Here is a 72,089-nt window from a genome sequence, read left to right on the forward strand (position 1 = left end):
TTTTTCATTTTCTATGTAACACAGTAGATTTTTGGGAAAGTCTCCAGAGGAAAAAAAGGTTAAAGAAGAGAGATGAGGACACAGGACAACTGCAGAAGCCAGTATTCGTGATACCTGCAGTTCCTGTCTTCAAGACTATGAGCTAGGACCTCTCATGCATGTGACTATAGAAGAAACCCAGAGGACAATAATAAGAGACTAAAGAAATGAGCAGTTTCTTCCCTACCCCTTTCTTGTGTCTCCTTAATAATGTATGTTTTCATCCTGGTAAAGAATATGCGATTTCACCTTTCATCCCGACCCGGAGAACAGGCAGTATGGTGAGCTGGCCGGGCTTGGGTCCTGAGCCGTCGCTCCTGGGGGCGGGGGCTGCCTCCAGCCCCTCTTTCGGTCTCAGCCCATTACCAGCGGATCACCCCTCCGTCCCTACTCCTGGCTCTCTGTCTGTCTCTCTTTTTCCTCTTTTCTGTCTGCCTCTCTCTCGGCATCTCTGACTGTCTCTCTCATGTCTCTGGCTCCTCTCTGTCACAGTCTCTCTCTTTTCTCTGTCTCTCCCCTTCCCTCCCTTTGTTTCTCTTCTCTCTCTCTGCCTCTCTCTTTCTCTCCCCTTCTACTCTCCATCCTCTTCCTCTCCCCCGACCCTCTCCTTTTTTCCCCTCTTTACCCGTCCTTTCCCTTCCCTATTTCATAGGCTCGTAAATATCCAGTCTATCTACCCCCTCATTTTACAGATGAGGAAGCTCATCTTCATCATAGAAGTGCAAACATTTTGCACAAGATCATCCAGATAAGAAGGAACACAAAGTATGATCCAATAATTAGGAAGACTAATTAAGACTCTTCTAAGGTAGAGTCTACTGAGGTGGTATAATAGCCACATTATAGGTTAAAGAAGAAAATAATTGTTCAGAAGAAGCTATTGATAACACTGATTGCATTTTCTAAAGGACAGATAAACCCAGAAAATGAATCTTTTCCAGTCTATAACAAGTGCCTTGGACAATTCGTTGGCCAAAGATCCTACCGCAGTAATTTTTGGTGAAGATGTTGCTTTTGGAGGAGTCTTCAGATGTACTGTTGGCTTACGAGACAAATATGGTAAAGACAGAGTTTTTAATACTCCATTGTGTGAACAAGGAATTGTTGGATTTGGTAGTGGAACTGCAGTTAATGGAGCTACTGCCATTGCAGAAATTCAGTTTGCAGATTATATCTTCCCTGCTTTTGATCAGATTGTTAACGACGCAGCAAAATATCGTTATCGTTCTGGAGATCTCTTTAATTGTGGAGGCCTTACAATAAGAGCCCCTTGGGGTTGTGTAGGCCATGGGGCACTTTATCATTCTCAGTGTCCTGAGGCCTTTTTTGCTCACTGTCCCGGAATAAAGATAGTTGTACCTAGAAGCCCTTTCCAGGCCAAGGGACTACTTTTGTCGTGCATAGAAGATAAAAATCCTTGTATATTTTTTGAACCTAAAATCCTTTACAGGGCAGCAGTGGAACAAGTGCCTGTGGAGCCATATTATATTCCATTATCCCAAGCTGAAGTGCTACAGGAAGGGAGTGATGTTACTTTAGTTGCTTGGGGGACTCAGGTTCATGTGATCAGAGAAGTAGCAAGCATGGCTCGAGAAAAATTGGGAGTTTCTTGTGAAGTAATTGACTTGAAGACTATTCTACCTTGGGATGCAGATACAGTTTGTAAGTCAGTGGCCAAAACTGGGCGACTCATGATCAGTCATGAGGATCCCTTGACAAGAGGCTTTGCATCGGAGATCAGTTCTACTGTTCAGGAAGAGTGTTTCTTGAATCTTGAGGCACCAATTTCAAGAGTGTGTGGATATGATACACCATTTCCTCATATCTTTGAAACATTCTACATCCCAGACAAATGGAAATGTTATGATGCCCTTCGAAAAATGATCAATTATTGATCAAATAGGCTTGAAGTAGAGGCAAAAGTATTTAATGGACTTTGATATTTACTCAAAATTGTCTCTTCACATGGACTTCGTATGAAACCATCTATCCTGGAAAATTGTCAAGACGGAGCTACAGCTCAGAATGTTCTCTGTTAGCAGATACAATAAGGATATTTCAAGTAGTGAATAGTTTAATATGGGCTTTATAAAATTTTCCACATACTAGAGATAAAAACACTATTAAGTTTATATAACCTTGCTTGGTTACATCTTTAAATGACTTCTTATGTAAATAGGGGATGTGGGACTGTACTCAATAAAGCTTTTTCAGATTGTCAGGTTTTTTCCTCATGGTGTTTCTACTAAAATCTGTAATTGTGAATTCCCAAAATTGTGAAGCATAAATTGGTTGTTGGTTAAGTCATAATAAAAATGAAATGGACAAAAAAAAAAAAAGAATATGCTTGAAAGATTTAAAGTTGTTTTTTTTTCCATGAACACCCATGAATAATTATGTCCTTAAGTAGAATGAAGTGAGGAGTTTGTGGATGAGGAAATGAGAGGGGACATAAACACATGAAGGAGCACAAGTCAGGCAGTTTATTGCTAAGAGACATACAAGTGTGGGGCTCCCTACCCCTTAAGTCCCATGGGAAGGAAAAATGATGGACAGGCTTTCAGGTGAGATGTAAACCCATACTGAGAGCACAAAGCTCTCTTTCCCTTTATATCTGATAGTAGAAGATTCACAAGGACTAAGGAAGAGGGGCACCAATTTTTTTTTATCAATTATTAATTATTATTATTAGTTTTCAACATTCACTTCGACAAGATTTTGAATTCCAAATTTTCTCCCCATCTCTTTCCTCCTTCACCTAAAGATGTTATGCATTCTGATTACCCCTTCCCCACTCTGCACTCACTTCTCTCAATCCCCCTACTTCTCTTATCCCCTTCCCCTTTTATTTTCCTGTAGGGCAAGATAGATTTCTACATCTCATTATCTGCACATCTTATTTCCCATTTGGATGCAAAAACAATTTTTAACACAGATTTTTCACGCTTTGAGTTCCAAATTCTCTCCCTTTCACCCTCCCCACCCATCCTTAATGAGGAGGCAAGCAATTCAATAGAAGTTATATGTGTTTAGTCAAGCAAAACAAGCAATCGTCATGTGGTGAAAGACTAACTTCATTTCCCTCCTTCGCACTCCCCCATTAATTCTATTATCTCCTTTTACCCAGTCCCTCCTCAAAAGTGTTCTTTCTGATTACACCCACCCTCCACCAGACTACTGGCCCTTTTAACATCTGCCCCTCCCCTTAATGACCTTCCTCCCTACTTTCCTATAGGGTTAGATAGATTTCCATACTGAACTGGCTGTGTGTGTTATTCCCTCCTTCAGACAAATCCAATGAGAGTAAGATTCTCTCATTCCCTCTCACTTCCTCCCTCTTGCCCTCCACTGAAGGCAAGAACCGAAGGCTTTTTTTGCTTCTTTTGTGTGATATAATTTATTCCATTCTACTTCTCCCTTTCTCCTTCTCTCAGCACATTCCTCACTCATCCCTTAATTTTCTTAATATCATCCCTTCATAGTCAACTTACTGTGTGGATATCTGTCTATCTATCTATCTATCTATCTATCTATCTATCTATCTATCTATCTATCTATCTATCTATATACTTAAAAATATATATACACACATATAGATAGTATGTACATATAGGTATGTATGAGCATATGTATATATGTATATTTATATGTGTATATAGATATAGGAACATATATATTTATGTGTCATATATATGTGTGTGAATGTATATGTGTACATGTTTGTGTATGTAAAAGTATGTGTGCATATAAATAATATATATGCATATATAAAAAATATAAATGAATGTGTATATGCACACACCTACATAAATGCATGACACATGCACATAGACACATGCATACATATACATACATACACAATATAAATATGTCTATATGTCTATATGTGTACATACATAAGTATATATGCATACATAAATATGTATGCATATATATATAGATATAGATATATACACATATTCCCTCCAACTACTCTAATACTGAGAAAGGTCTCATGAGTTACAAATATCATTTTTCCATATAGGAATGTTAACAGTTTTTAGATATCATCCTTGCATTTTCAACTGACCCTGTTCCCTGTACATATGTATGTATGCATGTGTCTGTCTGTTTGTCAGTCTGTCTATCTATTTCTTCCAAATACCCTAATACTGAGAAAGGTCACATGAGTTGCAAATATTATCTTTCCATGTGGGATTGTAAACAGTTCAGCCTTTTTATATATAAAATTTTTTATTTTCAGTTTTCAATATTCACTTTCACAAAATTTTGAATTTCAAATTTCCTCCCTGTCTTCCCTCTACTCGCACTCCAGGACAGTATGTTTTCTGATTTCCCTTTTGTCTAGTCTGCCCTTCCTTCTGTCAGCCCCCACCTTCAACTCTTTCCTTCTATTTTCCTATATGGTAAGAAAAATTTCTATATCCCATTGCTTATATATCTTGTTTCCTAGTTGCATGTAAAAACAACCTATAACATTCATTTTTAAATCTTTGAGTTCCACATTCTCCACTCCCCCCACACCACCATTGAGAAGGCAAGCAGTTTTATGAAGGTTATACAGGTGTGGTCATACAAAGCACATGCATAACAGTGATGTTGTGAACAACTAACTATATTTTCCTCTATTTTGTCCTGCTCTCCATTTATTCAATTCTCTTCTTTGACCTGTCCTTCTACCAAAGTGTTGTGTCACCCAGGTAATATTAACAGCATTGAGGATGATTATAAATATGCTGGCATAACTTTGAATCATATAGAAGGCAGAAGAAAAGCATTTATTCAGACATCAGAAATCCAAATCCCAACACCAGAAAACCAAATCTGTCATAGTAGTCAAGAAGTCAATGAACATTATTAGCACTGCTAATAAACAATTCTTTCTTGTCAATCTATTCTGATTTTGAATCTGCTGACTATTTACTTTTCTCTCTTGAGGAAATTTATCTTTTCCCCAGTTGGCTGAGTCACTTAATTGTGAAATCTTTTCCAACACCTCCAGAAGAGGGTGCCCCATTTCCTCAATTATTAGGGTCAAAGTCTGGTGCTTGTAGGTAGGAAGAGCCACTTTCACTATTATATTTCTATGGCACACTGCTAAGGGGGTATCATAGCATGCATCTTGGTTTATGATCATTATGACCATCTTCATTACCTGTTCCTTTAACTTTCTTATGCAATCCGTAAGTGAATACCAGGGTCTATCTCCGTTAGGCCACATAGAGTCAGCAGGATACTGTTTATTGCATCCTTCTACAGAAAAGTTAACAAATTAGTCATATTGTTACCTCTTTACAGATTGAAATCTCTAAAAGTTTTCTGTACAAAAGGATTCTAACATCTTTAAATTTCAATCAATACTTGCCATCTATAGATACTCCTAAAGCCTCTTCATTCATGATTCTTACCATCCAAGATATTAATGATTCTCCCATTCTTTGGGTATACCCACTCAAAATATCTGTGACCTCCTACTGTGTACAATCCTCAATTATTTCCCTAAACACTGTGTTACCTCTTTGATTCTCCTGTTTCTGCCTTAGTACTGGGTGCACTTTTGCCTGAGAAGTTTTCCTTCTAACATTGTTTCCTTTTCTTGCTCTGACATCCTTACATTTTTTCCCATGCCCCCTCTTGGAAGTCTTCACTGTGGCAACTAGGCTGGTTCTGTACAAAGGTTGCATGAACACTTCTTTTGTCATCCTGTAGCTTTTTCTGAGGTAAATAAACAGTCTCTTCTTCTACCTGAGATCCCCTTGGATTTTTCTTTTAAAGGAGAGCCTAAACACTGAGAAATCCCATACAAACTAGCTAACTATTTTTCCATCTTAATTTTTTCCCTTCAGCAACTCTCTTCTGCTTTTACAGATAATACAGTAACACTAGAGTCACACAGGACAAGATAGTGGAGTGATCAGTAATTGCCATCTCTCTCCCCTTGTTGATGTTGACGAGCCCAGAAAATATCTCCCCAGGAAAACCTTGAGACAGTGGGAGCAGCTGAAGGGGTAAATAGACTCTTAGTAGGTGAGGTAAGAAGGGGGCGAGTGTAGGATCAGAGTTGCCCCAGTCAGCCCCACCTCAACAAACTGGGAGAAAATTCTGAGTCCCAGGGGTTGAAGCCAGCACCTGCCAACACCAGGACCCAAGGTGTGCCTCGATACCCCAGGGGAATCAGGAAGACACTAGTACAGATGGGATCACCAACAGCTTAGCTTGCCTATACTCTAGTTCAGCAGAGGAGACCTCCTGTGGCCAGACCACATCTCCCCCAGAAATAACAAGCTTGCTGAAAGGTAACTCTGGGGAAACCCAAAAATGCCTCATCTGTTCTTTGCTTTCCAACACCAGCCAGCTCAGCACCAGGTGAGCTGCAGCATTTTAGATTCTATCTGAAAAAAACAGAGGCCACAACACACAAAGCCTCAAGTTTCAGGCACAAGAACTGTGGGATAGAGCCCCCTGTGCCTCAGACATGTTTAAAATCCAGGAAAAGGGTGATTATCATGAGTAAGAAGTTAAGCCAAAAAGAAAAGACCATAGAATCATTCTATGGGGACAGGGACCAAAACACATATACTCAAGCGATCAGCATTGAGATGGTACTCCCATCTGAAAATTCAGGAGGGAATATGAACTCGTCTGAAGCACAAAGGGCCTTCTTGGAAGAGCTCAGGAAGGATTTTAAAAATCAAATTAGAGAAACAGAAAAAAAACTGACCAATCACTTTAAAAATATGAAAAAAGCAATCACAGAAGAATTTAAAAGGACAATCAGATAGTACAGTAACCTGTTAGTACAATCCAGCCTCTTTACCTACCCTTGTCAGCTCTTTCCCTGGTTTTATTGGTATCCCTTGCAAACACCTTTCCTAATTTCTGGGATCCCCCTCTTGTAACCTCAATTCCCTGTTTTCACAGGTTTTAGTGCTTTTAGCCAATTCCCTTGCTAGGGAGGAATAAGATAAATCCTGCCATCCTGGGATATCCATTTCTTCCCCTAAATAGTTTTTGCCTCCAAACAGACATTTTATACACTGTGATCCTGTTTGTGAGGCCAAATGTATCACCCAGGCAATATTTACAGAACTGAGGGAAGCTATGAATATACTGGTACAGTTCTGAATCACAAAGCATAAAAGACTCTACATATAGAAGGCAGAAGAAAAACATTTATTTATTTCTGGTCCTAAGAGTCAAGATGGCAGAGTGATTGGTAATTGTTATCTTCCTCTCACTGTTGACCTTGACAAACCAAGAGAATATCTCCCTGGGAAAACACTGGAACAGTTGGAGCAGCAGAAAGGGTAAACAGACTCTCAGCCCATTAGGCTAGAAAGAACGCTAAGGAGGGTTCCCTTGCTGTGGTCAAAGGTGACCAGTGAAGGATCAGAGCTATCCAAGACAACTCCACCTCAACAAACTGGGAGAAGATCCTGAACCCCAGAGAGGTGAAGCCAGCAACTACAAATACCAGAACCCCAGGCATGCCTCAGCATCCCATGGGAATCAGGAAGACACTAACAAAGACAACTGAGCTTGCTATCCTCTAGCTCATCAGACGAGCCTCCTACTTCCAGACCAGCTCTCCCCTACATTTAATGAGGTAGTTCCAGGGTAACTTCATGGAAAACCTAAAAAGACCTCACCTGACCTTTGCTTTGAAACACCAGCCAGCTCAGGGAAGCTGCAGCATTTTAGTTTCTAGTTGAAAGAACCAGAGGCCACAAAACACAAAGTCTCAAGTTTTAGGCACAAGAACTGTGGGACAAAGCTTCCTGCGCCACAAATGCGTAGATCCACTTTAAAATCCAGGGAAAGGGCTATTATCATGAGTAAGAAGCAAAGCAGAAAAGAAAAGACCATAGAATCTTTCTGTGGGGACAAGGACCAAAACACAAATACCAAAGCGATCATCACTGAGACTGTACTCCCATCTGAAACTTCAGAAAGGAATATGAACTGGTCTGAAGCACAAAGAGCTTTGTTGGAAGAGCTCTGGAGGGATTTTAAAACCCAAATTAGAGAAGTAGAAGAAAGATAGGCCAATGATTTTATAAATACAAAAAAAGAATTCACTGAAGAGAACACATCCTTAAAAAGAAAAATTGGACAAATGGAAAAGGAAGTACAAAACCTAACTGGAGAAAATAACTCCTTAAAAAGAACAATTGGGCAGATGGAAAAGGGATGCAAAAGTTAACTGAAGAAAACAATTTCATAAAAAGTAGAATCAGGCAAGTAGAAGCTAATGAATCTATGAGACAACAAGAATCAGTCAAAGGTGATCTAAAGAGTGAAAAGATAGAAGAAAATGTAAAGAATCTCATTAGAAAAACAACTGACCTGGAAAATAGATTCAGAAGAGAAAATCTAAGGACTGTTGGTCTACCAGAAAGTCATGATGAAAAAAAGAGCCTGGACAATATCATCCAAGAAATTATCAAAGAAAATTGCCCAGAAGTCACACACCCAGAATGCAAAATAGTCACTGAAATAACCCACAGTTCACCTCCTGAAAGGGAGCCAAACTAAAAATACCAAGGAATATCATTGACAAATTCCAGAACTATTAACAGAAGGAAAAAAATACTGCAGGCAGCCAGAAAGAAACAATTGAAATATCGTTCAGCTGCAGTCAGGATCACATAGGACCTTGCAGCTTCAACAAAAGATCAAAGGAATTGGAATAAGGTATTCCATAAGGCAAAGGAGCTGGGACTACAACCAAGTATTAATTACTCAGCAAAATTGAGAATAATATTTCAGGCAAGGAGATGGACATTCAATGAAATAAGAGATTTCCAGACCTTCCTGATGAAAAGGTAAGAACTCAATAGAAAATTTGATCTTCAAACGTAAGTCTCAAGAGAGACATAAAAAGGTAAACAGGGGGAAAAAACTAGTTACACGATATAGGCAAACTGTTTACATTCTTGTAAAGGAAGATGATACTTGTTAATCTTATGAAATGTGAAAGAGATATACACAGACAGAGGAAGTGGGTATAAATTATATGATGTGATGATAACAAATGTGATTTAAGGGTGTGAGGGGATTGCAATGGGAGATATGAAAAAGAGGAGGTAGAAAAAAATAAATTCCATCACAGGAAGAGGCACAAAAATATACCGCAGCAGAAGGAAAGAGGGGAGGGAGATGAGCATTTTTTGGAAGGTACTCTCATCTGATTGGAATCAAGGAGGGTCCAACAAACTCAGTTAAGCATAGAAAGAGAATTAGTTCTACAGGCAGTAGGAGGGGAGAGGGAAAGGAAAGGGAGGGGAGGCTAAAAGGGAAGGAAGAAGCAGTAAGGGAAAAGGGGATTAAAAGGAAGGGGGGCTGAAAGAAGGGAGGGAAGACTGAGGGAAGTGGTGGTCTAAAATTAAAACTCTGTGGTGGAAGGAAGGGGGAAGGGAGAATTAAAAGCATAAACAAGAAGAAAGGGAATGAAGGGAAAGTAATCATAACTGTGAAGGTGAACAGGATGAACTCTCCTATCAAATAGAGACAGATAGCAGAATGGATTAAAAACCATAATCTAACAATATGTTGTTTAGAAGAAATACATTTGAGATGGGGAGGATACACACAGGGTAAGGGTAAAAGGTTGGAGAAGAACATACTGTGCTTCAGTTTATGTAAGAAAAGCAGGGGTAGCAATCCTAATCTCAGACAAAGTAAAAAGAGACATAGATCTAATCAAAAGAGATCAGGAAGGAAACAATATCCTTCTAAAAGGCACCATAGACAAGAAGCAATTTCATTACTTAAACATATATGCCCCAAGTTACATAGCATCCAAATTCTTAAGGAGAAGTTAAGGGAGTTACAGGAGGAAGTAGACAGCAAAATTATACTACTAGGGGACCTCAACCTCCTCCTCTCTGAACTTGATAAATGTAACCTCAGAATAAAAAAGAAATAAGTTAAGGAGGTGAATAGAACTCTGTATAAGTTAGATGATAGATCTCTGGAGAAAAATGAATGGGAAAAGCAAGGAATATACCTTTTTCTAAGTGGTATATCGCACATATACAAAAATTGACCCTGTACTAGGCCATAAAAACCTCACAGACCAGTGCAGAAAGGCAGAGATAGTCAATGCATCCTTCTGAGATCATAATGCAATAAAACTTATATGTAATCAAAGGCCATGAAAACATAAAGCAAAACTAATATGAAACTAAACAATCTAATCCTAAAGAATGAGTAAGTTAAATAATAAATTATGGAAACTATCAACAACTTCATTGAAGAGAATGACAATAATGAGACAACCTACCAAATGTTGTGGGATACTACAAAAACAGTGCTCAGGGAAGTTTTACATCTCTGAGTGCCTACATGAATAAAATAGAGAAAGAGTAGATCGATTAATTGGCCATGCAGCTGAGAAAGCTCAAAAAAGAACAAACAGATAATCCCCAAGTAGATACCATATTAGAAATACTGAAAACTAAAGAAGAGATCAATAAAATTGAAATTAAGAAAACTATTGAACTAATGAATAAAACTAGGAGATGGTTTTATGAAAAAAATCAATAAAATTAATAAAGCTTTGTTCAACTTGATTAAAAAGAAAAGAAAGAAGAAAGCCAAATTACCAATATCAAAAATGAAAAGGATGAACTCACCTCCAATGAGGAGGAAATTAAAAGAATAATAAGAAATTTCTTTGTTCAACTTTATGCCCATAAATTCGGCAATCTAAATTAGATGGATGATTATTTTAAAAGATATAAATTGCACAGAGTAAGAGAAGAGGAAGTTGGATACGTAAATAACCCCATCTCAGAGAAATAAATTGACTGAGCCGTCAATAAACTCCCTAGGAAAAAATCTCCAGGCCAGGTGGATTCACAAGTGAATGATATAATTCATTCATGAGAAACATTTAAAGAATAGTTAATTCTAATACTATGTAGACTATTTGGGAAAATTGGGGAAGAAGGAGCCCTTCCAAATTCTTGTTGTGATACAAATTTGGTTTTGATACCTAAACCATGAAGAGCGAAAACAGAGAAAGAAAATTATAGACCAATTTCTCTATTGAATATAGTTGCAAAAATTTTAAGAAAGATCTTAGCAGCTTATCACGAGAATAATACATTATGATCATGTATGTTGGGGTTGGAAGCTCAATTCCGTGTGGACAGTCTCGGGCGGGTAAAGGTGGGAACTTCTAAATCTTAGAGCTCTCACGAGACCCCCCCAGGAAATGGCTGGGAATCGAGGTGAACCGAGCTATCTCGTGTATTTCCGCCTCTTCCCGTGAGAAACGTGATGGGAAAGAGATCTCCCCGCCCTCGAGATTGTCCCGGATCTGGGCACATTATTGTTATCTAACAGCACGGTATTTAGATGCAAACTATGCGACTGGAGAGTTAAGTAGGATCAGGGAAGCCTGAAAGCTCTCTTAGCACGTGAGGAGCCAAAGAGGACACAAGGCTCCGCTTTTCCTCTTCTCCTTCTCTCCCCTCCCCCTCTCTCCCTGCTTGTACTTCTACTTCCAATCTCTTATTGTAAGATCTTTGCCTCCTTGGGAGATTCTTCTATCCCTCCTAGGGAAGAATCCCCTGCACTTGTAACTAGACGCTGAAATAAAGCTCAACCCTTGTTCGACTCTGGAACGTCCTTTCTCTCATATGCGCACCCGGCGTGGCCAGCCGAAGACCTCGGGAGGTGAGGTAAGAAGACTCGGGTAGCCCACAGGCCTCTAGGTCTGGCACATGTAGGCTTTATACGGGGAATGCAAGGCTTTTGCAATAGAAAAACTATTAATATTATTGATCATATCAACAACAAAACTAAGGGAAAAAAAATGATTATCTGAATAGATGCAGAAAAAGCTTTTGACACAATACAACACCCATTCCTACTGAAAACACTGGAGAACATAGGATTAAATGGAACTTTCCATAAAATAAATAGTAGTGTCTACCTAAAACCTTTAGCAAGCATTATACGCAATGGGCATAAACTAGATGCATTTCCAATAAGATCTGGGGTGAAATAAGGACGTCCATTATCGCCACTATTGTTCAATACGATACTAGAAATATTAGCTGTAGCAATAAGACGAAAAGAAGAAATTGAAGGAATTAGAATAGGCAAAGAAGAAACTAAGTTATCACTCTTTGCAGATGGTATGATGATATATTTAGAGAATCCAAGAGAATCAAGTAAAAAGCTACCAGAAAAAATAAATAACTTTGGCTCTGTTTCAGGGTACAAAATAAACCCATACGAATCTTCTGCATTTCTTTTTATTACTAACAAAGCCCAACAGCAAGAGATAGAATGAGAAATTTCATTTAAAGCTAGGGTAGATACTATAAAATATTTGGGAGCCTATCTGCCAAAACAAATCCAGGGAATATATGAACACAATTACAAAATACTTTTCACACAAATAAAGTGAGATCTAAGTAAGTGGAAAAACATTAGTTGCTTGTGGGTGGGCTGAGCCAATATAATAAACATGAAAATTCTTCCTAAATTAATTTACTTATTCAGTGTCATATCAATCAAAGTATCAGATAATTATTTTGTACAGCTAGAAAAAATAATATCAGAATTCATGTGGAACAACACAAGGTCCAGAATATCAAAGGAAATAATGAAAAGAAATGCTAGAGAAGGTGGCTTAGCTCTACCATATCTCAAATTGTATTATAAAGCAGCAGTTATCAAAACCACTTGGTACTGGCTAACAATCAGAAGGGCAGGCCAGTGGAATATGTTAGTTACCCAAGACACAGTAGTCAATGAATATAGCAATCTGCTGCTTGATAAACCAAAGGACACCAGTTTCTGGGATAAGAACTCACTATTCGACAAAAATTGTTGGGAAAGCTGGATAACAACAAGGAAGAAACTAGGCATAGACCAAACCCTGACACCAAACAAAAGAATAAAGTTCAAATGGATACATGATCTAGGTATAAAAATTGATAATATAAACAAATTAGCCAGGAATAGTGTATCTATCAGATTTATGGAAAAGGGAAGAATTTTTGACTAAACAAGATATAGAAAACCTTATAAAGTGTAAAATGAATAATTTTGACAACATGAAAGTAGTGTCTGTGATAAAGGCATACTTCCCAAAATATTTAGAGAACTGAGTCAAATATACAAGAATACAAGTCATTCCCCAATCAAAGCTGTCTAAAATTATATGAAAAACTGCTTTAAATCACTATTAATTAGAGAGATGCAAATCAAAACAACTCTGAGATACCACATCACACCTAACAGATTGGCTAACATGACAAAACAGGATGGTGACAAATGTTGGAGAAGATGTGGGAGAGTTGGAACACTAATTCATTGTAGGTGGACTTGTGAGCTGATCCAACCATTTTGGAGAGCAATTTGGAACTATGCTCAAAGGGCTACAAAAATGTGCATACCTTGACCTAGCAACACTGCAACAACAACAGTGTGTGAGGACTTTTTCTGGTAGACTTAGAACTTCACTGCAATGCAAGGACTTAAAAAATTCCCAATGATCTCTTAAGGCAAAACACCTTCTCCATCCAGAGAAAGAACTATGGAATTCGATCACAGAATGTAACAGATCATTTTCTCTTGTATTACATTTTGGTTGTATTATGATTTCTCCCATTCATTTTAATTATTCTATGCAACATGACTAAGTTGAAAATATATTTAATAGGATTGTATGTATAGAATCTATATAAAATTTTATGTCATTTGAGGTAGGGAGGGGGGAGGGAGAGGGAAAAAAATCTAAGTTATATGGAAGTGATTGTAGAACACTGAAAACAATAAAATAATAAAAGAAAAACATTTATTCAAACACCAGAAAGCCAAATCCAAACACCAGGAAGCCAAATTTGTCAATGTAGCCAAGAAGTCAGTACACCTTAGCACTTCTGGGGACATTCCTCAGCCTTCTCTCCCCATCCCTGCCCCTCTTGGGGCCTTCCCACATGGAAACACTCATGAGCCTTGCTGTGTTTGCCAGCCTGCATCCTCTCTCTTTCACCCCAACCACTCTCACTAACTTCCTCCTGGTTCTGCTTCACCCTTCCTGTTCAGCAACCTCCTCCCACCACATGTGACTTAGCTGATTTAGCAGGTCACTTGGGCCTATTAATGAATGGAAAGATCTTACTATTTACATTGCCATTGCCAGTTTTTGCCTCCAATTTCCCCTTCCCCCAATCTAAAGTCCCTTCTATTATCCTCCCTCTCTTATCCCCTTCCTTCATGCTTTCCTGTAAGGTAAGATAAACTTCCATACCCAAGGGAGTGTCTAAGTTATTCTCTCCTGAAGACTAGTCCAAAGAAAGGAGACTCACTTATTCCCTTTGACCTTCCCCTTCTTCCCCTCCAAAAAAAGAGAGAAGCCTTTTCTTGTCTCTTTTATGTGAGATGATTTACTACATTCTACCTTTCCTTTTCTCTTTCTCCTAGTACATTCCTCTCAACCTTTAATTGTCCTTTTTGGATATCATCTTTCATATTCAGCTCACCTTGTGCATTCTCTCTCTCTCTCTGTATGTATATATATATATATATATATGCATAAACATATAAACACAGACAAATATATAATCCCTCCAACTAACCTAATATTGAGAAAGGTCTCAAGAGTAAAAAATATCATATTTCCCTGCAAGAATGTAAACAGTTCAACTTTGATAAGACCCTTATGGTATCTCTTTCCTGTTTACCTTTTCATACTTTTCTTGATTCCTGTACTTGAAAGTCTTAATTTTCTATTCAACTCTGGTCTTTTCAGCAAGAATGCTTAGAAGTCCTCTATTACATTAAAGTTCTATTTTTCCCCCCTGAAGTATTATACTCAGTTTTTCTGGGTAGGAAATTCTTGGTTTTAATCCTATCTCCTTTGATTTCTGGTATATAATATTCCAAGTCCTCTGTTCCCTTCGTGTAGAAGCTGCTAAGTCCAGTGTTATCATGATTGTGTTTCCACAGTACTTGAATTGTTTCTTTTTTCCTGCTTGTAGTATTTTCTCCTTGACCCGGGAATTCTGGAATTTGGTTACAATATTGCTAGGAGTTTTCCTTTTGGGATCTTTTTCAAAATCTTTCAATATCTATTTTCTAATTCTTTCAATATCTATTTTCCACTCTGGTTCTAGAACATCAGGGCAGTTTTCCTTGATAATCTCTTGAAAGATGATGTCTAGTATCTTTTTTTGATCATGGCTGTTGATGGAAGTTGAAATTTTAAATGATCTCTCCTGGGTCCATTTTCCATTTCACTTGTTTTTCCAATAACATACTTCACACTGTCTTCTATTTGTTTTTAATTCTTATGGTTTTGTTTTATAATTTCTTGATTTTTCATAGTCATTAGCTTCCATGCGTTATTTTCTTCAGTGAGGTTTTGGACTTCTTTTTCTGTTTGTCTTATCCAGCTCTTAAGGAATTCTTCTCCTTATTGATTTTTTCTACCTCTTTTGTCATTGGTGTCAATGTAATTTAAAGGTGCTATTTTCTTCAGAATTTTTTTGGATTTCATTTAACAAGCTGCTGACTTATTATCATGATTTTTTTTATACCAATCTCATTTCTCTTCCCAATTTTTCCTCTGCTTCTTTTACTTGTTTTTCAAAATCATTTTTGAGCTCTGCCACTGCTTGATTCTAATTCATAGCTTTCTTAGGACCTTTGGATACAGGAGTTTTGGCTTTGTTATCTCCTTCTGGCTGTATGTTTTGATCTTCCTTGTTATCAAAGATGTAAGAAAACACCTCTTCACTGAGAAGGTAAGAATCTATAGTTGGTTTCCTTTTCACCCATTTGCTAATTTTTCCAGCCAATTACTTGACTTTTCAAGTTTGTTAAGTGGACCGCTCCAGAAGCACCCTCCACTTCAGCAGTGGCTGCAGCTGCCCTAGGACTGAGGTGGGGGCCAGGGCTGAGGCTCTGGCTGGATTGGGAATGGAGCCAGATCATGATCCCCTCTCAGCCAGGTGAGAGACCTTTCCCACTAACTTTTGAAGCTGTCTTTAGCATTTGTGTGTTGAGAAGCCTGGAATCCACAGCAGTCACTAGCAATTCAGCCACTGAAAGAACACTCCCACTCAGTCCTCTCTGGCATGGCCTACATTAAACTGTTTTCTGCTCCCAGTCTAGTGCAAGAGATCCTTCCCATTGCCCTTCTAGATTGTCTTCGGGTGGAAATTTGCTTGAATTTCGTTTTCTGCCTTCTGATGTGCTAGAATTTGTTTAGAGCTATTTTTTACATATTTTTAGGAATTTGAGGGGAGAGCTGTAGCATACCCAGCTTCTACTCCACCATCTTGAGAAAAATCTAAACAGTTCAATTTTAGTAATTACCTTATGGCTTCTCCCTCCTATTTCCCTTCTCATGCTTCTCTTAATCTTGTATTTGAAAGTCACATTTTCTATTCAGTTCTGATCTTCACATCAAGAATAACTGAAAGACGTATTTCATTGACTCTCCATTTTTTCCCCTGAAGGATTATACTAATCTCTTAATGTAGAAGCTGATAGATCTTGTGTTATCCTGCTTGTATTTCTCCACACTTGAATTGCTTCTTTCTGGCTGTTTGCAATATTTTTCTCCTTGACCTATTAACTGTGGAATTTGGCTATAATATTCCTAAGAGTTTTCCTTTAAGATCTCTTTCTAGAGGCAATCAGGAAATTCTTTCCATTTCTATTTCATCCTCTGGTTCTAGAACATCAGGGCAGTTTTCTTTGATAATTCCTTGAAAGGTGATTTCTAGGGTCTTTTTTAAATCATGGCTTTCAGGTAGTCCAGTGTTTTTAAAATTATCTCTCCTGAATATATTTTCCAGGTCAGTGGTTTTTCCGATTAGATAATTCACATTGTCTTTCATTTATCCATTATTTAGTTCTGTTTTTATCATTTCTTAATTTCTCATAAAGTGCTTATTTCCATTTGCTCCATTCTAATTTTGAGGGAATTATTTTCTTCAGTGAGATTTTGGATCTCCTTTTCCATTTGGCTTTTTAAGGTATTTTTATCTTCATTGAATATTTTGGACTTCTTTTGTCATTTAGGTTAGGCTATTTTGAAGGTGCTATTTTCTTAAGTACTTTTGGGTCCCTTTTAGCAACCTGTTAAATTGATTTTCATGATTTTCTTGTATCACTCTAACATGATGTATCTTGTTGCTATTGTATTTTAGTGCCTCTGCACTAGAATATAGACACTCTGCTTTAGAATGTAGAAACATGAGATTATAGTTATTTGCATACCCTAAACAACTATGTAGCTGTGTACTTGGCCCTGTCCTCTGACCATTCATAATTGCGTGTTGATGGGTAAGATATAATCCTTGAAATTTCTCCAAATGGCAGGGGAATAATTAATCAATGACACACAAGTTTATGAAACCAAAATATAAATCTATTATATAGTTCAAATTAAAATCAGAAACTGATTAAAATCAGTTTTGTCTTGTAAAAAAAAGAAGCAGTTTTATTGTATCAGTTTTTTTCCTCAGAAGAAAGTAAGTTGTGAAATAACTTGCATTACCCAAAGTTAAGTCAATCTTTCTTAGGTTTTTTACTTAGTAGGGATAGAATAACTCTTTGTAGAAGAAGTGAATTGTCCTGAAATGAAGATATATTTTACTGCAAGACAGGAAATTTGATGTACATGATAAAATGCATACAATTTTGAAGTAACTACTAAATTTGTTTACTTATGCTACTCCAGAACTTTTTTTGCTAGATTGGATTACATTTTTTTTTTAGAATAAGAAAGGGGAATTTTATTTTTTTAAATTTATTTATTTTTCAGTTCTCAGCAGTCACTTCCACAAGAATTTGAATCCAAAATTTTCTCCCCATCCCTCCACACCTTCCCACCCCAGGACATTTATAGGTTGGGTTACAATTTATAGCTCTTAAACAAGTTCATTTGTATATTAATGTCATCTCCTCATAAAATAACGTGTTGTTAGACTTAGATCATTGCCACTCTGTACTCCTCCTAAAGAAGAAGTTGAATTGGAATTTATTAGAATTCTAAAGGAAAAAAAATTTAAAACATTTGCAGTTTGAAATAATTTTTTAAAATGAATTTTATTTACTTTCAGTGTTCCACAATCACTACCATACAACTTAGATTGTTATTTTTCCCTCCCTCCCACCCCTCCTCTCCCACTTGAGATGGCATACAATCCTATACAGGTTCTACACATACATTCCTATTAAATACACTTTCACTATAGTTATGCTGTGTAGAAGAATTAAAATGAATGGGAGAAATCATCTAACAAACCAAAATGCAATACACACACACACACACACACACACACACACACACACACACACACACACACATGCAAAATGATCTGCTACATTCTGAGATTGAATTCCATAGATCTTTTTCAGAATGTGGACAGCATTTTGCCTTAGAAGACCATTGGGAATTTTTTTTTAAAGTCCTTGCATTGCTATGAAGATCCAAGTCTACCAGAAAAAACTCACATACTGTGGTCATTACTGTGCACAGTTCTCCTGGCTCTGCTCTTTTTGCTCAGCATCTTATCATATAAGTCTGTCCAGGCCTCTCTGAAGTCTTCCTGTTCATCATTTCTTATAGCACAATAGTATTCCATTACGTTCATATACCATAATTTATTCATCCATTCCCCAATTGATGGGCATCTCCTTGAGTTCCAATTTTTGGTCACCACAAAGAGTGCTGCTATAAATATTTCTGTACATGTCAAACCCTTTCCCATTTTTATGATCTCTTGGGAATATAGTCCTAGAAGCAATATTGCTGGGTCAAAGAGTATGTATATTTTTGTGGCCCTTTGAGCATAGTTCCAAATTGCTCTCCAGAATGGTTAGATCAGCTCACAGCTACACCAACAATGTATTAGTGTTCCAATTCTCCCACATCCTCTCCAACACTTATCGTCTTCCTGTTCTGTCATGTTTGCCCATCTGGCAGGTGTGATGTGGTACCTCAGAGTTGTTTTGATTTACATATCTCTAATTAAAAGTGATTTAGAGCATTTTTTCATATGACTACAAGTATCCTTAATTTCTTCCTCTGAAAATTGCCTGTTCATATTCTTTGATCATTTTTCTATTGGGGAATGACTTGTATTTTTGTACATTTGACTCAGTTCTCTATATATCCTAGAGATGAGGCCTTTATCACCAACATTACCTGTAAAAATTCATTCCCAGTTTTCTACATCTCTCCGAATTTTGGTTGCATTGGGTTTGGTTGTGCAGAACCTTTTTATTTCAATGTAGTCAAAATTATCCATCTTTCACTTCATAATGCTTTCTATCTCCGCTTTAGTCAAAAATACTTCCCTTCTCTATAAATCTGATAAATACACTATTCTTTGCTCCACCAATTTGTCCATAGTATCAGTCTTCACACCTAGATCATATACCCATTTGGATTTTATTCCTGTGTATGGTGTCAGGCTTTGATCTATGCCTAGTTTCTGCCCCACTTTTATCCAGCTTTCCCAGCAATTTTTGTAGAACAGTGAGTTTTTATCCCAGAAGGAGGTGTCCCTGGGTTTATCGAACACCAGATTACTATATTCATTGTCTACTGTGTCCTGAGTACCTAGCATATTCCACTTGTCTACTCTTCTCTTTCTTAGCCAGTACCAAGTGGTTTTTTTACATCTCCTGTTACAATCCCTTTGCATGCTTAAATCACATTTTTATCATCACATCATTTATTCTGTACCCATTCCCTCTATCCATGTATATCCCTTTTATGCTTCATGATAGATGTACAGTTCTCAAGATTAATACATATTATCCTCCCTTATAGGGATGTAAAAAGTTTGCCCAAATTGAGTAACAAGTTTTTCTTTTTCCCTGTTTACTTTTTTATTCCTCTCTTGAGATCTGCATTTGAAGATCAAATTTTCTATTGAGTTCTAGCCTTTTTGTCAGGAAAGTCTGGAAATTCCTTATTTCATAGAATGTCCATCTCCTTGCCTGAAATGTTATGTTGAACTTTGCTGGGTAATTGATCCTTGGTTGTAGTCCCAGCTCCTTTGCCTTACAGAATATCAGATTCCAATTCCTTCAGTATTTTAATGTAAGAGCTGTCAGATCCTGTGTGATCCTGACTGTAGCATCTCAATATCTGAATGGTTTCTTACTGGCTGCGTATAGTACTTTCTCCTTCACTTGATAGTTCTGGAATTTGGCAACAATATTTCCTAGCATTTTTAGTTTGGGATTCCTTTCAGGAGGTGAATGGTGGATTCTGTCGGTGGCCACTTTGCCCTCTGGATCTAGCAGTTTTACTTGATGATTTCTTGAAAGATATTATCCAGACTCTTTTCATCATGGCTTTCTGGTAGTCCAATGATTCTTAAGTTTTCTCTCCTGAATCTATTTTCCAGGTCAGTTGCTTTTCTAATTAGGTATTTTACATTTTCTTCTATCTTTTTATTCTTTAGATTTTGTTTGACTGATTCTTGATGTCTCATAGGTTCATTAACTTCTACTTGTCCAATTCTAATTTTCATCAAATTGTTTTCTTCAGTTAACTTTTGCATCTTTTTTTCCATCTGTCCAATTATTCCTTTTAAGGAATTATTTTCTCCAGTACGTCTTTTGCTTCCTTTTCCATTTGTCCTATTTTCCCAGTTAGGTTTTTTGCTTCCTTTTCCATTTGTCCAATTTTCCTTTTTAAAGAAATGTTCTCTTCAGAGAATTCTTTTTACATACTTTTAAAATAATTGGCCAGTTTTTCCTCTATTTCCTTCTTCAGCTATTCGAGGAGAGCTCTTTGTGCATGCAAGCAGTTCATAGTCCCTTCTGAAGTTTCAGATAGGGGTATGGTCTCAGTACTGACCTCTTTGGTAATCCAGTTTTGGTCCTTGTCTCCACAGAAAGATTCTGTGGTCTTTTCTCTCCTCCTTTGCTTCTTGCTCATGATGGTGAGACTTTGTGTGCTGTGGCCTCTGATTCTTTCATTTAGAAGCTGGGGAATCAGTTGTTGAGCTGCTGTTTTGGGAAATCTAAGGGCAGGAGCCCTTGCATTTCCTTTTGTTTTGTGTTTCCCAGCTTAGCCATGGAGCTAGCTTGTTAAGAGTGGGGGAGGGGTGATCTGGTCATGGGAGTTCTCCTCAACTGAGCTAGCATAAAGGCAGGCTCAGCTCATGCCTGGATCCTAGTGTGAGTTTTCACCCACCCCACCCCCCCAGCTCCTATCCTAGCCCTGAGGCATGCCTGGGTCCTAGTGCGAGTTTTCACCACTTCTGTGGCTCCTCTCCTAGTGTTGAAGCATGCCTGGGTCCTAGTAAGAGTTTCCACCACCCTGGAGCTCCTTTCCTAGTACTGAGGCATACCTGGGTCCTAGTGTGAATTTCTACCGTTTTTGAGGCTCCTCTCCTTCCAGTTAGCCTCCACCACAGTAAGGAATCCCCCTTAGCTATTTTTCTAGCCTCAGCTGCTACGAGACTGTTTGCCCCTTCAACTATTCCCACAGATCCAGGATTTTCTGGGGAAATATTTTATGTTTCTTTTGAGGTCAATAAGGGGAGGAGAAGGGAGCATTTACCAATCACTCAGACATTTTTGGCTCCCAGAAGATCAAGTAAGTGACTTATAGACATTTAATCTGTGGGCTAAGAGTCTCTGTAGCAGCTGCAGCTGATACCTGGGGCTCAGCAGCTGTCACTCAGTCAGCTGTGCTGTTCTCCTGCCCTGGACTGCCACTCTGCCTTTCCACCATACTGCTGCTTTCTGCAGCCGCTCTTGAATTTTCCCACTTGGCCATGCTGCTGTGGGACGCCCTGTGCTCTGTGCTCTGTGCTCACCCCAGAGAAACAGATCCTTCTTGTCAATCTACCAGTCTGTCCTGGGCTGTGAATCTGTCACAGTCTGTCTCCTATTGGATTCTGCACCTTCAAAATTTGGTCAGATTCTCTTTTTAGAGCTATCTGAAGGAGTTTGTCTAAGAGCTTAGGTGAGTAGCTGCTCTCACTCTACCATCTTGTCTCTGCCTCCCAGTTTGAAATAATTTCAATAAGGTTTGTGAAAAAATTTTAGAAAACAATAACAATAAGCAAATACATATATTTTTTAAGATTTCCAGAGTTCTTTCTTCTGTGATACTTTAAAATATTTAACTTTGTTTTCAGTTAAGATTTGAATTTCTTCAATATATCAATGTAACAATTTGCTAATTTACATCACTGAAAATTAACGGTAAAGTCCATAGTAATTTAGGAAGGCACTTAGCTTTACTTTGATAAATATTAATTTTGAGGCAGAAAAAAATTATTTTATAAGTTGGATTCTCTTAATTTTTAAAAATTCTTTCTTTAGCTTCTTGATAGCAGCATTTCAATCAAGTTTAGATATAGATAGGAAGATCAAGGGATATTTCAGAACTTTAAATTCTCTGAAGATTCCAGTGAACCACTGGTTCCTAAATTAATGATTTTTTTTATAGCTCTATTATTGATAATATTGTAACCATAAATGTTGAGCTGATTTTAACGTTGTTGAAGTAAAACTCAAGAGGAGGTACTAAATTCTACAAAAAGTTATAGCAAGAATTTCTAAAAATCTAAAAGAGATATCAGAGAAATAAGACGACAGAAGGCTATCCCCCTTTGGAGTTACTCTGAGAATGAGACCTATGCCAAAATGTAGAAGAGGATTGTTATCCATGGACCAGAAGACTACATGGGGCATCTGGGTTTCAAGATGAAGTGTACTGATTAAATGGACTTTGGGAGGTGGTTACTGGGATACAAGAAGATGATAGTAATTAATAGTTTTGGTGGTTAAATTGTTATTTTGGCCTTTTATTTCACAAGTGGCTATATTTGCTGAGTTTTCCCAATTGCCATTAGATATTAAAATATTTCTTCTATATTTAGTCTATCTATCTATCTATCTATCTATCTATCTATCTATCTATCTATCTATCTATCTATCTATCTATCTATCTCTCTATCTGTTGTATGTATGTATGTATTATGGTTGTGCTATGCTTAATTACCCTTGTTATTGTCTTTCAACTTTGTGTCAGTTGCTGTGTTATAACACCAATCCTGGCAGCACACCAGGAGCCTTCTGCTGTGAATAATTTCAAGGGTCTAATCACAGAGTATAATGAATTCTCTATTCTGAAATAAACTAAGCGTTGCTTAATAAAGTAAAGGGTAACATTCATAGCAACATGCTTAATCAATATGAAGTGTCCAAGTAAAGTCCTTTTTCATCTTAATGCATGGTTGACTTCCAAGTCCCATAGCTCTTCTTCTGTGGGCTGACCACTCTCAATTCTCATCTGGATTCACATGTAGACAGTTCTCTGCTCCTGCTCCATGTCTCAGCTCATGCGGACTGCTCCACTCCAAGCTCTCCCAGGTAGCTTCTACCTCTGGGGGAAAAAGCTCAACAGGACAACAATATTGACACATACCACCAGCACAGGCATCTCAACTCACCTCCAAAGTCCAGATGCTCTGTGTTAACAGCTCAGTTCACTTTAACAGCTCTCAGAACGAGTTTAGTCTCCTTCTCATGGGTGGGTCTCCATTCTCAGAGGTCTCCTTTCTCAGTTTTGAAAGGTCTTCTTTCTCGGCTCTCAAAGGTCTCCTCCCATCTGTCTGAGGTCTCCTGTCAGCTCTGTCCTCCTCAATGCTGGATCACTCCTTCAAGGCTGGCTCTCTTCACATCTGCTTTCTCAAAACCACCTCTATTACTGTTCTATTCAGTATCTGATTGGCTAGAGCCCACATGCATATATCTGACTGGCTAAAACTCAGTCAAGAAAAACAGCAAAAGATCATACTTTGCTTGCTGCTACATATGTTAGAGACCATTTTGAACTTTCATCAAAAAATAAACTTGTTTTGGAGTGCCCTACTGTCATAATTATGATGTTAAACATCTTATAGGATAAACTTTTCATTAAATGATCTATGAGAGATATATTTCTCTCATTGATCAAAGGGGAGAATTAAAATGATGAATAGAAATTCTGTATCATTTTATTATTGGTCATATTTAAAAGTCTTTGCCTGTAACTGCATTTATCTTGTAACAATTTAAGTAACGGTACTTTGTCTCTGAACTTAGTCCAGCCTTCAGTAGGCCTGTTATGTGCTAATTGTAGAAATCTAACTCTCTTACTAATCACTGATATATTCTTGCTCAAGAAATTTAGCTACTTTAGGGAATATGTTTGAACACAAAGGAGTGTCACCATGTTATCTTTCAAAAAAGTTTTGTTGCTTGTCTTGCACCTGCAATCTTAGAAGGGAAGGGGGGAGGGTTTGTTACTAGTCTTCATTATGAAACTTCCAATCAATCATTTTGTTTCCTGGTCCTCAGCTCTGTATCCAATCATGTTTGTCCTCAACCATGCGATGACACCAACTCTGTTCCGTTCTTTGTTCTGTCATCTACAAAGCCTATAAAATGGGAAAGGTTCTTTTTCTCTGGGTCTTTAGCATATATGGAGGTAATTAATTGATCGGTTTATAATAGACTGCATGCCTCTTTTAATACATGTCATCTTGCTGGAAGAATTACCTCAGTTTTTCTTTTGCTAAATTTAACTTATGACATAAGGGATTCCTTATTTCAGTCCTGATGAAGGACAAGTTTCACAAAACCTTTTCTTTCTCTGTCTCCTCTAGATAATTCTAATCTACATTTGTATATCATAAATAAAAAATAATTTTCCCTTCATAAATAGACATACAAACTAATGTTCTGAAGATCCTGTTTGATCATATGACAAATGAAATTTACAGAGTAGAAATGGAATACATAACAAACACTGCAGGAATGAGAGTCCAAAATGACCTTTACAAACTAAGACTGAGAAGTTCATAACAAAAGGGCATCAGGACAGGCTAGATTTAAGGCATACATAAATTGGTTTTTCTAACTTCAAAGCTCTAAACAAATGAGAGATGTGATCAAGGTTTTCATTGTCATTAATGTCCTTTATAAGTTCTAAGTACTACAATTCTTTAATCCTATTGGTTGCTGACCTGCTCTCATCACCTTCTTGAAGATATCTACCTTTAAGAGTAGAAACAGAGTGCTGGACAGTGGAATACCTAAGGAAAAGTGAGTCAGGATCTTTTCTTTACTCTGAGTGAAAGAAAGAATTGGAGAATTTGGGAATCAGAACTGATGAGCACAAATGGGCTGATGGCTGGAAAACATGCATCCAAGAGAGTTGATATGGGAATCAGCCACTGATCATATTTACCAAATTCAAAGAGATAAAATGAAAACATGGCATTGATTAAGTAGAAGGAGACATAGGTGCTCACCAACACCAAGATGGTGTAAGTGGCTCTAATCTCAGGTGATTTTCTTGACAAGAGGCCAGAGCTGTGAATATGCTGTACTTGCTGATGGTGCCTTTTCAGGAGACTCACAAGATAGCCACTGGCCATGACCATAAAACCAACATACAACAAATCAGGAATAGAGTATAGAATTACAAATAGAGAGACTTTGACTGAGGCTGGTGTATAATCTGAACAGAATCCTATATTCCATATCCTTGTGTTGTTACTGTTTTCTGTAAAGTTCTGCATATTCACAAACATAAAGATATTCATCAGTATATGTAGAGTCCAGCAGAAAAGAGAGAAGGGGAAAATGCACTTTGAGGTACAAGTTTTGAGTTCTGACCATGTGGAAGAGGAAATGGGACTAAGGATGATCACCTGAAAGCCGCATAGAAGGCAGGTGATGCTGACAGAAAGACTATGGGCCACACGGTGGAAGAAAACAGTAACTCTACACCCAACACGATCCAGGAAAATATTCAGCCCCAAAGCAACCATTGTCTGTGGAAATCCCTTGGAAATAAGCACTAAAGAGTTGGCCAAAGCCAAGTGGGAAAAAATGGAGTCCACAGACCTTATCCTGCTTCCCCTTAGGAAACTGAAGATACAATGGCAAAGGAGGAAAATGTTTCCCAATAGACCAGCTCCTGTCTGTGTGAAGAAGATAATACCTAGAACTAAGTCAAGAGAAACAATTGTCTCACTGACTGAAATAACATTGTTCCCAGAGTCAGAGAGAGAAATAATAAAGGGGGAGGGGGGAGATAAAGCTTTCAAACATTTGTGGAGAGCATTTGCTATTGCTATGGATTCAGACCTGTAATGTTCAATCTGATTTATTGAGTTTTCCATCAGTAGTGGGCAAAGGCAGATACCAAAATACTTGAAAGTAACATAGATGAAGTATAACAATTTCACTAGGCTATCAGGGGACTTTTTTTCAGTCACTGAGAGATATCAATGAGACTGGGAAATATATGGTCAACTTGAATCTTAAAATCCACAATAGAAAGATATCTAATTCAATGCTTAATTGAAATAGGCAAAACATCAACAAGAAGCAAACATGATAAATGGCAGAGCTGAATAGATTATTAAAGAAATCACATTTAATACCTTTATGAACAAAACTAAATGAAAAAATGCATTATTTAAGTAAAAGTGGAAGAAAAATATGTCTTGTTCATGTTCTGGGACGAAAGTACATAGATATATTTAGAAATGAATGAATCCTGTGATATACTTATGGTCATATTGGACAAACAAATAATGGATCTAAGGAGAACAAATTAAAGAAATATGGACTATTTCAAGTTGTACTTCAGAAATTGCTTAGTAAAAGGTGAATTTGAAAAGAATATCAGACTGGAACAGATATTAGCAACAAAATACCACATACAAAAATCTCAAATTAGGTAAAATTGGGCAAAATTTATCACACTGAAAATCCATGGGAATAATAAGAAATTTAACAAAGAGTATGTTGTTAAATATTAAAGAAAAAGAATAATGTACCCAGAGAAAATAAGAAGAAATACTGAAAACAATGACAGAAATCAAGTAAATATTATACAATGAAATACTTTATATTAATTCAAGAGCTGACAAAGAAAACAATGACATGAAATGAAAAGCAATTATCAAAAAGAGTTTTCACTTTAAAAAGTAAACTCAACTGACTAAATTTTGAAAGGAAAAAGGTTAGATTGTATCAAGGTAAAAATGAAAATTATTCATTGACTACTCCATAAATTTTGAAAATTTAAGTAAGTTTGAGAGATTCAAAACACCAAAATTACCATGACAAGAAGTAGATCACGTAAGCAAGCTAATCACAGAGCTTATCTGGATTAATGAGATCCCTAGATTAGTTACAGATCGAAAGAAATACTATTCAAAAAATTACTGGGTGGCTTGAGAGAATAAAGAATCATATCAAACTTCCTGTTAAAAACAATGGATGACCTGGGGGGAGGAGCCAAGATGGCGGAGTAGAAAGATACACAGACCCTTAGCTCTTACCTCACAGCCCATAAAATACCTGTAAAGAAGAATGCTCAACAAATTCTAGAGCAGCAGAAGCCACAAAACAATGGAGTGGAGGAGATTTCTGTTCCAGAGAGACCTGAAAAACTGACGGGAAAGGTATGTCATGCACCAGATATGGAGCAAAGCCCAGCCCTGCCTTGGCCACATGGCACCAAGAGGAGCAGTTCCAAGCAGTCTTCAGGGACAGAATCTCCAGCAGCAGTGCAGGTCCCTCAAACCACAGGGGCCAAAGGTCAGTGAGAGCCCTGTGTGGCAGCCCTGACCCCACCTGAGCAGCTGTACTTAATCTCACACTGAAACAGCAGCCCCACCCCCACCAAAAGCCCTGAGGCTGGGGAGAAGCTCTTTTGAATCTCAGTCCCCAAGTAATGGCTGGGCAGAACTGGAGGTGAGGTGGTGATGGAGAGGAAACTCAAAAGACAAGAAAAAGCTGGGAAAATGCCCAAAAGAGGGGGAAAAAATAAGACCATAAAAGGTTACTTTCTTGGGAAACAGATGTCTCCCCCCATCCTTTCAGATGAGGAAGAACCAGGCATACTGTCAGAGGAAGCCAAGACCTCTGCCTCCAAAGGGAACTTAAAATGGGCTCAGGCAATAGAAGACCTTAAAAAACAAGTTAGCAGCTTACTAAAAGAGAACCAAAAAAATACTGAGGAAAATAACAGCTTTGAAAAGAGGCTAACTCAACTGGAAAAAGAGGGCCAAAAAGCCAACGAGAAGAAGGAGGTTTTAAAAAGCAGAATTAGCCAAATGGAGGAGAAGGTTCAAAAGCTCACTGAACAAAATAATTCTTTGAAAGAGAGAATTGAGTCCAGGGAAATGAATGACTATGAGTTAAACCAAGAAGTTAGTAAACAAAACCAAAAATTGGAAAAAATAGAAGATAAGGTGAAACAACTCATTGGAAAAACAACTGGCCTGGAAAATAGATCCAGGAGAAATAATTTAAAAATTATTGGGCTACCTGAAAGCCATGATCAAAAAAAGAGTCTAGACATTATCTTCCATGAAATTATCAAGGAAAACTGCCCTGATGTAATAGAATCAGAGGGCAAAATAGATATTGAAAGAATTCATCATTCACCTCCTGAAAGAAACCCGAATAGAGAAACTCCTAGGAACATTGTGGCCAAATTTCAGAGTTCCCAGATCAAGGAGAAAATACTGCAAGCAACTAGAAAGAGACGATTTGAGTACTGTGGAAATACAATCAGGATAACACAGGATCTGGCAGCTTCAACATTAAGCGATCAAAGGGCTTGGAGTGGGATATTTCACAAGTTAAAGGAACTGGGATTGAAACCAAGAATCACCTACCCAGCAAATGTGAATATAATACTTCAAGGGAAAAAATGGTCATTTAGTGATATTGATGACTTGCAAGATTTCATGTTGAGGAAAAGAGCAGATCTGTATTTAAAAATTTGACTTCCCAAGACTAGAATCAAGAGAAGCATGAAAAGGTAAACACAAATGAAAAATCATAAAAGACTCTCTAAACCTGAACTGTTTACATTACTACATGGAAAGAATATATTTTTAACTCTTGAATTTTTTCTTGGGTAGTTGGAGAGATTGTACACACACACACACACACACACACACACACACACACACATACACATAGATAGAGAGTACAGGGTGTGTTATATCAGAAAAGATGATATCCACACACACACACACACACACACACACACACACACTAAAAAATAGAATAAAAATATAGGTGTGAAGGAGGAAAACTTTGGAAGAGAAAGGGAATAATGGAATGGGGTAGGCTATAACTCATAAAAGAGATAAGAAAAATCTTATTCAATGGAGGAGATAAGGGAGAAGGGGAGGGGGGAAAAATAAAGCTACTCTCCCCATGTGTGGCTGAAGGAAGGAATAGCATGCTCACTAAATTTGATATTAAAATTTATATACAACACAGAAAAGTAGGAGAGGAGGTGACAAGTGGAGCAAGGGAAATGTTAGAAGGGAGGGCAATGGGAAAATGGAGACACTAGAAGTAACACTTTCGAGAAGGGACAAGGTCAATTGTAGGGGGGAAAAATAAGGGGGTATAGGGTAGGTCAGAGGGCAATATAATTAGTATTACACAACATGATTACTATGGAAGTCTTTTGCAAAACAACACATATTTAGTCTGTATTGAATTGCTTCCTTTCTCAGTGGGGCTGGGGAGGGAGGGGGGGGAGGGAGAGAAGTTGGAATTCAAAGTATTAGAAACAAATGTTGAGAATTTTTATTACATATAATCTGGAAATAAGAACTACAGGGAATGGAGTATAGAAATTTATCTTGCCCTAGAAGAAAAGAGAGAAGATGCAGATAGGAGAGGGGTGGGGTGTGAAGGAGGGGAGGGTAAATTGAGGGAAGGAGTAATAAGAATGCAATGTATTAGGAAGTGGGGAGAGGGGAGTAATGGGGAGAAAAATTGGACATGTTACAAAGTGAGGTAAAAGCAATTAGTATTAAAACAATAGATTGAATTAATTACTGAGAATAAATCAATTACATCTTTAGTTTGGAGAAAAGAATTTCAGTCTAAATTTCTGAGAGGAAGGTAACCTCAGGTAAAATTTGGCATTGATGGAAAAGTCAAGGTTTTAATGGTAAATTTGATTTTATGATTGCTATTTAATCAGGAACTAGAACATGTATAGAAAGGCATGTAAGCCACTTAAGACACCTCAAAAGATGTTCCTTAGCCAAAGTGAAACTATAATCATATTTGAAACCTGGTTATTGGAACTTGCCATTTTTTAGATGCTGTGGGACTATTAAGTGACTGTTCTTCTGAGTCTAACTCCAGGTATGGGTAGCAAGAAAAGTCGGTATGAGCCTCCAATCCATGATGCCAGTAAGCTGATGAGATGCTGCTATGAACTGTATAGGTGAGCTCGAGGGAAGGGTGGGAGAGTGGCTGTTCAGCATGGACTGAGGTAGGATTCTCCTGACTCAATTTCCCCACTGACACCTGGAAGACTTTAAGTCTGACTGAATGCAAGTGGATAATCTAATCCTGCCTGGAATTGACATGAAGTTGGGGAGATATTGTATCCCTGCAATGTCCTTACTATTGGTGGCAAGTTCCTATAGTCAAAAGGCTGTAAGCTTAATACCAGATCTATTCAATTTTAGATTATGGGTAGGGGAACATCCGAGGTTGTCTAAAATTAAGCATAGGACTTTAGACCAACAACATTAAGTTAGGGTCCTTTAATTCTTAGTAATACTGTGGAGACAATTAGGTCAAGAGCTTGTGAAGTTAGCAACATAAATATTATCTGTGTCTCAGTTGGTTAATGTTTTAAAAAATAATTCTTTTGTGGTCCATGTTGTAAATGCTTTACAAAGATTTATCACCTGACCAAAAGTTTGATTTGCTTTATCTGTTATAAACTGTGTTAAAAATAAATAAATATAAAAATAAACAGTGGATGAGAGTATTGAGAAAATATATGAAAATTGGAAACTGAAAGGCAGTATTTGCTTTTCCAAACGTGTAAAAAGTGTAATATTCCATTATATATTAACACAATTAAGGGAACATTAAGGTCCCATAGATAGAGTGACTGCCCAGGAATCCAGAACAGCTATGTTGAAGTGCGCCCTTTGAGACATTGTGGCTTGTGCCATTGGACCAGGCACTCACCTTTGCACCATCCCAGACAGCTCTCTTAGACTCAGTGGTTTGAGAAAGATAATGATTTATGGTGGGAGGGCAATTTCCTTACCGAGAGTCTTTATGCCAAAGAAACCTCAGACAGAGGCAAATACTACTACTGCTACTACTACTACTACTACTACTACTACTACTACTACTACTACTACTACTACCACTACTACTACTACTACTACTACTACTAATACTAATACTACTAATACTACTTCTACTACTACACTAATACCACTACTACTGCTACTCTACTATTCATAGTACTACCACTACAATTATTATACTTCTTTTTTGTTAACTATTACTGCTGTGGCTGTTGTTATTAATGGTGGTGTTATTTTTGTTGATGACACTGTTATTAATGTTAATAGAAAAATAAATAATTCAAAAATGGAACTAAAAAGATTGTGTGTAGAAGCATTGTTTCAAGATTTCAAGAAAAAGGGAAACAAAAAGGAAGAAAGCAGGTGCATTAAATTACATTGAAATGTGAGGAATCAATGCAGGAAGTTGGTTTTCTTATTGAGGAAGTCATATAAAGAATGTGATATTCAGAATAAAAACTTACTTCACATCCCTATTGGGCAAAGAAGTAATAGCGCTATGACATTGAACCAATCGTTCTAGGCTGAATTTTCTCACATACAGCCCACATGATAGGTTATATGTGAATGCTCTTTCTCCTTTCTCTTCATCAGTAAAATAAGGAGGTTGGAGTTAATTATACCAGGACTATCTTTTGGACCCAGATCTAATGGCTGTATAAAGTCCAAGACAAAGGAAAAATGAAAAGAAGTAGAAAGGATTTTCTCTGTAATCTTCTAATAAAAATTTGTATTAACTACTCAAAGTGGAGTGGAAGTTCCTTGAAAGAAGTCATCGTGTTTCTCTTTTTATCACCATCAATAGAAAAAAAAACCACTCTTCCATTGTCCATTTGGACTGGCAGATTGTGAACCTAGAGGATGTCTTTCTTCAGTTATCTAACGATGACTCTGAAGGGTTAAAGATTTTTTTATAAGGTACTCTGAGTCTCCATCTGCTATGATCTCCACAATAAACTAATTGGGATAATTCAGTGATCATTTAGAAAAGGGATTTCCTAAGAAAGAGTAAAATGAACAAATAAAAAAAATCTACATCATACTAGTAGTTTTCTAGAGCTAGCATTGCCCCCAATGACTCTGCTAATGACACCAGTTGTAGGTGGAAACTCTTAAGTCTCTGATGCATCTTCCTGTCACCTGATCATTTCCTTCTTGGATCTAAGTTCTCGTAAGATCAGTAAATATTAAATACAAGACAAATAGTATTAACATGTGTTCACAGAACACATGTTGACTCAATGAGACAATGGCAGGTGTCAGATCTTCCCATTCAGTAACTCATAACAGGGCTGCATACACTAACTTCCAGGAAAGGATATTCTGACTGTATGAAAACCCTCTTTTAACTCAATGTCTCTTGAGTGGTTAGTCTAGCCAATTCCTTTATCAATTAGGAGACATTTGCCACTAGCACAGTACCCTTAGCTACACAATATCTACAAATGAACTCCCCAAAACTCCATATATTGGAATTAGTGCAGGCACAGGATCTCAGTACCTTCTCTCTATAACCTCCCGGGAATGGTAAAAAGCATCTAAGAACAGGAATAGATATTTTTTTATTTGTGTTGTCAATGCAGCTCTTAAAATACAGTCTATTTGGTTAATGATCTTTATCTTAAATTAAATATTAAGAACAATATATCTCTCAATTTCAGAGGGGGAAACACTTTCACCTATCAAATATCACACTTTTTGATACAGAAAACAATAGTTTTAATTTTACAAAATTGTTTGGGGTAAATATGTATGTATGTAAATATTGATGCATGTGAATTATAAGATAGAGTAAGGAAAGAAGAGGAAAGGAGGAATACAGAGAGAAATATCTGAATGTATATTTAAATACAGATACCACTGTCTTGATTTTTTTAGCTCTTGGGAAGGAGAACTGCTGAATTAAGAAATACACTAAAGTATTTCAATGTATGAAGAATGATAAAAAAAAAAATATTGTAACCAGATTAAACAGGTAATACTTGAGTCACAAATAGAGATTATACTTTTCAATGTCATAAATTTCAACAGAAGTGGAAAAAGGCTCTTTCTCTGCTTCTTCTATCTCTCTCTTTTTCTCTCCCTCCCTCTCACCCTCCTTTCTCTTACAGCATTATCGAGAGATGCAATTATATGTTTTCAATCCTTGAAGCATTCATCTGAAGAGTTTTCACTCTTTCTACCCTTTGCCTTCCTTGATCAGAGTAAAGGTAAATGGAAGCCTGTCAGAATTACCAATCCAAAATACAAAGAAGTACAGTTGACAGCTTTTACTCTATGCCAAATGTGTGTTCTTCCTCCATTGCCGAAGACCATACCATCAGAGAAATAATGACATGACTTGCACTTGACTTTTTTTTGAGTGAGGGAGGGCAGTGCGGGTCACCAGATTCACTTCTCCTCCGGTGCCATCTGAATCCAGTGACCAGATATTCATCAGGATGACTGGAGATGACCCAGGATGAGACAGTTGGGATTAAGTGACTTGCCCAAAGTCACACAGCTAGTGAGTGTCAAGTGTTTGAGGTGAGATTTGAATTCAGGTCCTCCTGACTCCTGCACTGGTGCTCTACCTACTGCACCACCTAACTGCTACATCGGTCATTTGCTATGCCAAATAATAACAAATTAGAAAGAAACAAATTAAAAAGAAACACAGTCTTGATCTCTTTTATTCTCCTTAGAGGCTCACAGCAAAAAATCTTTATCCAGTATTACTATGGGAATTTAGACAAAAATAAAAACAAAAACAGAAAACCAACAAAAACAGAACAAAGGGAGAAGAGCAAATAGAGTGACAGTTGCTTTAATTAGTAGATCTTCCATCTACATCTGTGATTTGCCATTTCCATTTTTAAAATCCTGTAAATAGGTCAACTTTTCCAATTCAAATGACCATACATCTTTCTATTGCTAAATGAAATTAGTTATAATATTCCTGTGCCCTTTATGACAGATGAAAGATTAAGAATTTTATAGATAATCCTGATTTGCCCATACTGGCTTGCCATAAAACGTTTCACTATAAATTTCAATGTACTTCCAAGGCTGGGCTTACTCTGTTAATTACACATGGTCTACTTTATTTGCACACTGAACCACAGTCTTTGAAAAGGTCACCTTAATTTTCATCTGGATTATCCTCATCTTAGACTGGAGCCACCATAAGAGGGTCATCTTGAAAGGATCAAAATAATAAGTTCCAAAGGAAAACCTGTGCCCAAACCTTTCTCCCAGGAACATGGAAGACATTCTTCCAGTAAATAATCACTGCTTATATTCACTGACACAATTACTCAGGCAGATTTCTATTGTTTTGTCTTAATTACTTTTAATGTAATTTTAGCTTAAGAATTTTGAAGTAGCATCACTCAAGCAAATACATTTTAAAAGGAAAATGACACTTACTACTCCAGAGGACAAAAAGGCTTGATCAGAAACAGAGAAGTATGGCAGGCATAAGAAAACTTACCTAGGGTGTTCACTTCCAATGAGCTAGTTTCATTTCGATCATTCTGTGGCCTTAGAGGACCAGAAGTCATCTCATTTATAAACTGCTGGGAAAATTTTAATCTTGTTTCCAAGAGAACCAAAGGAAATTTCAGAGACTAACTGAAAAGGAAGGAAGTTAATTTGAAATTACCTTAGGGTGTCTCTCACTGAACAGTGAATCTCCAATACAAAAATTTGTCTTTAAGATGAACTTGGGACTCAATACTGAACCTTTCTAGGAAAGAGATTTTGGTCAATAGTCATACTGTTCAAAGGAGGGGGAGTCAAATGGGAGAAAAGTAGGGCTTTAGACAGTCATTTGGCATTCAGAAAACAAAATAAATATCACTGCGTAGTGCAATCTTTGTTCAAGGACAAAAAAAGAGGTGAATTTATTGAAAGTTTTACTCCTTTTACAGATGCATTCTATTTAAGGTGAGCAAAATAGAAGAAATTTTGCATTCTATTTTGCTGTACTAATGGAGGCCACCTGAACTGGTTTGTTCTCTTCCTGGGATTTGAGTTAGGTGACTTCTCTGGTCACTTTCCGCTCTAACCAATCAACAAGGAATACTAAAAGAATAGTAGAAATATTCATTCCTGAACATATGATTTATGAATCTATAGAATAAAAGGGCCTGGATATGATGAAAAGTGGGTTTGGGATTGAAAACATATCTGGGAGAATATGTACAACGTGCTATGAGGAGTACTAGAAGTCAGAAGACTGCTCAGGGGAGTGCTGCAGAAGCTCAGCCAGGCTGCAATGGGGACTTGGAGTAGGAGGGAAGACCCCTACAACGACAGTGTCTCACGGGAATTCTGAGGGGAAATGTCAGAGCTTTCTTCAGCGTTCCTTCCCTCTTGACAGCAAATGGAGGATTTGGATTCCACTCTTACTCCCTTTTTCATCTGCAGGAACAGAGATTCTGCTTTACCTCTAAGTCCCTGACTCTAAGAATCAGATGTAGGAAGACACTCACCATGCTGTGCTCTGCCACTCAGAGGATGGATATGGGAGGGGAAAGAAAAAAGCGAGTTATAGGCTCAAGATTCTGTCTGTCTGCAGAGGTGAGATCATCTTGTCAGCTTCAAGACAACGAATATTGATTTCATGGGACCTCAGGAGTGTCACTAAAGGCTTGAACTTTGTCCCAGGTGTAAATCATCATCAGCCATTGTTTTTGATTAATGGTAATATACCCATCAACAATAATTAACAAAAGTGAGTATAGGCAAATATTGTTAAAAATACAGCTGGGAGCAGCTTGAGAGAGAGACTTTTTCAGATTTCCAGGGAGAGAGGGATTTGATTCCCCTTAGGAATGAAGATGAAGAGAACATGGAAGCCCTGGTGACAGGACCTTCAGGGTTTTTCTTGGACTGGTCTGAATTTTCAAACCATTCCTGAGCTTCATCTGCTGAGAATCTTCTCTCCTATTCATTTCAATTCCCATCTTACCACTTGTGTCACTGACTATGACTTCCTGCCTAGGGCCAATATCATTAAAGATGCTGTGTGTCCTCATGAATACAAATTATCACACATTTTATTTTTATTTTTTAAAGCCTTCTCCTCTACTTAATGATGAAAACAATGCACAAGCAGCTACATAAAATCTTAAATTGTAGGTAGAGAAGTGAAGAGATACACTCCTTCTGTAAAAAGGGTGTGTGTGTGTGTGTGTGTGTTTGTGTGTGAATCTTCAAGGTAAAGAGTTTTCAAGTCAGAAGCGCTGTGTTCATATTCCTTCTCCGAAACTTAATAGTTTCATCATCCTCACTGAAAGAACTTATCTCATTCATGTTTCTCTTTCCTATATGATGGCTGTCAAATGATGGTTGTCAAAGGTCAAATAGATAAATACAAATAAAAAAATAAAAAAAAGAGGAGAGTGGGAAGAGTCAGACTTGACTTCAAATCCTCCCTTTGACATGGGCGAATTCACTTAATCAATCTATATTTCAGTTTCTTCATCATCAAATCTGACTTTTCCACCTTCTTCCTACTGTTCTGAGCCAGAGTGGTCACCCTCTGCTCTCTTCCACTTTTAGGACCCTTCCATGCTTTGATTTCCTCCATTAGAATGAAAGTTTTCTGAGGCCAGAAATTGTCTCATTCTGTTTGTGCAAGAACATCAGGCAAGGCATTGAACTGGTCACAAAGTCTGTGAAAATCCCATTTCCTTCCAGTTGGGAGTAAAGAATCTAACACCACATCAAATGAGATCATATTTAATGGGCACATAGTAAATGACATATAAATGCCAATTGTTGTTGTTGTTAGATGAACTTTCAGACAGAGAGGCTGATATTTTTCATTTTCTGTGTAGCACAATAGATTTTTGGCAAACTTTCCAGAGGAAAAGAAATGGGAAAAAAATGGAGAGGAGGACACAGGACAACTGCAGAAGCCAGTATTTGTGACACCTACAGTTCCTGTCTTCAAGACTATGAGCTATGACCCCTCATGTGTGACTATAGAAGAAATCCTGAGAACAATAATAAGAGACTAAAGGAAGGGGAGGTCATTTCTGTACCTCTGCCTTGTGTCTACTTAATAATATGTTTTAATCTTGGTAAAGAATATGTTTGAAAGATTTAAAGTTTTTTTTAAGAACACCCATGGATAATTATGTCCTTAAGTAGAATGAAGAGAGAAGCTTGTGGATGAGGAAATGAGAAGGAAGACAAACACGTGAAGGAGCACAAGTCAAGCAGTTTATTACTAAGAGACATGCAATTGTGGGTCTCCCTAGCCCTTAAGTCCCATGGGAAAGAAAATAGTGTACAGGCCTTCTGGTGAGATGCAAACCCATACTTAGAGCACAAAGCATGCTCTCTCTCTCTCTCTTTACATCTGATGGTAGAAGATTCACAGGGACTAAGGAAGAGGGGCACCAATTTTTTTCAATTATTAATTATTTATTATTAGTTTTCAACATTAACTTCCACAAGATGATGAGTTCCAAATTTTCTCCCCATGTCTGTCCTCCCCCACCTAAAGATGGCATCCATTCTGATTACCCTTTCCCCAATCTGCATCACTTCTATCAATCCCCCTACTTCTCTTATCTCTTTCCCCTTCTATTTTCCTGTAGGGCAAGACAGATTTCTACATCTCATTATCTGCACACCTCATTTCCCATTTGGATGCAAAAACAATTTTTAACACTGATTTTTCATGCTTTGAGTTCCAGATTTTCTCCCTTTCACCCTCCCCACCCATCCTCAATGAGAAGGCAAACAATTCAATATAGATTATACATGTTTACTCAAGCAAAACTCGTAATAGTAATGTTGTGAAAGACTAACTACTTTTCCCTCCATCACACTCCCCCATTAATTCTATTATCTCCTTTTACTCTGTCCCTCCTCAAAAGTGTTTGTTTCTGATTGCACCCGCCCTCTACCAATCTACTGGCCCTTCTAACATGTGCCCCTCCCCTTAATGCCCTTCCTCCCTACTTTCCTATAGTATTAGATAGATTTCCATACTGAATTGACTGTTTTTATCATTCCTTTTTTAAGAGAAATCCAATGAGAATAAGGTTCACTCATTCCCTCTCACCTCTGCCCTCTTCCCCTCCACTGTGGAAGGTTTTGCTTGCTCCTTTTGTGTGATATAATTTATCCCATTGTACTTCTCCCTTTCTCCTTCTCTAAGTACATTCTTCATTCATTCCTTAATTTTTTTAGATATCATCCCTTCATAGTCAACTTACTCTGTGGATATACATACATATACATATATGAACATAAAAATATATATACACCCATATAGATAATACATACATATAGGCATACATAAGCATATGCATATGTGGATATTTATATGTGTATATAGATACAGATATAGGTATGTATATGTATGTGTGTCTATATGTGTGTATATGTATGTGTGAATGTATATGTATGTATGTTTGTGTATGTAAAAGCATGTGTGCACATAAATAATGTATATGCACATATAAATAATATAAATGAATGTATATATGCACACACATACATAAATGCATGCACACATGTACATAGACATATGCATACATATACATGCATATACAATATAAACACATGTGTATTTATGTGTATACATACATAGGTATGCATACATATGTGTACATACATGCATATGTATACATATACACATATTCCATCCAACTACTCTAATACTAAAAAAAGTCTCCTGAGTTACAAATACCATTTTTCCATATAGGAATGTTAACAGTTCAATTTAATAAATCCTTTATAGTATCTCTTTCCTGTTTACCTTTTCATGTTTCTCTTGAGTCTTATATTTGAAGTCAAATTTGCTATTCATGTTTGGTCTTTTCATCAAGAGTGATTGAAAGTCCTCTATTGCATTATATCCATTTTTCTCCTGAAGGATTATATTTAGTTTTGCTGGGTAGGTGATTCTTGGTTTTAATCCTAACTCCTTTGTCCTCCAGAATATCATATTTCAAGTCCTCCAATCTCTTGATGTATATACGTATACATATATATGTATACGTATATACCTAAACAGATATATACATTATGCATGTACAATCGTTCATCTCCCATCTTCATTTTGATGTTTCCTATTGAAAAGTTGATTCCCCACCCTCATCCTCCATGGCACCTAACTGTCTTAAAATTACCTCATGTTTTTTCCCCCTAAATTTATCCAATTTGAACACCTCGTCACATTTTATTCTATCTATTAAGCCTCTAACTTTCCTTCAGAATACAATCTTTTTTGAAGAAAGTGACTACCTCCATTAGCATCATTCTTGGAATGTAATTAGCACAAAAATGTTGATTCCTACCATATTTTTTAACCCAAAATTGCAAATAATGCAACAACTCCTAAAACAATGATTTAAGAAACCTGAAGGAGCAAAACATCTCTTTCGACAATAGTTCTGATGGAGCACTTCTCACATCATCCAAGTCTCCTTTGATGCAACTCTATAGCCAAGGAAATCAGGAGCATTCTATGCTATTTGGTCTTTGGACCAAGAATTAGCTGGACTGTCTGTGATTTTGTGGGAATTGGCTTTCAACTATCCAGATTATATAATGCTCTGTCAGTTTGGATAAATCCAGAGGTTCTAACCAGATCATTATTTGGGCTGGGGGGAGGGACAGAAGGGATTAATAAGCGGGAAATTAAAGTAAAAAAAAATTGTTTGCTTTCCCCGTGGGGGTAGTTAAAGTAACAGTTTCATTCATTTGACACCATGGTTATGAAAAGTGAACATTCTGTATAAATCTATGGAAAACATAAAAACCATTCGACTACAATGGAGGTAAGAAGGCTGAAAGTGTTTTGTTTTGTTCCCATACTCAGATGTTCGTTTATTCCCAAAGTATTACAATTTATGCTAGAGTTCTTCTGGGCTTTGGGAGGGATGTAAGAGAAAGGACTAGGATATAGCATAAGCAGTGAAAAGTACAAACTTTCAACTGCCATAACGATAAGAGATATAAAAGCAGGCATCACCTCATCGAAGTTGTTTAGAAATGCAAAGTAAGAAACTGGAGAAGTCAGAACACAGATTTCAGTTTCTATTTTTGAGGGAAGCTAGTCAAAATTTAGAATGAGACAGGATCATTTATTTTAGTAAATCCAATGAATTCAGTAAAGAACCAAGGCCCAAGACAGAGCTATAGAGATTGGAAGCCAATGAGGTTAAGAATAGATGGATAGTTAGGAGTCATGGGGATTTTGGAGGCAGAAGTAAGGCAGGCAGAATATAGAAGTAGGGAACAAAGGTCACAGGGTCATAGGATCTATGATCTAGAAGGCACCTTCCAAGTCATGAACCAATACCCAAATCTTCTACATAAGAAAACTGACTCATTATGACCAGAGGAGAATTTGAGAATGAAACAAAACTACAGATAATGATGTATTTTAACAATTATGCGTTGTTCTATTGGTCCTGATTCTTTCAGTTCATAAAATGTCTTCTTATTGCTAAAATGTTATGGTTAAACCCTGGTATTAATGATTGAAGAAGGGTAAGCTATTGTAAAAGTGCTTTTCCTTTTCTCTACATTCACAAAGCTTTCCTCCAGCATGAATTCTCTGATATTTAATAAGAGATGAGCTCTAGATAAAGATGAACTATGCCATGTTCATTACATTTATATGGCTTGTCTCCAGTGTGTAGTCTATGATAGGGAGTAAGTGATGAGTTTTTATTGAAGCTTTCCCATATTCATAGGGTGTTACTCCAGTATGAATTATTTAATGTTTGCTAAGGAATGATGTGTCGCCAAAGGTTTTGCCTCATTCATTACATTCATAGGGTTTCTCTCTAGTATGTGTTGGGCATGATATACTTGAGACCTCAAGGCTTTCTCACTCTCACTGCATCTATACGAAATTAGACAGAAGATTTAGTAATTGAACAAATAAATGAAAGTTTAGGGGAAGGGTATGAAAGAAAATAAGAAAGATGTATTTTTATTCACACTATAGGAGACATGTATAAAAGAACTGAACATTTAACTATGTTGACAAAAAGTTTTAAGGGAAGTTTTGGCTTTGTTCAAGTGAGAAATGGGTAAGAAACTTTGTGTATTTATTTTTTGGAAACAGTAGTAATAACAGTTGCACCTTGATTTTAAAGGAGAAAATTTATTGAGAGGTATGAGTAAACAGAAAGCAGTGGGTTCTTTCTGAGATTATAGAACCCAAATTTGAACTAAATTGAAACATATTTTTCAGTGGGACGATTGGGGTAAATTGAAACCTGTATCAGGCTGCCACCTTTAACTCGTTGACACTGAATTATCCTGAAGTAATGGACACCATAATATGAAATGCTTCAAATAAATGGTCCTTGTAAAATATGATACTAAAAAACTGAAATTATAATTTGAGATTCTGGGTGACAACATTTGGAAAATAGTTCAGAGATGATCAATTATTTTCTAATCTCATTTTTAGCAAAACGTGTCTTTCCTAAGAGGACAGTTAAGTCAGAATTTATTGTACTATTTGACATTTAGAAAAATTGTTTGTAAAATGCACAGATCTGAAATTTGCTAATAAATTAATTATTTAAAGTTATGTTTAGGAATCTCTGATGTTGATAAAGATTATTTGTTGTTGAGGAATTTTTCAGTCATGTTCGACTATTTGTGACACAATTTGGAGTTTACATGACAGAAATACCAGACTGGTTTTCCATTTCTTTCTCCAGTTCATTTTACAGATGAGGGAAACGATGCAAAAAATAATTAAATGACTTACCAACGGTCATATAGCTAGTAGCTGTATAGGGCTGGGTTTGGATTCATCAAGATGATTCGTTCTGAATCCAAGCCCAGTGCTCTATCCACTACATTATCTAGTTGCCCTAGAAGAGTAAAAAAAAAATAATACCTAGCACTTATTTGATAATTCATTGTAGTAGAAAAAATTGGCCAAGTGACAAATTCTTTTTCAGTCTAGATTCTTTGGGGTGATAGATTAAATTATTCTAGAACTTTTCTTTCTTAAAAAGAATGATGTGTCCTATATGAAAATGTTCATTTGAAAATTCAAGATACAATAATAATAATGTTTTTGGTGTGAATTGAATCTAGCAGAAACCTATTTGTTCTCAAACATTTTGTCTTCATCTGTGTAATAATGAGTTGTGAGATCTTACCAGCCCTGCAAATGGAGATTTTTCTTATTTTTTAAATTTTTATTTTTTTAACTTTAGTTTTCAGTATTCATTTCCACAAAACTGAATTTCAAATTTTCTCTTCATCTCTCCCCCTCCCCACCCCAAAATTCCATGCATTCAAATGACCCCTTCCCCCAATCTGCCCTCCCTTCTGTCACACCCCTCTCTTCCCTTATCCCCATCTTTTCTCTTGTCTTGTAGGGCAAGATAAATTTCTGTACCACATTACCTGTATTTCCTATTTCCCAGTTGCATGTAAAAATAATTCTCAACATTAGTTCCTAAAATTTTGAGTTCCAACTTCTCTCCCTTCCTCCTTCCCCACCCATCCCCACTGAGAAGGCAAGCAGTTATAGTTATAGGCTATATATATGTAGTTTTGCAAACGACTTCCATAACAGTCATGTTGTATAAGACTAACTATATTTCCCTCCATCCTATCCTGTCCCCATTTATTCTATTCTCTCTTTTGACCTTGTTCCTCCCCTAAAGTGATTGCTTCTTATTACTTCCTCCTCCTATTGGCCTTCCCTTCTATCATACCCCCACCCTTCCCCTTCCCCCCACTTTCATGTAGTGTAAAATAGATTTTCATACCAAATTGAGTGTGCATGTTATTCCTTCCTTGAACCTAATGTGATGAGAGTAAGGTTCACTTTTCCCCTCTCACAACCCCACTTTTCCCCTCCTTTGAAAAAGCTTTTTCTTATCTCTTTTATGAGAGATAATTTACCCCATTCCATTTCTCCCTTTCCCTTCCCAATATATTCCTCTCTTGCCCTTTAATTTTTTTTTAGATATCATCTCTTCCTATTCAAGTCATCTGGTGCTCTCTGTCTATATATGTATGCATATATATTATAAATTATATATATATATATATATATATATATATATATATATATATGCATGTATGTGTGTGTATAATCCCTCCACCTACCGAAATACTGAGAAAAGTTTCAAGAGTTGCAAATACTATCTTTACATGTAGGAATGTAAACAATTCAACTTTAGTAAGTCCCTTATGATTTCTCTTTCCTATTTACCTTTTCATGCTTCTCTTGATTCTTGTGTTTGAAAGTCAAATTTTCTATTCAGCTCTGGTTTTTTCAACGAGAGTGCTTGAAAGTCCTCTATTTCATTGAATGACCATTTTTTCCCTTGAAATATAATGCTCAGTTTTCCTGGGTAGGTGATTCTTGGTTTTTATCCTAGTTTCTTTTACTTCTGGAATATCATATTCCAAGCCCTTCGATCCCTTAATGTAGAAGCTGCTAGATCTTCAGTTATCCTGATGGTATTTCCACCATTCTCGAATTGTTTCTTTCTAGCTACTTGCAATATTTTCTCCTTGACCTGAAAACTCTGGAATTTGACTGCAATATTCTTAGAAGCTTCTCTTTTTGGATCTCTTTCAGGAGGGGATTGGTGAATCCTTTCAATATTTACCTTGCCCTTTGGTTCTACAATATCAGGGCAGTTTTCTTTGATAATTTCATGAAGGATGATGTCTAGGCTCTTTTTCTGATCATGGCTTTCAGGTAGTCCCATAATTTTTAAATTGTCTCTCCTGGATCTATTTTCCAGGTCAGTTGCTTTTCTCAATGAGATATTTCACATTATCTTCTATTTTTTCATTCTTTTGGTTTTGTTTTGTAATTTTTTGATTTCTCATAAAGTCATTAGCTTCCATCTTCTCCTTTCTAATTTTTGAAGAACTTTTTTCTTCAGTGAGGTTTTGAACCTCCTTTTTCATTTGGTTAATTCTTCTTCTTAAGTGTTCTTCTCCTCACTGGCTTTTTGGACCTCTTTTGTCATTTGAGTTAGTCTATTTTTAAATGTGTTATTTTCTTCAGCATTTTTTGGGTCTCCTTTAGCATATTGTTGACTTGCTTTGCACGAATTTCTTGCATTGCTCTCATTTCTCTTTCCAATTTTTCCTCCACCTCAGTTACTTGAATTTCAAAATAATTTTTGAGTTCTTCCATGGCCTGAGACCATTGTGTATTTATTTTGGAGGTTCTGAATGCAGAAGCCTTGACTTTTAGGTCTTCCTCTGATAGTAAGCATTCTTCTTCCTCACCTGAAAGGATGGAAAGAAATAATTGTTCACCAAGAATGTAACCTTCTATAGTCTTATTTTTTTCCCTTTTTTTGGGCTTTTTCCCAGTCAGTTACTTGATTTTTGAGTCCTTTGTCAAGAGGGAGGTATACTCTGGGGACCTGTAAGTTCTCAGTTCCTGCAAGGTGACACAATCAAGAGAGAGGAGTTACTCCTCTCCTGGCCTGTGCTCTGGTCTGGGAGCTACCAAAACTTTTCTGCCCAGGATCTGCAATTAAAATTCACTTTCCAGAGCCTTCACCAGCTCTAACAAGCCAGCTAGCACTCTTCCTCACCTCAGGGTCTCTACTCAAGGCTGAGACCCAGATCAGCGGTTCAATTCCCTCAGTCTTTAGGCCGAGGACTCCAACAATGGACGCTGCTGCTGCTGCCGCCTCTACCAGGGACCAGGGCTAGGGGAGGATCCTGCTCCCTTCTCACGTAGGTGAAAAAGCTTTCTCATTGACTTTTGAAGCTGTCTTTGGGTCTGTGGATTGAGAGATCTGAGAACCGAACCTGCTGCTAGGAATTGCACCCCCAAGGCCTGTTCTAGTCCTGTTCCTTCTGATGCTACATGGGCAAGGCTTGACTGGGCTCTGTGGGCTGCACTCCACTCCACATCCCGTGTGATAGACCTTTCTTGTCAGCCTTCCAGGCTACCTTGGGCTGGAAATCTCTTTCACTGTGGTTTCGTGGCTTCTGCTGCTCTAGAATTTATTTAGAGTCTTTTTAACAAGTATTTTATGGGCTGTGGGGGAAGAGCTAGAGTAGGTGCATCTTTCTACTCTGCCATTTTGTCTCACTAGAGATTTTTTTCTTCTTTTTTTTTTTATTTTCAGTATTCCACAATCACTGCCATACAACCTAGATTTTTTTCTTTCTCTCCCTCTCCCTCCCTCCCTCCTGCCTACCCCCGTCCCTCCTCAGTATGGCATATAATGCTATATAGGTTTTACACATACATTTCTATTAAATACATTTTGACCATAGTCATGTTATATAGAAGAATTAAAATGAATGGAGAAATCATACAACAATACAAAACGCAATACAAAAGAAAATGATCTGCTATAATCTGTGATTGAATTCCATAGTTCTTTCTCTGAATGTGGAAGGCATTTTGCCTTAAAAGACCATTAGGAATTTTTTAACTCCTTGCATTCCAATGAAGTTCTAAGTCTACCAGAAAAAGTAATCATACCTTGTGGTTTTTGCTGTGTACAAAGTTCTCCTAGTTCTGTTTCTTTTGGTCAGTATCAAATCATATAAGTCTTTCCAGGCCTCTCTGAAATCTTCCTGTTCATCATTTCTTATAGCACAATAGTATTCCATTACATTCATATATCATCATTTATTCAGTCATTCCCCAACTGATGGGCATCCCTTTGATTTCCAGTTTTTGACTACCACAAAAAGTGCTGCTATAAATATCTTTGTACATGTGGGACCCTTTCCCATTTTTATGGTCTCTTGGGAATACAGTCCTACAAGCAATATTGCTGGTTCAAAGGGTATGCACATTTTTGTAGCCCTTTGAGCATAGTTCACAATTGCTCTCCAGAATGGTTGGGTCATTTCACAGCTTCACTAACAATGAATTAGTGTTCCAAATCTCCCAACATTTATCATCATCCTGTTCTGTTAGCCAATCTGACAGGTGCGATGTGGTATCTTAGAGTTGTTTTGATTTGCATCTCTCTAATCAACAGTGATTTAGAGCATTTTTTCCTATGACTACAGATATTTTTAATTTCTTTATCTGAAAACTGCCAGTTCATATCCTTTGACCATTTATCAATTGAGAAATCATTTGTATTCTTGTACATTTGACTCAGTTCTTTATATATTTTAGAAATGAGTTCTTTGTCACAGACACTAGTTGCAAAAATTCTTTCCCAGTTTTCTGCTTCTCTCCTAATCTTGGTTGAGTTTTTTTTTTTTTAACATCAGTGGCTTATGATATTTATCCCAACATATGAAGTGAACCTAATGCAGAATTGAATCCAATATTCATATTTTTTCTTTTATAATAAAGATTTTATTAGTTCGTTTGGCAATCTATACATAGACACTATGAATAAAATGTACATTTAAAAATGCTAGAAAAGTCTAAAAATTGTGTCCTTGCAATCCTTTTCTGTACTATTTTTCCAGTGACTTTCTTATGTTAACTTTGGAAGAACTCCTCTCTCAAAAGAGGTTTTCAAATACTAGTATCCTGAATATGGATAAGGCATTAATTATTTTACAAAACAAAGTTCCACTAACTCTGTATTTGGCAAAACTGTACTCATTATACAGATTTTCCAGTCTTTTATGGCACATTAACAAAGTAACTGGGAAAAAAAAAATTGTACCATCTCTACAAAAGATGACAGTGTCACAGAGAGCACACAATTTTGAATGGGAGATCCAACATCAGGGAGCAGTTTTATTTAGGAAACAAATGAACCGAAAGACAAGATAGATGCAGATTAAAATAAAAGTTTTAAAATTCATGGTCCAAACTCCAAATTGCTATCTGTTCTTCATTTAATATGTCAAAACTGCCTATGGAATGTTAAACCTATGCACAAGACATACAACACCTTCCTAGTTAACATTCTACTAATTTCTGATTGTATTAAAACAAAGAAGCAACAAATCAAACCAACAACCAGCACATGATTTCTCCTCTTTAAACAGGAATCTAAATAAAGTCACTTTAGATTGACTTAAATTTATTTAAATGTTTTTAAAAAATTAATGTGATGAGGTGGGATTGCCTCTTTCCTAAAAATGTCTTTCTAGAACTACTCAAAAATGGCATTTACAAAATAATTGATAAAAATATTCCTTTGAATTTTACAAGATGTGAGGTAACAGCGATAATAGTTAAAACACTTGCTATAAGATGTTATTCAGATTTGATTTCTTTCTCTCCTGCTGAATCAGAGACTGGAACCTCTTCTTTTTTAGTTTCTCTATTTTTTGCAAGCAAGTTATGTTTATTCTCTTTTTGGTTAGTAGCTTCTGCTTCTTTTATTTTTTCTCCTTTTTTTCTTTTCTGTGAATTTTTTTGTCATTAGATTTATCTTTTCCAGGTGTATTTTTTGGGCTTAGTTTCAACCTTTTCAAGGACTGATTTAGCTGACAATCTAGCCAAAGTCCTCTTGGGCCTCTCCTTTACTTCCCCTTCTGCGGAGTTGACTTTCCACCTGGGCATCTTGTCTGTGAGTGTGGATCTGTTCCCTCTCCCCACAGACTGGTGAGCACCAGCAGGAACACCTGAGTGCTGGAGTAGGAGAGAAAGGGCCACAGTGGTGGGAACTTCTTCTCCAGCAGGACTCCTCGACCTCAACCCAGATTTTTTTCTTACCTCTGACCTTGCAATATCACTTCTAGGTCTGTGTCCCAAAGAGATCATAAAAATGGGAAAAGGTCCCACTTGTACAAACATATTTGCAGCAACTCTTTTTGTGGTAGACAAGAATTGGAAATCGAGAGAATGCCCATCAATTGGGAAATGACTGAACCAATTGTGGTAAATGAAGTAATGAAATGGTATTGTGCTATAAGAAATGATGAATAGGCAAACTTCAGAAAAATCTGGAAAGACTTATATGAGCTGATGCTGAGTGAAACGATTAGAACCAGGAGGACATTATACACAGTAATTGGCCACAGCGTGCGAGTAATGTTTATGATAGATAGAGTAAGCCTTTCATAGCATTGCAAGAACCTGAAACATTCCCAGAGGACTTTTAAGGCAAAATGCCATCCACATCCAGAGAAAGAACTATGGAATTGGAACATAGAATGAAGCAAACTATTTTCTGCAGTGTTGTGTTTTGGTTTGTTTTTTCTCAGGATTCTCCCGTTTATTTTAATTCTTCTATGCAAAATAATTAATGTGGAAATGTGTTTAACTAGTATATATGTGTAGAACCCATATAAAATTGTATGTCATCTTGGGGAGGGGGAGAAAATTTATGACATATGGAAATGATTGCTGAAAATTGAAAATAAATTAATTAAATTTCAAAAACAGATTATAAAAAAAGATTTATAAAAAACAAAAATAAACATTTATATATAATTTACAAATTTTCAGAACTCCTTCTTCTGGTATTTTAAAATATTTAACTGTATTTTTTAAGTTTCTTCAATATATCAATGTAACAATTTACTGACTCATGTCATTGAAAGTTGATGGTAAAGTCAATGATAATTTAGGAAGGCACTCAGCTCTGCTTTGGTAAATATTAAATTTTGAACCAGAAGGAATCATTTTACAGATTGGCTTCTCATAATTATTTTTTTAAAATTCTTCCTTTAGCTTGTTGTTAGCAGCATTTCAATCAAGTACAGAGTTTAGATAAAGATAGAAATATGAAGAGGTATTTAAGAACTTAAATTCTCTGAAGTTTCCAGTGAACTACTGTCTCTTAAGGTAATGACTTTTAATAGCTCTGTTATTGATAATATCAGAACCATAAAGTTTGAGCTGATTTTAACTGATTATTGGAGAAGTAAAATTTAAGAGTCTGTATTGAATTCTCTAGAAAGCTATAGCAAGAACTTCCAAAAATCTAAAAGAGGTATGAAACCAGAGAAACAACTCTACAGAAGACTATCCCTCTTCAGAGCATGAGATGTATGCCAGAAGGTACAAAAGAATTGCTACCCATGGGCCGGGAGACTGTGTGGGACATCTTGGATCTGAAATGAAATGTACTTATCAAATAGACGTTGGAAGTGGGTTACTGGGATACAAGAAGATAATGTTAGTATTGTTGATTGTTAAGTTGTTATTTTGACCTTTTACTTCAATAGTATCTATGTTTGCTGAGTTTTCTCAATTGCCTTTAGACATGAAAATCTTCCTTCTAAATTTAGTCTATGGTTTTAGATATTTTTAAAATTATGGCTTGTGCTATAATTAATAAGCTTTGTTATTCTCTTTGAACTTTATGTTAGTTACTGTGTTAAAGACTGTTTTGAACTTTCAGCAGAAAATAAACTTGTTTTGCATGACCTCTGTTAATAATGGTAATGGTAACCATCTTTTAGGATTAACTTATAGCTAAGTGATCTAAGAGAGATATGCTTCTCTCATTGATCAAAGAAGGGAACTGAAATTATGAATTTTATTATATCATTTTATTATAGGTCCTATTTAAAAGAACTTGATTTTGTCTGTAACTGCACTTGTCCTATAATACTTTAAATCATGGTTCTTTGCCTCTAGACTTAGTTCAGTCTTCAGTTGGCCTTTTATGCGCTAATTGTAGAAGTCTAGCTCTCTGACTAATCACTAATCTATTCTTGCCTCAAGGAATTTAACTGATCTTGGGGGATGTGTTTGAACACAAAACGTATGCTCAAATATACCACCATGCCATCTTTCAAAATGTATTGGTTGCTTACCTTGCACCTGCCATCTTAGAAGGGGAAGGGGAACTGTTGCCAGACTTCGTTACCAAACTTCCAAACAATTGTATTGTTTCCTGTGCTTAAGCTGTGTATCCAATTGTATTGCCTTCAAGCATGTGGTGGATGTCACCTACCCTGTTCTGTTCTTTGTTCTGTACTCTGAAAATCCTATAAAACAAGAAAAATCCTTTTACTCTGGGTATTTAGCATACATGGAGGCAATCAACTGATCCATTTATAATAGACAACATGCCCTTTTATTAAATGTTATCTTTCTGGAAGAATTAGCTTTAGTTTACCTTCTGTTAAGTTTAACTTATGACATAACTTATGACATAAGATAAATTCCTTTATCAGGTCTGATGACGGACAAGTTTCACAAAATCTTCTCCTCTGTATCCTTCATATAATCCTTATTTATCTTTATAGATCACTAGTAAAACAGCATTTTTCCTTTCATGTGTAAAAGCAACTGATAGACATTTCTCCACCGTTCCTACACTGTTAGTACAAACTACAGTTTTGAAAATCCCAACTGATTCTATGACAAGCACAATTTCCAGAACAGAATGGGAATACTTAACAAACATTTCAGGCATAAGAGTTCAAATGGCCTTTAGAAACGGAGACTGAAAAGTTCACAACAAAAGGATATTAGTATAAGCTAGATGTAAGGAATATGTAAATTGTTTTTCCAACTTGAAAGCTCTTTACAAATGCTAGATATGATGGAAAGTTATCAATACCATTATTTTCCCTTGTATGTTCTAAGCCCTATAATTCTTTGATTCTATTGGGTGCTGATGTGCTCTCACCAGCATCTTAAAGATGTCTTCTTATAAGAGTGGAAACAGAATACTGGGCAGTAGAAGATCCATGGAAAAAAAAGAGTCTTGGAATCTTTTCTTTCCCCAGAGTGAATAAAAGAAATAGAGAATTTGGGAGTCAGAACTGATAAGCTCAAATGGGTTAATGGCTGGATAACATGCATCCAAGAGAGCTGATGTGGGAATCAGTCAGTAATGATATTTATCAAACTGAAAGAGATAAAATGTCAAAATGGAATTGATTGAGTAGAAGGAGACATAGATACTCACCAACACCAAGATGGTGTAAGTAGCTCTAATCTCAGGTGACTTTCTTGACAAGAGGCTGGAGTTGTGAATATGCTGGACATGTTGATGGTGTCTTTGCAGGAGATGCACCAGGTAGCCACTGGCCATGACCGTAAAGTCCACACACAACATATCAGGAATGGAATACACAATTAAAAATGTTGAGATTTTGACAGTGGCTGGTGCATGATCTAAACAGCACCTTAAATTCCATACCCTGGTATTGTTGCTGTTTTCTGTAAAGTTATGCATATTCACAATCATAAAGATATTCATAAGTATATGTAGAATCTAGTAGAAAAGGAAGAAGGGGAAAATGCCCTTTGATGAACAAGTTTTGTATTCTGACCATATGGAAGAGGAAATGGGACTGATGATGATCATCTGAAAACCACTCAGAAGACAGGTGATGGTAACAGAAAGATTATGGGCCACTCAGTGGAGGAAAACAATAGGTCTACACCCAACAAGATCCAGGAAAATTTTCAGCCCCAAATCAACTGTTGTTTGAGGGAATCCCTTGGAAATAAGCACTAAAGAGTTGGCCAAAGCTAAGTGGGAAAAAATGGAGTCCATGGGCCTCATCCTGATGCCACATAAGAAAGTGGAGATGCCCATTGAAAATAGGAGAAAATAACCAAGACAATAGTAGAAATTAAGCAAATATGATAAAATAAAATAATCTTTATTAAGGCAAGAGCTGATAAAGAAAAAAATAACATGAAATGAAGGGTAATTATCAAAAAATAGTTTTCTTTTAAAAAAGAAAACTCAAATGACTAAATTTTGAAAGAAAAAAAAATTACATAAAGGTTAAAATGAAGATTATCCAATGAATATTCTATGAAATTTGATACTTTAAATAAATTTGATTGTTTTAGATATTCAAAGTACCAAAATTACCGTGACAAGAAATAGATCACATAAGCAGAGTGGTCTGAAAGCTTATCTGGATTAATGAGGTTCCTAGGTTAATTATATATGGAAAAAAATAGCATTCAAAAAATTATTGAGTAACTTGATAGAATAAATAAAATAATTTCAAACTTCCTATTAAAACAATACATGAGTATCAAGAAAATATAGGAAAAGCAGAAACTGAGAGGCAGTATTTGCTTTCCCAAGTCTGTAAAAGTGTATTATATGTTGGTATATATTAATACAACTACGGAAACAGCAAGGTCCCATAGATAGAGTGAGTTCCCAGGAATCAGAAACAGATACGTTCAAGTGTAACCTCTGAGACATAGTGGCTTGTGCCACTGGGCAAGTCATTTACCTTCACACCATCCCAGACAGCTAATTCTCTTAGACTCAATAACTCAGAGAAGGTAGTGATTTGTGGTGGTAAGGCAATTTCCTTACTATAAAGTAATTTCAGACAGAGACAAATATTACTACTATTTCTATTGCCTACTTTTACAACTACTACTCCTGCTACTACTACCACTACTGTTACTACTACTATTCCTACTACTACTATTATTACTACTCTCACTAAAATTGCTACTACTTCTTTTTTTTTCACTGTTGTTATTATTATCTATTGGTAGTGGTGCTATTTTTGTTGTTACTGTTGTTGACACTGTTATTATAGTAAATAAAAAATAAATAATTCAAAAATGGCATTAAAAAAGATCTTGTGTAGGATTGCTTCATGATTTTAAGGGAAGAATACAAAGAGGAAGAAATCAGGTGCATTAAATTACATTGAAATGTGGGGAATCAGTGAAGGAAGTCAGTTTTCTTGTTGAGGGGTACATGTAGAAAGAATGCTATATTCAGAACAAAAGCAAACTGGGGTCACATCACTGTTGTGCAAACTACTGCTAGTGATATGACACTGAGCCAATCATTCTAGGCTGAATGTTCTCACATACAGCCCACATAATAGGTGATATGTGAATGCTCTTCTCCCATTCTCTTCATCAACAAAATAAGGAGGTTAGAGTAAATTTTGTATCCAAATGAGAATAAGGAGAAATGATTTTCCCCATAATATTCTTATCAAAAATTTTATTAACTACTCAAAGCTGAGTGAAAGTTTCTTGAAAGCAGTCATTATTGGGGGCAGAGCCAAGATGCCTGAGTAGAAGGATGGGTCTGCTGTAGTTCTACCCCCAAAGCCCATAAGATACTTGTAAAAATCACCCTAAACATAACTGTAAAAATGACTCTAAACAAATTCTAGAGCAGCAGAAGCCACAAAACTACAGAGTGAAAGAGATTTCCAGTCCAAGGCAGCCTGGAAGGCCAACAGGAAAGGTATATTGCACTGGGCTCAGAGTGGAGCGCAGCCCAGCCTAGACCTTGCAGCACGGCACAGATAGGAATGGAGCAGGGTTCAGGGTTAGCTGAAAACATCATGCCAAAAAGCATGGGAGCAAGCACACAGCCCCGTTTTACTCCCTTGGTGACTGGGAAGGCACGAGAGTATTGTTCATTATCCAGAACCCAGGCAAACATGCCATCATGAAATTGATGTAAAATATTGATGAACTTCTCTGGGCAACCAAATTTTGACATAATTTCCATAAGCCCTCATGACTAAGTGTCAAAGGCCTTGGTCAGATCTACAAACGTTGTGTATAGACCTCTGTTCTGCTCCTGGCATTTCTCTTGGAGTTGTCAGGCTGTTCCCTTGCCCTTTCTGAATCCACACTGGCTATCAGGTATATGACCATTTTCCAGGTGAAGGATCAGCCTATTAAGGAGGATTCTAGCAAGAACTTTGCCATCAATGACTGAGAGAGAAATCTCCCTATGATTGTCACAGGACAATTGATCCCCTTTACCCTTATAGAGATGGACAGTGGAGGCGTCCTTGACCTCCTGGGGGACAACCTCTTGCCATATAACCTGGAAAATTACTGTCAGCTTTTGTATGAGCAGTGTTCCTCCACCTTGTAAATCTCAGCTAGAGTAGAATAAGCACCAGGTGCTTTGCCACATGAAAGGAGCCTAATGACCCTCAAAACCTATTCTTCAGTTGAAAGTTCAACTAAGGAGGGATTGATTTCTATCTGAGGTAAACTGTCAGTGGCCTCAGCATTGATTGATGATGGTCTGTTGAGAACACTATGGAAGTGTTCAGCCCATCTCTCTAGGGTCCTATCCTTATCACTAATCAATGTGACTCCATCAGCACTTAGTACTTGTGATGCACCATAGGTTTTTGGTCCATAAGTAGCTTTCAGGAAATCATAAAAACACTTTGGATTGTTACTATCAGCATAAAACTGAATTTCATTTGCCTTCTTACTGAACCAGGAATCCTGCATCTCTCTAAGCTTTGCTTATACTTTGCTTTTGATGGAATTAAATGGTGCCTTCTTAGAAATGAATGAACTATCCTGTTGGTAAATCCTGTGGAGTTCTCATTTTTCATTTAGCTGTTTCTGAATTTCCTCATCATTTTCATCAGACCAGTCTTGGTGTTTATGAGTGTTCTGACCCAGATGAGCAAATACAATGCTGTATACCACACCTCTGAAAGCTTCTCACTCCTTTTCTGCTCCACTGTTGGCAGCTGTGTGTTGGCTCCACTTTCCTTCCACATCAGCAACAAACTGTTACACTCAGAGAAGAGCTCTGATTTGTTGACATTAATTCCTCTGGTAGTCATTTTGCCTTGAAGGAGGCACTTTTGTTGAATGTGAATATTTAACTTGGAAAGCATAAGTCTATGGTCAGTCCAGCACTCTGCACCACACATTGCTGTTGTCACTCTCACATCTTTTCTGTCTCTTCTCCTTACAATCACATAGTCTATTAGATGCCAATGTTTGCTTTGAGGGTGTATCCATGAAGTTTTATTGCATTTAGGTAAATGGAAGACAGTGTTGGTGATGAGACAGTCATGTGATATACAAGTATTCAGAAGTTAATGACCATTGCTGTTGCTGTTTCCAACTCCATTCCTCCCTAAGAGTCCCTGCCAAGTCAGGTAGTCTGAGCCTACTCTAGCATTAAAGTCTCCCAGAATTATAAGCTTGGCCTCTTTTGGAAAATTGATGGTAAGTGTCTCTAGGTCTTCATAAAATTTTTTTTTTACTTCATCAGGGTTTGTCATTGTGGGAGCATAGGCACTAATAATGGTGGCGAGTGTCAATCACATTATCATGAGCCTGTCATTCACTCCTTTAGGCAGGCATATCAACTTGCTGCTTAGATTAATTTTGATTGCAGAACCCACGCCAGGTTCACAGTGCTCCCCTTCACTGTGCACACTCTAGAAAAAGGTGGATCCAGCTCCAACTTAGTAAGCTGGCCTTCTTTTGCCAACCTTGTTTCACTCAGGGCTGCTATTTGTATGTGATACCAGTTGTATTCTCTTGCAACAAGAACAGTTCTTTCAGGTCTACTGGATTTTGTGTTGTCTATTAGTGTGCCCACGTTCCATGTGTTAATGGTGACTGGAATCATCTTTGTAGATGTTTTTGTATATTTTGTACATTTTTTGTGTGTGTTTTGACTGCATAGTGGGATTTCCCACCTGCCATAGTAAACCGTCCAGGGTTGAGTAAGCAGACAATGTTTAGTGCACCTTTTCTAGCCCCCTTTCTCAGACCAGGAGGTGAGCAATATGATCCTTAAAAGGCTGCTCAGACACCCTCGCGAGTCCCACTACTGCTTTTAGTGAGAAACGACCCTATGGCCTGGACCACCTATGTGAAGGGTTATGACTACAGCTCTCAGTGTATCCACACCTGCTGCTTCATCACTTGCCTGTCACCACAGGGCTTTGAGGTATAATAGTGAAATGGTATGGGTGATGTCTTTTGATTCCTGCATAAATTGGATTTAAGTGAGGCAGAGTTGCATGAATTCGTCAGACTCACTCTCTCCTCCAAAGTCATCATAGTCCAGTAGCCACACAGAATCAAGATGGCTGGCAACAGCTCAAGATGTGGTAGATGACCTTGGTGGCTTCAGTGTCTAACCGAGCTCTAAGCACTCCACATTGCCTGTTTCATCTACCTTCATGGCCATTGGAACAAATTGTTCTCATCCTTCCATTCCACCAGATGAAGTCCTCACATTCTTGGGGTAGACACCCTCCTAACTCACTGGTGGGTTTGAGAACCCTTGGTTACCCCCAACTTGGTTTGGCTCATCTCCCAAAAAGATTTACTGAATGTGGCTGCTGCACATGCTGCAGGTTCTTGGAGCCACAAGTGAGAGTTAGGTGGAACAAGTGGACACTAAAGGTGGAAAGAGCCACAAAATGGGCTCGGTAGCTATCACACTAAAGGTACTGGTCCTCCCTGAACACACTCCTACACCCTTTCTAGAGATACTATTGCCTCCAATGACTCTGTTAATGACCCCAGTTTTAGGTGGAAACTCTCAGTTTTCTGATGGATTTTCCAGTCATCTGACCATTTCCTACTTGAATCTAAGTTCACCTAAGATCAGTAAGTATTAAATACAAGAAAAATGGAAGTGATATGTGTTCACAGAACATATGTTGCCTCAGTGAGACAACGGCAAGTGTGAGATCTTCCCATTCAGTAACTCATAAGAGGGCTGCATGCACTATCTTCCAGGAAAGGATATTCCTATTGTATGAAAATCCTCTTTTAATTGAACACCTTATGAGTCATTAGTCCAGCAGATTCTTTAATCAATTAGGAGACTTTGACCACTAGATCAATACACTCAACTATACAATGTCTACAAGTAAGCTCCCCAAAGTTTCACTTAATGAAATGAATGCAGGCAAGGTATTTCAATACATTCGATCTGTAACCCACTAAGAATGACGAAGTGTCTAAGGACAGAAATAGCTTTGTTTTTAGTTTATCTTGTCAGTGTGGGGTAAATATGCTCATATTTATGTAAATATTGATATACATGAATTATAAAATGAGTTCATCCTTCATTGCTGAAGAAGACCATGCCGTCAGAGAAATAATGACAAGACTTGCACTTGACTTTGTTTAGAGTAAGGGAGGGCTTTGCAGGTCACCAGCCTCACTTCTCCTCCAGAGCCATCTGGATCCAGTGACCAGATATTCATCAGGATGACTGGAGATGACCCAGGATGAGGCAATTGGGGTTAAGTGACTCGCCCAAGGTCACACAGTTAGTGAGTATCAAGTGTTTAAGGTGAGATTTGAACTCAGGTCCTCCTGACGTGCTCTATCCACTGTACAACCTAACTGCCCCTGAATTATAAAATAGAGGAAGGAAGGAAGAAAGAGGAAAAGAGGAAAAGAGAGGGAGAAAGACCCCAATGTATATTTGAATACAGGTCATACTGTCTTTGCTTTTTAATCGAATGAAGGAGAACTCCTGAATTAAGAAATACTCTAAAATATTTCAATGTATGAAGAACAGTAAAAAAAAAAAACATTGAAAATTCACATTAAACAGGTAATATTTGAATCACAAATAGAGTCACTATAGTTTGTAATGTCATAAATTTCTACACATGTGAAAACAGGATCTCTCTATCTGTCTCTCTCTCTGTCTTTCTGTTTCTGGTCTTCTGGTCTCTGTATCTCTCCTTGGTAAAATTGTACCTCAATTTTAAAGTAAATAGAAAAAAGCTATTGAGAGCTATGAATAAAGAGATAGCAAAGAGCTTTTTTGAGATTGCAGAGCCCAAATTTTAACTCAATTAAAGTATTTTCTTCAGTGGGATGATTGAATTAGATTAAAACCTATTTTCAGACCACCACTTTTAACTCTTTTCCAGTGAATTATTGGGAAATAGAGGACAGCATATGCAATGCTTGAAATAAATGGTCCTTGTAAAATATGACACAAAAAAACTTAAATTATAATTGCAGATTCTCTGTGATAACATTTGGAAAACAGATGCAGATATGTTTTTTTTCCTCACCTCCTTTAAAGCAGAATATGTCTTTCTTAATAGGACGCATGATGAGTCACAATTTACTGTACTATTTGGAATTTAGATGAAGTGTTGGGAAAATACACAGATCTGTAAATTTGTTAACTGTCTAATTTTTTGACTTGTCTCAGTTTAGCCATCTGTAATGTGGATAAAGATTATTTGTTGTTAAGGCATTTTTTTTTCAGTCATGTTTGACTCTGTGACACCATTTGGAGTTTTCTTGGTAGAGATACTAGAGTGTTTTTCATTTCCCTCTCCAGTTCATTTTACAGATGAGGAAACTGAGGCAAACAAGGTTAAGTGACTGGCCCAGGGTCATACACCTAGCAGGTTTCTGAGGATTAGAATTCATGAGCAAGAGTCCTTATGATTCCAAGTCTAGTGCTCTATGCATTGCACCACCTAGTTGCTCTAGGACAGAAAAAAGTTATATGTTGCATTTATTTTCATTAGAAATAATGGTAAAGTGTCAAATTCTTTTTCAATTTAGATTCTTTGGGATAATAGATTAAATTATTCTATACTCATTTGTTAAAGAAATGATGTGAATTCTCTGAAATAGTTCATTTGGAAGTTCAATTGATAATAATGTTTTCCCGTGAATTTGATCTAGCAGAAATTACTTTAAGATGTTCTCATCTGTGTTCTCACAGCATATGTGGAGGTAACCAACACTGAATTGGATCCAGTAAAATCATAGTTTTCTTATTTGATTTCATGTGGCTTGTATATGTGTTAATTTTTACTAAGTGGATCTTTAACAAAATCAGCAATTTATTTTATCTAATGCCCTTTCTAAACTATAAGGATTGTTCTATTAAAAGCCACTTAGGATAAAGTGAAAGATTTTCTATACAATGTGCAGAACCAGAGCACCATTTGGCATGCCACTCCATCGGACCATCATAGAAACAAGATTCCTGGGTGCCACCCATGCCACAAGGTCAACAGGGGCTGCTACCTGGTAGTGCTGGGCCCCTTCTGCCACATGGAGGAGTTTGTGTGTGGCCAGGGTGAAAAGGTACTGGAGGAAAACAACTGCTTTGAGGAGGAAGGCTCGGTCTTTTGCCCTGGGTGCTATGCCATACACTATACGACCAGTTGTGCCAAGTGTAGGAAGATTGCTGGAGTGGTCAGGCATGCCCTAAAGAAGACCTGGCATGTGCTGTGCTTCACTAGTACTGCTTGGACGATGCCTATTCCCACACAGGCTTTTTACATGGAGGAGGGAGGGCCCTACTGTGAGAGAGACTAAGAGAAAATATCTGGTGCTAAATGTCAGGGCTGTGACTTCAAGATCAGTGCTGGGAATGGCTATTTCAGGCACTGGCCTTTCGCTGGCATAACACCTGCTTCATCTGCTCTATCTCTCAGACCACCCTAGAGGAAAGACCTTTTATTCCAAGACAAGCCTCTGTGCAAAAGCCATATGTTGTCTCCCGTCAGAGCCCTTTCTATCATGTCCTGCTCTGCTGGACAGAGCCTGTGACCCTGAGTATGTGCCCCCTACCTGTGTATTCCACCTTGAGCTGATTTGTGTGGTCCCACAGTATGTGAAGGTCTCTTGCTTTCCCTTCCTAGAGTCACCTCTGTACATGGCCCAGGGTAGGAAGAAGGGCATATGCCCTCCCAGCTAGCTGTGGTGACAACTAAGAAATTAGTTGATTTGGGGGGCAGGGAGGAGCCTGAGACTCCCAGGGATCAAAGAATATAGACACACTTGTTCCAAAATTTGTCCAGTGATCCCCAAACCCATCAAGCTGGAGAGGACCACACAGATCCTCTGCACAGAAGCAGACAAAACTCTTCCCTCCCCACCAACCCTGAACATTATCTCAGCCTGAGATCCCAGGTCTCACCAGCTCCTTCCCCCACCCCAGCCTTGGATTTGGAGCCTCTATTAGCTTTTAGTACCTTAATAAATCTCTTTGTATTCTGAAAAGGAGGAGGGGACAGCTAGGTGTTGCGGTGGATAGAGCACTGGTCTTGGAGCCAGGAGGATCTAAGTTCAAAACCTGCCTCAGACACTTGACACTTACTAGCTTCGCTGCTAGCCATGCGACTCTGGAGAAGTCACTTAACCCATCCTAGCCCCCCCTCCAAAAAAATTTCTATTCTTCAAGCAGTTTTTATATTGTTGAACTCTCCTCTGTAAAATAAAATAATTTGGAGCCAGATTGGAAAGACCCATTTCTGAAGAGCTCACTTCACATAATCGTATATTGTATGAACTTTCTTTAGTGAAGGAAAGATTGCTTACTTACTGTATGTACATGGAGCCCTGTAATCTCTTTATTCCATTGCACAGTAGTTATATTTTAAAAAGTAATATTGTTAGAATTCATCATATATGCCTGAAATTTTGCAAAAGGCAACTTCCTGTCATATCTATGCATCTTTGCAAATTTGGAGAAGACATTTTATTCATTGGATGGTGTAAAGAGGAAATGCTTTTAAAAGCCTAAGGTGGAAACTATGCAACTATGTATAAAACTTTGGGATTTAACTTTGTTTTTTAGCAATAAAGCAGTAAGGGCTGAGAATGACCTGAAAAAAAACCAAAACATCTATCCATCTCCACAGTGATGTATCCCAGAATATGGTGGAATCTGGCCATACAAGCATGGACCTCCTTGGTAGGCCTGGCAGGACATGGTGGCAAGGAGTGGTGTAGAAGGCCTGATGAAGTCTTGGGCTAGTCATCCAGATCTTAAGCCTCTTCCTCTGCAGTTCAGAGATGGTGATGGGGAGGGACTGCATGAGAGAGATGGGAGCACCCTAGATGATCTTGCAGTTTTTCTTCTCCAAGGGCCATGGCAGCGACTGGGGTGAAGATGAGGAGGGTTTGGGAAAGCTTCCTGAGGGCTGACAGCAGTCCAGGTTGTGTCTCATGGCTCTTGCTTACTCTCAGGGAAATCAGGATCTTGAACACAGCTAGATGACTTGTTTTCTGACCCTCCCCCACTTCTCTACACTAACTTTTCCATACATTGCTGCAGGTAGCTGATGGGGTATCTGCCCTACATGGCAGCATGGAGGACCTGGTGCCCTCTGCTCCTGACACTCCTCTGCTTCCTGTTTCTCATTTGGGCTTCTCTGGCCCTGTTTTCTCTGGACTTGCATCTCCACGAGCCTAGTTTGACTAAGTTAAGATCATCTGATTAGTGTGGAGTTTTGTTTCACATGTGAAATGCAGGATGTTGTGAATATTATTATCATGTTTCTAAATTTCCTTGGATTATAAATTCTGGAAAACCACTTCAGAAGAAACATTGTTGAGGGAATGGTAATTTTATATCATCGGAGATTTTGATTTTATTTTGATTTAGGCTGTGCAAAATGACTAATTAAGCATGTGAGGCTGTTGTCATGATGTCAGAATTTATGAAGACTTTAATGAGTTATAGTTTAAGTGGGAAAAATAATAAGTGCTTAGATTTTGGAAAGGGAAAGAAGAGTAGGAGAAAGATTTACAAATCCCTTCATTTGAAAATCTGCTAACTTCAACAAGGTGGTAAATCCTTAATAGCCATGTGCAAGAATGTGTTATCGTTTTTTTTTTTAATTTTGAACAAGATCACCCTTTCTCATTATAAAAACTCTTTGAATAAAGGAAATTAAAAAACTGACTGTTTTGAATATGAAAATGTTTTATGCAATGATTTTTGGTTATATTAATAATGAAATTATATTAGAATACTCTGTGTTGAAGTTACATATTGAATCAATTTTGTGTTTTTTAACTTTATAAATAATCTTGAACTTAAATTCATAAAGATGAAAAGAAATTTTCCATGTACCTTGCACAAAAATGAAGATTTCAAACTCTGAATCTACATTTCATACAATTTACTTTTTTGAAAAGTCATATGATAAATACCACATATAATTTTCAAAATTAGCCTGCTTCACAGCAAAAGAATATCGGGATGGGTTAAATGTAAAGTATTTTTCAAATTTCAAAGCTCTATATAAAATGCTAGATATGAAAATGATTAAGATTACCAATATCATTAATGTCCCTTATAAGGACAACATAGCTTCTAAACCCTACAATTCCTTCACCTCATTTGGTGCTGATCTGCTCTCATGAAATTCTTAAAGATATCTTGTTGTAAGAGTGGAAATAGAATGGTGGACAGGAAAACATCTAAGGAAAAGAGAGTCTTGGTATCTTCTCTTTCCCCACAGGGAGCAAAAGAATTGGAGAATTTTGGAATCAGAGCTGATAAGCACAAATGGGCTTAAGGCTGGATAACATGCAGCCAAGAAAGCCGATGTGGGAATCAACCACTGATCATAGTTATCAAGTTGAAAGAGATAAAATGACAAAATGGAATTAATTGAGTAGAAGGAGACATAGGTGCTTACCAACACCAAGATTGTGTAGGTAGCTCTAATCTCAGGTGACTTTCTCAAGAAGAGGCTGGAGCTGTGAATATGCTGGACTTGTTGATGGTGTCTTTGCAGAAGAAACATGAGGTAGCCACTGGCTATGACCATAAATCCCACACACAGGAAATCAGGAATAGAGTATATAATTAAAAATTGTAAGACTTTGAATGAGGCTCGAGAAAAATCTGAACAGAATCCTATATTCCATATCCTTGTGTTGTTACTGCTTTCCTTAAAGCTCTGCATGTTCACGAACATAAAGATATTTATGAGTAAATGCAGGATCCAGCAGAAGAGACAGAATGGAAAAATGCACTTTGAGGCATGGGTTTTGAATTCCTGCCATATAGAAAAAGTACAGGGACCGATGGTGATCATCTGAAAACCTGTCAGAAGACAGGTGATGCTTATAGAAAGATTACGGGCCACTCGGTGGAGGAAAATAAGTAGTTTACACCCAATATGATCCAGGAAGATTTTCAGCCCCAAGCCAACAATTGTCTGAGGGATGCCCTTGGAAGTTAGCACTATGGAGTTGGCCAAGGCCAAGTGGAAATACATGGAGTCTATGGGCCTCAGCCTCTTGCCAGTTAGTAGCGTAAAGGTAAAATGGAAAAGTAGGAAGATGTTTCCCAGTAGACCAGCTCCTGTCTGCATGAAGGAGACCATACCTAGAACTAAGTCAAGAAAAATAATTCTCTCCCTGACTGAAGCAGAATTATTCTCCAAGCCAGAGAGAAGGAAAGAGAAAGAAAGCAAGAAAGTTTTCCAAAATTCCTGAAGATCACATACTATCAACAATGAGTAAGAATTGTGACACTCACCCTGATTCATATTTTTTGAATTTTCCTTTGTTAAGACAGATGCCTAAATACTAGAAAGTAGCATGGGTGAAGTATCACAATTTCACCAGCCCATTAAGATACTTTTTTTTTCAATCAATGAAAGTGTTCAGTGAGACTGGGAGAATGAATCCTCAATTTTAATCCAAAAGTCCAGAGTAGAAAGGCAGTTATTATACAGCACCCTACTGAAATAGGTTAAAATTCAATAAAAATTAAAAACATGATAGAGCTGAATAGATTATTAAAGAAATCATATTCAACACCAGCATCAAGAATGCTTAATGGAAATAAAATGTCTTATTTAAGTAAACATGGAAGAAAAATATGCATTATTCATCTGCCTGGACAAAACTGTGTAGATATATTTAAGAATGGAGAAATCCTATGCAATACTTAAGATCATATTGCAACAAATAAATAACTATTCTAAGAATAACAAAACTTAATTAATAGTGAAACTTTTAAAATGTATGACACAAGTGGCTCAGTGAAAGATGAATTATAAGATATCTGATTACATACAACATCAGTTAGACAAGTACCATATTTCAAAATTGCTCTAAAGATGTTAACATGAAAAATTAATTTTAAATTAACATTAAAAATTTATGAAAATAGATTTATAAAAATAAAAAAACTATAAAGAAAATTTTAAAATTGCAACAAATTTTTAAAATTCTGAAAAAATGATGATAATGTAGTTAAATATCTAACAAACAGAATTATTTACCCACAGAAAAGAGGAAAAATAGTCAAAATAACTATGGAAATTAAGTGCATACAGAATAGTAAAACAATTCAAAGAAATGCAGGAGCTGATTAAGAAAAGAACAACATAAAATGAAAGGTAACTATCCAAAACAGCTTTCTCTAGCAAGAGGAAACTCCAATGACCAGATCTGGAAAGGAAAAAGGGGAGATTAGAACAAGGTTAAAATCAAAATTATCCCAAAAATAGTCCATGAAATTCATTATTTTAAATAAATTTGGTAGTTCTAGAGACTCATAATACCAAAATTAGCAGAACATAAGCAGGCTGATTATATCGCTCATCTGGATTAATAAGGTTCCTAGAGTAATTTGTAGATAGAAAGTTATAGCTTTCAAAAATTATTAGGTTACTTGATAAAGTTGTATCAAAATTCCCATAAAAACAAGTGAGAGAAAATCAAGAAAACATGGGGAAAATGGAATGTGAGAAGTAGTGTTTCCTTCACCAAGCCTTCAAAACTGTATTTAAACAATGTGAGGAAGAGTGTGGTGCCATGGATGGAGTGGCTACCGATGCATCGGGAACAGATACATTCAAGAGTACCATCTGAGACATAACAGTTTTGGGACCCTGAGCAATTCGCTCACCCTTTCACCATCCCAGACAGGTTACTTAGACTCAAAGGTACAGAAAAGGTACTGGCCTGTGATGATAAGGTAAATTCCTTATACCAAAGGAAATAAATGCTCATTAAAATTGCTGTACTTATTGTAAATAGTGTTGTTAATTTTGTTATTGCTGTTTCAATGCTCGTAGAAAATTTAAAAAAATAATTTTAAAATGGAACTGAAAAGATTTTGTGTGGAATCATTGATTCATGATTCTAATGCAAGAAGGAACATATAGAGAAAGGAAGGAGAGGCACTAAATTACATTGAAATTTAGGGAATCAGTGTAGGAAGTCAGTTTTCTTGTTGAGAAGCACGTGTAGAAAGAATGTTGTTTGCACAAACCTGTTGTGCAAACAACTGGTACTCTTATGACATTAAACCAATCATTCTAGGATGAATTTTCTCACATAGAGTTGAAACATTATGTACTATATAAGTGCTTTTCACCTTCCTCTCCATCATGAGAAGTGAGGGAGATAGAATAAATTATATCAAACAACCTCCTGGATCCAGGTCTAATTAGCTGACAAAATAAATCATTGAGATGTTATCTATAAAAAGTTCAAGAGATATAATATCTGGGCAATTAATCATTTTATTAGTTGTAGAGAATGCATAATTAATGAAAGGATGGTCATTTGATTCTCGTAAAAGAAGATGGATCATGGCTGCCTCTTGACACATATGCCATTGGAAGAATGGGTGTTCTTGACAGGCAGCAAACAGCTCGAATTGGTTAAGGACTAATGAGATAATGAATATTATAACAAGAGGTGGGCCTGTAATAAGGGGCTGGGGAATATGACCCTGATCACTCATTCTTAAACAGACTTATCTCTACCCAGAAAAAGGGGATCAATCTCCCCTCAAACCTGCCTAACTAGAAAAAATGAGCTGACCTAAACTAGAATCTCTAAATTTTGATCAGATATAAGCTAAGGCAGATGGGTGGGGTCAGAACAAGACTGAGGACAATGTTTAATCTCATTATCAGCCCTGTTCTTGAGAAATGGATTTGACATGATAGAGAATGACTAAAGGAAGGGGAAAAAAATCACCTATCTCTCCGATAGTAATTGGTTATTAATATGAGAGAGAAATAACCATTTCTCTAGATGAAAACATGAAAATGTGTGGAAAGGATTTTCACCATGATTTTCAGATAAAATGTTTATTAAATACTCAAAATAAAGCATAATTTTTTGAACGTGGACATTCTTATGCTTCTTTTTATCACAATAAGCTAGACAAATCATTTTTTGATCTCCCATTTGCCCTGATTGATTAGGTCCTTGGAGAATGATGCTTCTGCATTATCTAAGGATTCCTTGAGAGGGCTGGATACTCATCAATCTCTACTGACTATGGTTTCTATAATAAGCCATTTGGGGTATTTCAATTATACTTTAGAAAAGAGACCTCTTAAGAAGGTATAACAAGAAATAATGATGAAAAGAATCCATATCATACTGGGACCTTTCTAGAGATGCCATTGCCACCAGTGACTCTGCTAGTGAGCCCAGGTGTAGATGAAACCTCTAAAGGCTTTGATGTATCTTCTAGTCACCTGACCACTGCTTTCTTGAACCTAAGCCTCAGTAAAGTTCAGTAAAAAATAAACACAAGAGAAATAGAAGGAAAACATACTTACAGAGCACATATTGACTAGGTAGTACAGGGATAGCTCCCAAACCTTCTCATTCACCAACTCAAAACAGGGGTACTTCACTCACTTCTAGGAAAACATGTCCCTAGTATATAACTTCTGTTCTAGTTCAACACCTCTTGAGTCATTAGTTCTGCTGATTCCCTAATGAATTAGGAGACCACAGGCACCTAACCCTCAGCTACACAATGTCTACAAAGCTACACTTATTGAAATGAGTGCAGGCAGGTATAATGTTGATGTAAGGTTAATAGTGGTGGTGAGGGGAGGGAAGAAGAGTTAAAGATCTTCCCCACCCATTAATAGTCCTCAATACCTTTTTTTAATTCCTATTGAAGCAAAATACTCTGAGGTGAAATTTTACTTTGGGGCTTACTCATTGGAAGTGTTTGTTTGGCCAGACAACACTCTGGGTAGCCAATTTGTGCCCCCCCAGCTTTGAAAACCCAGATGTTGGTACTCCTCCCTCTGGTAACTATATATGTGTTGCTTGTGGTCAGACAATTGGAAACTCTGTTTGGTCTTTATTCTGTTTATAATTCCCTGAAGTTCAGGCTGTTGACTTTTTTCCCTGAACTAAGGGAATGATAAATGTGCTTGATTAAATTGATTCCTGACCCCTCAAAAGTTGCTTTTCATTTACAAAAGTAGATTTAAGAATCTGTACAGCAGGCCCTCCTGTGTATGTCGGGGGCCTTGTTGTTACAGGAGGGGATTTTAGTCCATTCTCTCTATAACTCAAACAAGAAAAGCATATGTGAGTGTTCTCTAAGAACTGGAAAAATTTCATTGTTCAGTCCTCTCACTTAAACTCAATTTTTTGTAAAATTATATGTGGTAGAGAAAATAGGATACCTAAGAGCATAAAAATAGAAAAATGTTTTGGTCCATCCATCATACTTATGATATATTCTATTTATTTGGTCAACAATATTAAATTTTTATTAAATAATTAGAAAAATATACCTCCCAATTTCAAAGGGGAAACATTTTGTGGTGATAGAAAGCAACAGATTTTATTTTACAAACTTACATATGTGCTAATATACTAGTACTTGAATACGTATTACTATATATGAGCTTTCAAATTAGAAGATAGAGAAAGCAAGAAAGAACAAGTGAGAAGAGAGAGAAGAGAGACAGAGGGAGTGAAGACAGAGGAGAGAGAGGGAGAGAAAGAAAGAAGAGAGAAGAGAAAGAAAGAGACAGAGAAAGAGGAGAGAGGGAGAGGGAGAGGGAGAGAGAGAGAGAGGGAGAGAGAGAGAGACAGAGAGAGACAGAGAGAGACAGAGATCTGGGTGCATAGTTGTATACAACTGTCTTCATTGCTTCTACTGTTGGGAAGTAGAATTAGTGAGTAAGAAAATACATGAAAATATCTATTAATGGAAAACAGTTAAAACATACTCTGTGTTATAATTTGAAGATTCACATTGAGCAGATTATGCATGAGTCCCAAAAAGAGTCGTTATAGGTTAAAATGGCATACATTTCTATGGAAGTAAAAAGAGGCTCTCTCTCTCTCTCTCTCTCTCTCTCTCTCTCTCTCTCTCTCTCTCTCTGTCATACACAGATGATTACGTCTTTTGAAATCTTTGATTTTCTTCTGAAGAGCTCTCCTTTTTTTTGTTCCACCCTTTGTGTTTGGATGATCAGGGTACATGTGAAAATAAGCCTGTCAAGATTACCCATCTACAATATAAATGGATGTTGTTGATAGCGTATACTCTATGACAAAAACAAACAAATGAAAAAGAAACACAGTTTTGTTCTCTTTTACTCTCTCCGGAGGCTCATGGCAGAAAAGACTTTATCCTGGCCCTAAATTCCCATACCAAGGGAAAATATTGGAAATTAGACAAAAAAATAGAAGCAAGCAAAACCATAAAAAAGATAACTGTGATCAGAGAGACAGTTACTTCAAGTAAAAGATCAATGAGCAATTCATGTCTTTGACTGGTCATATTAATTTTAAAAATCCTGTAAATAGATCAATTTGTCCAATTCAAATGACCCTATAACTTTCATTTACTAAATAAAACCATCTGTGGTATTCCTACACCAGATATGGCGAAAAAAGATTAAGAATTTTATAGATTATCCTGATTAACCCATTCAATCTGGCCATAAAATGGTTCACCATAAGTTTCAATGTACTCCCAGGGGCAGGCTTACTCTATTGCTTGCTGATGGTCTAGTTAATCCTCGGACATAACCAGAATGTCTGAAAAGGTCATTTTATCCTTTGTCACTCCATCTTTTGTATAGACTGAATCCACCAAAACAGGGTCATCTTAGAAGTATCAAAATAATGAATTACAAAAGAAAATGCAGACAAAGCCTTTCCCCAGGAGCTTGGAGGACATTCTTTCAAGAAAACAATCAGTGTTCATACACACTCATTCAGGAAGATTATTATAATTTTTCTCTTAATCACTTTTGGTGCAATTTTGGTTGAAAGTTCTTGAAGAACCATCATACAAGCAAAGAGATTTTAAAGGGAAAATGATAATTACTATTCCAGAAGATCAATAGTATTGAAATGAACCAGGAAAGTCTGATAGGGTAAGAAACCTTACCTAGGGCATTCACCTCGAATGTGCTGGTTTCATTTTCAAACCTCTGTGGTCTCAGAGGAGTTGGAGTCATCCCGTTTCTAAATTGCAAGAGAAATTTTAACTTTAATTCCAGGAGTAACTATCTCATGCACTGGCCCAATTTGTTGACTGGCAATGAATAATTTTAGAGACTAACTGAAAAAGTAATAGGTTTTTGAAATATAAATTCAATGCCACCCACTGGAAAGTGACTCTCCAATCCAAGAATTTCTTTTTTTTTTAAGAAGACTTTGAGGATCAATACTGAGTCCTTTCTGCAAAACTTACCCAGATAATTAAGAGTATTCTACAGAGATAGTGGTCCAATAGTAATACTTTTCAAAGTAGAGGAAATCAAGGAGGGAGAAAAGAGGGGCTTTAGCTAGGTATTTAACATTTGTAAATCAAAATAAACGTCACCAGGAACTAGTGCAATTGTTGTTCAAGAAGAAAAAATAGATGGTGAATTTAACAGAAACTTTTACAACTGTTTCAGATGCAGTCTATTCAAAGATGGCAAAGTAGAAGGATTTTTGTATTTTGTTTTGCTGTAGTGATAGAGGACACCTGTATTTTTTTTCTCCTTCAGAGAGTGGTTAGATGACTTCTGAGCTCCCATTCCACTCTATATCTACCAGTCAACAAAGATTACAAATAGAATCAAAGGAAGACCTTCATATTCATGTTCTTCATAAACCTGTGTCCTGTGGATCTATGGAACTAAAGGGCACATATATGATGAAAGTGGGGCTTGAGATTCAAGATCTACCTAGAATAATGTGGACAGCAAGAAATAGAGGTACTAGAAAAAACAATACTAATCAGCGGAAGACTGCAGTAGCCCAGAGGGTTGCAATGGGGATTTGAACTAGAAAGACAGTATCTCACTAAGATTCTGAGGATGAATGCCATAAAAGATTTCATATCTCAAATATATAAAGCACTTTTTAAAATGTATAAGAATGTGAGTCATTTACCAATTGATAAATGATCAAAGAATATGAAAAAGCATTTTTCCAATGAAGAAATTAAAACAATTGACAGTCATATAAAAATATTCTAAATCATTATCAATTACAGAAATGCAAGTTGAAACAACTTTGAGATATCACTTTACACATCTCAGATTGGCTAAAATGATTGAAAGAGAAAGTCACAAATGTTAGAGGGAATGTGGAAAATTTCAGACACTAATACACTCTTGGTGGAACTATGAACCGCTTGAAACATTTTGCAGAGAAATCTGGAGTTATGTCCAAAATATTATAAAACTCCCTATACCTTTTGACCCACAATACCACTAGCCAATCTGTTTCAAAAGATAATTAGGGAAAAATGAAAATAACATTTATGTTCTAAAATACCTCTAGCAGCTCCCTTTGTGGTAACAAAGAATGGGAAATTGTGGGAATACCCAGTAATTGGTGAATGGCTGAACAAGCTGTGGTATATGATTGTTATGGAACACTCCTGTGCTATAAGACATGATGAGCTTATTGACTGTAGAAAAACATGGATAGACTTGCACAAAATAATGGAGAACAAAATGAGAACTGGGAGGAAGCTGTATACAATGACAATAAAATTGTTTTTAAAATATCATTAAGTGCTAAGTCATTTTGACTATTACATGTACCTAAATTAACTACAAAGCACCTATGAAGGAAGGATGCTATCTACATGTAGAGAAAAAAATCTGATGAATATGTTTATGTGGAATGATTTTACATGTATATGTATATATGGACATATGTGTGCATATGTATATATATTATGTCTAATGGTAGACATTTCAAGGGTCAGGGGGAAGGAAGATAAAAAGGAGGAAAAAGAAAGTTACGTAACTTTATTACATATGTAAAAGGAATAGTATTTTTTAAAATAATTCATTTGCTATTTCTTGTGCAATCATCTTTCTTATTGGATTATATTATGGAAATATTTCTGTTATTTCATAAATCAAAAATAGAATTTAAAAAAATTCCAGAACTTTCTTCACAGTGACTTCCTTATTGCCAGCAGAGCTTTTGCATTCCATTGTCTCCTTTTTTACCTCCAGGAAGACAGGTAATGCTCTGCCTCTAACTCCTTGACTCTAAGAATCAGATGTAGGAAGATACTCACCAGACTGGTCTCCACTCTTGAGCTGTAGAACTGGTCTGTGCCACTCAGAGGACGGATTATAGGAGGGGGCAGACAGCAGTCAGTTAAACACTCAAGATTCTGTCTGCCTCCAGAGATGGGATTATCTTGTCAGCTGCAAGACAAGGAACGTGGACTTCATGGGATCTCAGGGGTGTCACCAAAGGCTTGAACTTAGTCCCAGGTGCAAATAATCATCAACGGCTTTTGTTGATTAATGATAACACACCAAACAACAATTATGCATTAATGATGAGATGGCCAAACCAATAAATTTTCAAATGCAGCTGGGAGCAGTTTGAGAGAGAAACTTTCGCAGGTTCCCAGGGAGACGTGAATGTGAATGATCCACAAGATCACTGTGGGATGGAGATGAAGGGAACACTGAACATCAGAGATTTTCTTGTGCTGGTCTGGATTTTCAAGACTTTCATGAAATTCCTCTCTTGAAAATCTTCCCTCCCATTCATTTCAGTCCCTGTTCTACCACTTGTGAAACTTGTGACTTCCTGCATAGGACCAGTATCATTAAAGACACTGTATGTCATCATATACTCACATACACGATCATTCAAATTTCTCAGGTTTCAAAAACTCCTGCTCCACCCAAACACACAAAAACATCAGTAAGAAAGTGAAAGTTTAGATTCTAGGGTCAGAGAAGGAGAAAAGATCCACTTCAGCACTAACAATCCTTTTCCCCCCATGGAGAATTCTTCAATGAAAAAGCTTTCAAATAGGAAGCACTGTGTGCTAATTTCAGCTCTGAAATTTAATAGGTTCATTATCATGACCAACACAATTGACCTGAATCTCACTTTTTTCCTCCATGAATTTGAGCAATGATAGTCATTGGAAATAACTCACAGAAAAAAAAATGACAGTGTCTAGAGTGAGAACAACTGAGTTTAAAACCTCACTATGAAATGTAGGACCACTGTGACCATGGATGATTCACTTAACCTCTATGGGACTCATTCTCATTACCATCAAATTTAACTCTCTAGACTTTTTCAACTCTTCCCTAACAGTTTAGCCTAGATTGGTCTTCTCCCTCCCCCCTTCCAGGGACCTTTTAGGCTTTGACTTTCTCCATTAGAATGCAAATTTCTTGAGGACAGAAATTATCTGATTTTGTTCGTGTAAGAAGCCAAGGCAAGGCATGATTTGGTCACAGTTTCCTCTAGAGTCA

The 72,089-nt window shown here is 37.0% G+C and overlaps 2 protein-coding genes and 2 pseudogenes across 2 annotated transcripts; 1 reads left to right on the forward strand and 3 right to left on the reverse strand.

Annotated features, from left to right (window-relative positions):
• Positions 1–927: 927 nt before the first annotated feature.
• On the forward strand, positions 928–2,378 carry LOC140508367 (2-oxoisovalerate dehydrogenase subunit beta, mitochondrial). The gene has a single exon (XM_072616215.1). It carries the CDS (start codon positions 966–968, stop codon positions 1,932–1,934), a length of 969 nt encoding a protein of 322 aa, XP_072472316.1. The 5' UTR covers positions 928–965; the 3' UTR covers positions 1,935–2,378.
• A 22,652-nt stretch (positions 2,379–25,030) lies between these two features.
• Positions 25,031–26,225, reverse strand: LOC140507399 (vomeronasal type-1 receptor 3-like). Its single transcript, XM_072615498.1, is given in 2 exon segments — positions 25,031–25,148; positions 25,150–26,225. Coding segments are annotated over 2 exon segments (1,194 nt in total).
• A 24,486-nt stretch (positions 26,226–50,711) lies between these two features.
• LOC140507401 (vomeronasal type-1 receptor 1-like) lies at positions 50,712–51,622 on the reverse strand (annotated as a pseudogene).
• A 10,397-nt stretch (positions 51,623–62,019) lies between these two features.
• LOC140508376 (vomeronasal type-1 receptor 1-like) lies at positions 62,020–62,921 on the reverse strand (annotated as a pseudogene).
• Between the last annotated feature and the right edge of the window lie 9,168 nt (positions 62,922–72,089).

This window comes from Notamacropus eugenii, chromosome 5, assembly GCF_028372415.1.
Source record: "Notamacropus eugenii isolate mMacEug1 chromosome 5, mMacEug1.pri_v2, whole genome shotgun sequence".
NCBI lineage: Eukaryota > Metazoa > Chordata > Mammalia > Diprotodontia > Macropodidae > Notamacropus > Notamacropus eugenii.

Excerpts from the sequence above, each read along its gene's own strand:
- LOC140508367 (XM_072616215.1), top strand. The coding sequence starts at position 966 with ATGAATCTTTTCCAGTCTATAACAAGTGCCTTGGACAATTCGTTGGCC.